Source organism: Vanellus vanellus, assembly GCF_965231255.1.
Source record: "Vanellus vanellus genome assembly, chromosome: 1".
Taxonomy (NCBI): domain Eukaryota; kingdom Metazoa; phylum Chordata; class Aves; order Charadriiformes; family Charadriidae; genus Vanellus; species Vanellus vanellus.
In genome coordinates, this window is record NC_138905.1 from 213,775,698 (window position 1) to 213,847,786 (window position 72,089).

Here is a 72,089-nt window from a genome sequence, read left to right on the forward strand (position 1 = left end):
TTTTACAGGGAAGTTTCAAAAAATCATAGAATAGTTTGGTTTGGAAGAGACCTTGAAGATCACCTATTTCCAACCCCCCTGCCATGGGCAGGGACACCTCCCACTAGACCAGGTTGCTCAAAGACCCTTCCAATCTGACCTTGAACACCTCCAGGGATGGGGCCTCAACAACCTCTCTGGGCAACTTGTGCCAGTCCCTCACCACCCTCACAGCAAAGAATTTCCTCTTAATATTGAATCAAAATCTACCCTCTGTCAGTTTAAAACCAGTATACCTCATCTTACCACTATGCTCCCCAATAGAGAGTCCTTCTCCACCTTTCCCATAGCCCCCTTTAGCTACTGGAAGGCCGCAATAAGGTCTCCCCTGAGCCAAGGGGAACAGGCTGAACTTCTCCAGGCTGAACAACCCCAACTCTCTCAGCCTTTCTTCATAGAAGAGGTGCTCCAGCCCTCTGATCATCTTCGTTCTCCTCCTCTGGACCCACTCCAACAGGTCCATGTCCTTCTTATATTGGGGGCCCCAGAGCTGGAAGCAGTACTCCAGGTGGGGTGTAACAATAGCAAAGTAGAGGGGGAGAATCACTTCCCTCGACCTGCTGGCCATGCTTCTTTTGATGCAGCTCAGAATGCAGTTGGCTTTCTGGGCTGTGAGCGCACATTGTCGGTTCACGTCCACCAGTAGCCCCAAGACCTTCTCCTCAGGGCTGTTCTCCAACCATTCTGTGCTGAGCCTGTATTTATGCTTGGGATTTCCCTGACATAGATGTAGGACCTTGCACTTGGTCTTGTTGAACTTCATGAGGTTGTCATGGGCCCACTTCTCGAGCCTGTCCAGGTCCCTCTGGATAGCATCCATTCCTTCCAGCGTGTCGACCGCTCCACACAGCTTGGTGTCATTGCCAAGCTTGCTGAGGGTGCACTCAATCCCACTGTCCATGTCATTGATGAAGATATTGAACAGTACTGATCCCAGTACAGACCTCTGAGGGCCACCGCTTTTCACCAGTCTCCATCTGGACATTGAGCCTTTTACTACTACCCTCTGGATGCAACTATTCAACCAATTCCTCCTCCACCAAATAGCCTACCCATCAAATCCATGCCTCGCCAATTTAGAGACAAGAGTGTTGTGGGGACATACAGAAGTCCAGATAGACAACATTTGTAGCTCTTCCCTTGTCCACTGATGTAGTCACTCCATTATAGAAGATCACAAAGTTGGGCAGGCAGGACTTGCCCTTGGTGAAGCCATGCTGGCTGTCTCAAATCACCTCCCTCCCCTCCATGTGCCTGTGTATAGCTTCAAGGAGGATCTGTTCCATGATCTTCCCAGCCACAGACATGAGGTTGACAGGTCAGTAGTTCCCAGGGTCCTCCTTTCTACCCTTTTTAAAAATGGGTGCAATGTTTCCCTTTTCCCAGTCACCGGGGTTTTCACCTGTCTGCCATGGCTTTTCAAATGTCACGGAGAGTGGCTTGGCAACTACATCAGCCACTTCCCTCAGGACTCTGGGGTGCATCTCATCAGGTCCCAAAGACTTTTCTATGTTCAGGTTCCTCAGATGGTCATGAACCAGCTCTTCTCTTACAGGACTTTTCTCCTCCAGTCCCTGCCTTGTGGTCCATCCACTTGGGAGGTGTGGGGAGAGAAGTTGCCAGTGAAGACTGTTGAGTAGCTCAGCCTTCTCCTCATCTATTGTTACCAGTTTTCCTGTCTTGCTCATCAAGGGGAGAGGGTTATGCTTTCTTTGACTGACTGACATGCCTGTAGAAGCCCTTCTTATTATTCTTTGCATCCCCTGCTAAGTTCAGCTCCAGCAGTGCCTTGGCTTTCCTGACCCCATCCTTACACAACTGAGCAGTGTCCCTATACTCTTCCCAGGGCACCTGTCCCTGCTTCCGCTGCCTGTGCATCTCTTCCTTGCCCTTTAGTTTGACCATCAGGTCTTGACTCAGCCATGCCAGTCTCCTGTCCTCCTTTCCTGATTTCTTTCACCTGGGGACTGAAAACTCATGTGCCCTGTGGAAAGCATCCTTAAAGATCTGCCAGCTCTGTTCTGCCCCCTTGTCCATGAGGGCAGTTTCCCAGGGGCTCTTATTGACTCACTCCTTGAAGAGCTGGAATTTTACTTTCCTAAAATTCAGAGTCCTGCCTTTACTCTTTGCCTGACACATATCCCTCAGGACTGCAAACTCCACCAGTGCATGATCACTGCAGCCCAGGCTGCCTCCAATCTTGATGGTTAGATCATGTATGTTGGTGATTCATAAATCAGCCTAATTTTTTATTTGACTTTTCACCTCTTATAGTGACAATCAGTTGCATCTCTTCTTATAGCCACTGTCAGATGCCACAAAGGTAGAACTGCTGAACATACCTCCAACTGGGTGGGTAGTACTCTAGGAGTCAGTTAGTCAATTAGTTGATGTGACTAAGCCTCCAACTCCAGGGAACTTATTTTGAAAATCCTGACATTAAAATGAGATTAGGAAATGGAAAAATAGAGTAAACATTGTCCAACCAGTATAGAAATGCTGAAGAGAGAAGCATTTCTTTGCAGACTACAATATTTTAAATAACAATCTATACAAAATAGACCTCATTCTCCAAATAAGATTTCAGGCAATGTTATTTTAGAAGGAATGTGGGAGGTGACGCGCAAACCAGACCTGCTAATATCAAACTATAGCACACCAGCCTCCTTCCTCAGCAGTCTAGGAAAATATCACCCCTACATATTTGGTTCCATCAGTGACATTTAAAAGACTGTTTTTTTTGTCATAATCTGGTCAAGCTTTCTATACCTTCTATTGCCAGCAGGGATGAATTCTTTCTCAGTAAGGGTTTTTCACATCTTGTCCCAATATTTCCTGCTAACCATCTTTGGTAATCACAACCAACTGTTTCAGTGAAATAAGAGGGAAGAGAAAGTCAGGCACTCCAGGGAAGGGTGCAAAAGTGGAGGGATGTGGCACTGACCCAGAATTTCTCTGAGGAGTAGAAAGGGAGGGATGAGAAGTGTCACCCTCAGCTGTGAAGAAAGGAGGTGCTCTGGCACCCCAAAGACTGCACTCCTATCGCAGAACCATGACTTTTACCAGGTGATCACTTGGATTTCCTCAGCTTTGAGTACTGAAATGGTTTATGCAGCACTGTTCTCTTTGGGGCAGATGGATAAAAAAATATAAACATCTTGCCTCTGACTGAACCAGGACAATTTGCCCAGATTATAGAAGACACTACGGGGCGCTCCCTGTTCTTCTGCATCTCTCTGTTACTGACTCCAGACCCTAAGTCTCTTGGGTGAGGTTCACACAGCTAAAATTCTTTTATTTAGCAATACTGAGAACCTGCTTTTATCCCAAACTGCAATAGATGACCTTAGCGGCAGGCATCAAGCCCAGGACACTTACCCTTGACTCCAGGGACAACTTCAGACCACTGAAGTTGCAGCTGGGGGGGGACAGCAAGCCAGGTTCTGTGTTTCCCTCTGTTTCCCCATACCCCACATTCCTGCTGTGTGGGATGAGAGATGGCAGCTGTGGAGGTACAAGGCTGCTGCAGGTCAGGGTAGCATGACTGCTCCAGTCTTCTCTCTCCACTTGCCCCCTTTTTCCCTTGCAATGACAATTCCCACTCCCTGTCACACACCACCACTTGTACCCCGTAGCCCTGTCCTCCCCTCAGTGTACATCCACAGCTGTGAGATGGAGCAGGGGAGTAGATCCCACCCCACCTCACCCCACCCCACCCCACCCCATCCCATCCTACCCCATCCGATCCCATCCCATCCTCTTCCTGTCCCAACCAGGCTGCAAAGTAATCCTGCTTTTACCACCAACTTTCAGATGAAGAAATGCACTCTATTGACTGACACAACCAGCACGATGCAGCAGACAAACACCAAAACCATAGCTGGAAAAGACATCTCAGTGTTAGGCCCATACCCAGTCCAGCAGGTCCCAGGCTGACTGGCTGAACTGCTCCTCTTTACCCAGCTCCAACCCCCACATCTGCAGAACTGAGCCAGCAGCATTCACTCAGAGGTTAGAATTTAAAGAGACACAGAATCTACGATGCCTGCCTTCCTCCACTGCTGAAGCAAGAGGGACAGTTAACAGATTCAAAATAATCAAGCTTAGAAATCTAATTAAAAACTTATAAAACACCCTCAGTCCTGCAGAAAGTGTTGTGAACTTAATATGGGCTGATTCTGTCAAGAAGAAACATGCAAGCAGTAACCGTTTGACTCAGCTACACCAGCAGTACCGTCATTTCTCAGCTAGAAGCAGATCAGTAGTAGGCAATTTTGAATGTCAGGAGGAGCTATATTTAATACCACACATGTTTTGATAGGTCCATGCAGTGCACAGAGCCTCTTCCTGACAGAGGTCAAGCTGTTTCCCTGACTCATTTCACAACAAATTCTCCTAATTTCTGTTCTGAAATTATTATTTTTTTTTTTTCCAAGGCAGACATCTGTATTTTGATTATTGATTGGAAAAGGTGTCAGGAGTTTTTTAGTGAACACAATTTGCCGCCCCCCCCCACCCCTTCTCCAGCCTCCCTTTTGATGACTGCCCGAAGTGTGAATGGGAAGAAATCCCAGCCTGTCATATGGTGCTTTCTGTGGAACAAGACATCCCAGCTTAGCTCTGCTCTAGACTTCTTATCTCTTGGCATCCTACAGGCTGGAAGCCTCTTCCGTTACTCCAGTCTGTTGTAGAGCATATATCTTCATTATTCCAGCCTATTACAGAGCATGCATCTTCAGTATTATTTTGACCATTTATCTGCATTAGCCCCCTACAAGCTCAAATTGCCGAGTTCTTTCCGATCCTGAGTATAGAAATATGCTGTATGCATATGCTTATTTCAACATTTAGATTTCTTTAAATATTGTTATTTTTTTGATGACTTCCCATCTCATTTTTGCATGGGATTCATCTCATCCAACATTAGTTGTCAAGCTACTTATATAGGTTGTCTTCATAAGTAAGGGAGGGAGATGACAATTTATTCCATCCAAATACAGACTCCTGTTTAGCCCTCTCTCTTTCTCAATTGAGAATAGGGAGAGCTGAGACAACAAGTTCAAGCCTGCATGCCTAAATCTTAGGCAGTTAATGTTAAGTGTACCTCACTCTTTCCTCTCTTTCCTCCTGGTAATATTAATCACAAAAGCTAAAAATCAACACTTACTTGATTTTTTTTTTTTTTAAGCTAAATTATATCTCCACTAGGCTTTTTTGTTTTCTTTATTGCAAATGTAAGGATGCACACAGATAAGGATTCACTTTGGATGATCTCTTCACCGTGAGAGCTCAGCAGGTCCATACTGTTCCAGCTTCCCCAGCTGTCCCACCGTCCTGTGCGAGAACCCCCCCAGCAGACTGTTTGAAGGAAGGCAGAACTCCACTCCCACTGACATTGTTTTTCACCTTTCTTTTCGCTTTCCCTCCCTTCTCCAACCACCCCAGAGCAGATTACTCCTACCGCAGGCTGCAGGGTCTTGTGCTTTAGACTCCAGGACTAGTCCTTGCTGCACCAGTTACGATGCAGCTGATTGCACAAACAGCTGCTACACTTCAATTCTGTATCTGAAAAAAAGGAATCCTGATCACCTCCCCCTACCTAGTGACAGTGCAAGGGAAATGCCGGTGATTGTTTGCAGGAGTTTTGGTACCATTCCAACAAGAGACAGAAGTGTGTGCACAGCTGCAATAGGATGAATATTGTCTATTTAACTACTGCTGATGGAGATAAAGAATACCACTGTCCTGTTGTTTTTAACCACAGAAAAAGTAAGTAGACCGGGCTTGATTCATTGTGCCTATTAAGAACACCTAATTCCAACCATTTTCAAACTAATCATCAAGGCTGAAACAGCCATTTAGGTTCCTTCTGCACTTGATAGAGAGATACAGGCATCTCCAGAGGACAATTTTCCAACGCTAATCTTAGGAAGAGATGAAATGGTCCTTGGACATGTTTACTTTTCTCCCTTAACTGCAGAGGAAGGCACGACAGCTTCCTCAGACAAACTATCAAATCTTTAAGTAGCTAAAGTTAGGTAAGTCCAATTTTAGTTGATTTAACTAGTAGGCACATTCCATCAGTTATGCTTTCATTAGAAAAGTATTTACTTAATTCCCTTAGTGCAACATCTCATTAACTTGAATCCATTTAACCATTTTGGACAGACATCAAAGCAGCAACAAAAAAGAGAGCTCAGACATCAAACATATGACTGAATAGAGGGACAGTGGCACTAAAATTCAGAAAATGCCTCCATACATTAATCAACCTGAGACGGTGCCACACAGTCCTGGGTTGTTAAGCATCACAGCAACATCTTCCCTATGTTTCAGCAAGTAAAACAGGGGTATTTTCATCCTAATGTATTCTACCTAAAAGTGAGAATAGGTAAAAGATCCAACAGTTGGAGCGTGTTGCTCAACAATAACTTATCTAACACAGAATTTTTGCTGTAAGTACTGCACACAAATACCAAAGGAGTTGCTGCAGTTTCAAAGGACGGAGGAGAACCCTTCTCTTTTTGGAGAAACTACGACATCTGCTGGTTTTTAACGAGAAACTTGGAAATACTTATTGCAGATTTCAAAAGAGGCATATTCTGTGAAGGCACAAATGTGACTTTGGAGATGCAAATGATGGTGACAGCATTACATCAAGGCAGAACCTGAGTTTTTCCAAACCCATTGAAGTCATCAAGGGGTAAAAAGAATTTGAATGTCAGCTTCACAGAAAGGCTTCACAAAACATCACAGATCGCTGGAATCTGACAGAATTGCTCTCAAGATGTAGGAACTCAATATTCAGAAACAAAATTTGAACACGATTTTCTATTTCCTTTTGCTCTCCTATTAGTGTATACATGTAGATACTTCAACATTGCATTCAAAAGCTTAAAATCTTCACTTCTGTAATGGGAAGCAAAAACATTGCAGGGAGGAACAATAGAAATCATCCAGTTAGCAATTTTTACTAATAGATTTTTACTAATCATATTTGCTAATGAGACAAACCAAGGTCACAATGTACTAGGAATGCGGGTCTGTTCTCAGGTACCTGTTTTTAAATGAATTGCAAAACCAGAACTACCATACGTATGATCTTTAAAGACATGTTACTTTTCACAGGCAAAGGAGTATCAATTCGACATGCCCCGAATTGCTCTGCAGAATGCTATTCACTACTCAGCGCTTGCACATCTCCCAGAAACTGCTGCTTTATTTCAGCCGTGTGTGAAGTGATCCGTTCATAAACTGTGTGCACGGTCACATTCATGCACCACTTTTGAATGTTTACAATGAAAGATGACACATAAATGGAGGAAGTTGTATTGTTAAGTATGAGCATTAACACTGTAAAGAAAAGCTTTCCCTTGCACTTGAAGGTCAAAGGTCTGGACCCATTCTTCCCAGCTTAGAATAAAACTGAAATAACATTCAATGCTTTTAGCACCTCCAGATTGGTTTATTATTGCAGTATAATATATCAGACAAAGCCACAAGGAGTCAAGTACAGTCATGGATGCAGGCAAATGGATTACTTTCTCATTCATTCAAGGTATAGTGAAGAAAAAAGTACATTTGTAACCGGCAGTAATGTGCTTGCAGCTGGCGTCACTGAGGAGCAGAGGGCTTCACTGCAAACTCTGCTACTGTTTAACAGATCTCAGCAGCACTGATTTCTAAACCAGGGAATTAACAGAAGGCTGCAGAGAATTAAATGTCTCCAACTGTATCTTTCAAGCACTTCAATAAATTCGTCAGCGTCTTCTGCTGTTATTGCCATAGACCAGCTAAAACATGAAGAAGACAATGACAGAATGCCATCACCCAAGACACCAAATTAGGGTTTTTTCTGCATTCTTGTCAGCAGCTTGTTTTAAAAAAATCCCAACAACAGGAGAAAAGTATAAGGGAGATTAAAGAAAAAACTTCTGAAAATATCAGTACCCAGAATTATACCCAGATGTTCAGTAGGAAACCAGTCACCGGAAACCCGGAATTGGCATCATTATATTTTGATGTACAGTACAAAGAACACTTCGAAGGCAGAATTGGCAAAGGATCAGCATCTGCTGCCTGCTAATTAACACTTTAAACATAGCATCGCAGGTGGCTGAAACAGAACAGTGCAAACCTGGAGCACACTGGCGCGCCAAACCCCGCTCTGTTGGGAGGGATCTCGCTCCTTCCCGCCTCGCTGCAGAATCCATTCCAGAACCGCGTGCAGTGCTCTGCGTTTGTCTGCTTCTTCATTGCCTTGACAGCCAGTATTATAGTTATTTAGATGTTGTGTAACTGTACTAGCTAATGTTTGCACAGTGCTTTGAATATGTGAATTGCTATCCAGCTATTCAGCATTATTATTTCCATTAGGATGAACCTTAAAAGCATATTGAAAAGGGCGGTGCTTAAGTTGAATAACCTCCTTTACGGAGGAATAGTAAATCCATCAGATCTTGTCAAGATGTACTACATGAAATATTTGAAATTATGTCTGCTTTTGCAATACACACACGTGCACGAGAGTGAACATCCACATTATTTTATTTCAAAGATCAGCACGCTGGTCTAACTAGACTTTGTTTTTTATTATTATCAAATAGAAAAAAAATACACTGTAAATATATAGCAGATTCGATTAAGTTTGAATTAAATAGTATGTCTTAACGACAATGTCAAGAAAACTAGCCTTGGAAATCAGAATTGCTGATGTTCTTTTATACTTATCTAACTGTCTCCACATTATATCTTGTTCAAGTCAGGCTAGAATTTTATCAGTACAGAGAAATTAAGCAGAAAAGTGGTACAAGTGCAATTATACGACTAACAGTTTAAGGACGTAAATTGTAATGTGGATACTGGAACCAAAGTAAAAGTGCCTTTTCTAATTCCAGGGTAGCTGTTAAGAAGAGTCATGCATTTCAGTATAAAACTAGGGATATGATGAATTGTATTAGTATGACTACAGTGGTATAGGCTAATACTTACGGTGGCTTAACTTCCTATGACAAGAATTATGTTGATTTGAAAAGCTGTGTAGTTAATCAAGTGACAAAGGGGAACAGTTTTCCGCCCATATGGGCATAGATAATGCAAATCGTCCTGGAGATTTTGTCTGAGAGAGAATGATTAGCTAGAATAAAGTTTGCTAACTTAAAAGTAATCGGGACCCACTTACTTTGAAAAGAAACCTACAAAGCAAGAGTGGTGATAGCTATGGTGGATATAAAAGGGGCTACATTTGCAGAGAGACAGGAGGTTTTTATACCAATGCATGGAAAAAAAGGACAAACTTACTTATTACAAGCCAGTCCATTTCTTTCAGCTGTAGCTTTTCATCTAATGAAAGTTATCACCTCTCTTTCAAAGCACACTCCATTTAAAAAGACTGATAGATTCATATTACTGAAGCAATAGCTTCACAGAACATGACACATCTGATGACAAGGTATGTTTTCTTTAAAGCTGAAATCAGATGAAACATTTACTTTTTAATGCACAATCTAAGGGTCTCAGCCCACATTTGTTGGTTTGGAGGAAGTCTGGAAGTACTGGAATTTATTCAATACCCGTGGGCTGAGAAGGTTAATGAAGCGTCACGCAACCTGGAGGTTGTGAAAGAAGTTGGGTTTGGGTAGCATTTAATCCATTTTTTTTTAACTATAGGCTTAGAGGATAAACCAATGTTTGAGAGGAAGGATTAATCTGAGATTCATGTAAATGTCTTCATCCTCCTGAACCAGTCACTACAGCCCCTGTTATAAGTGATGAAGAAAAATGCGCACTTTTAGAGGTGATTTATCCCAATGTAGATTGTGAAATAAAACAGACAGCACTCAATATGGGAAGACTGGAATGAATAGTAAAATTACAAGACAAAGAGATTCCACATTGGCTCTGATACTATAGTCAGTAATTAAGTGTCATAATTCTGTGTTTAGAAGACAAAACAAAATGTCTTGAACATTCCTGTGTTGACTTCCTCTCACCACCTCAGTTAATATAAAGAACAGTCTTAGAAGAAGAAACGCAGAGACCTTAAATCCCTACACGAGGACATCTTGATGGTTAAAGATTTCCTCAGGAAATAGAAGCTGCAGTTTACAGTCCCATCTCTGTTCTTGCCCAGCTGTCCTGTAAAGCTCAGCTTAGCTATTTGGCACTTCCCTAGACTAAAAAACCCTTGGGAAACTGCCCTGTCTAAGGGCAGTGATCCAGGAGAACAGAACAGCTTCTGCTCTTTCTGCATTTTGGAAGTAAATAGGAAAAAACAAAAGGGCCAAAGCCAAAAAGCCCCCAAAAAGCACTCAGTAATGAGTAGTATCCTCAGCTTTACTCCTCCACCCTTGCCTCTGAAGTTTCCCTTCAGCAGGCCAGTGAGATGGTTGATCCACAGGCACCATTGCTGCTTCTCTCCCAGCAACATTTCACCCTCCATTCGGACCCTCTCCCAAGACTCCATTTCTATTATCTCTCTTTCTGTTTGTGCTGTTCATTGAACACATCCAGAAGAAAAGACAGAATGAATCAGGCCCGTGACACTAGGACACTGTTTCCAGCCACCCTTTTCACTCAGCTTGTTCCCTCTGCTCCCTGGACCTCACCATACGTCTGTCTTACCTGTTCAGTCTCTTGGCCTTTGGGCATGGACTGGCTCTCACCAGGCATGTGCGTGTTACTAAATTAATGACTGTAATGAGGCAAACTCAAACCCTGGACCTGTAATCATCCACATCACTTACTACTTATTTCCTGATTCTTATCCTTCTTTAGGTAGCAGCATAGATATCAGCCCAGTCTCCGCAGAATCCTTGGTGTGACAGTATAGGTTGCTTCATAAGCTCTCCCCAAACAAATATTTAAGGATATTCTCTGTACAGGGAGCTCTGCAGAGCTCCTCCTTCCTTGCAGAGCCCATGCTAAGAACCAAAGTTAATTATGGTGAAATCCTCACACCCTTACCTGGTTCTAAACTGTGGGTTCAGACAACACAGTAACCAAATCCATGAGATTAAAAGCAGTCAAATTCTCTGTAGTCCAACAGACAGATTTAGAGTCCCATCTTAAAATCTTTTCACAGGAGAAGATCCCATGAACTGTACAGGAGTTTTCCTTACACGTGGCACAGACCATTTCCCTAGCTTGGCTATGAAAGCGTATTTTTGACACACTAGAGAGCAGGTGCAAAAAGGCTTCTAACTGAAACACATAGCACGTTAACCAGTGAAGTGTTCAGGCCCATAAAGCAATATTTTGAGGCAGATGTGCATCGTGGGAAACGGCAGGAATCCCACTGCCATACTGCCCTGAAGGCTGGGCTAAGGTTGGTCTCTGACAGATTGGCTTTAGGCAGTTCTATCAGGTTGTCACAGAAATAATCCAGACTCTTAAACCTTGAAGGATTTTAATAATATTTTTGTGCATCTTTTTCTCACCTAAGAGTACAGAAGAACTAAGCTGGTTATTTCAAAGAGCACATTAGCGCTAATGAAAGTTCTGTACAATGCAACGTACAACGTGTTTTCTCCCATGGCTGAAGGTCACGTCTCGATGAATTAAGGAAGAGTCTGCATGTTCTTCCAGATGCTTTTCATGCACCACATCAAAATGGACTGAGGTATCTTCCGTCTTTTTCTTAGACTAAATACTCTGGAGCAACAATGGGCTGTTGAAATTCAAGTCATATCTTCCATCCAATCTTCCCTGTTTCCTCAGAAATGCCATCTGGGGGCAGCCAAATAGGAAACGCAGTTAGCTTCTGGCACCTTCAGTGAGATTAATGAATCCATCACGGGAGAGGTCAGACAAGGTAGCTCCGCACCACTCCCAAGTCACTGCCACGGGAACACAGGAATTATTTTAATCTCAAAACTTTTCCTCCAGCTTTTCAATTTAGCAAACAGCTACCTTTGGCAGGAACCATACAAAGGAGCCTTGGGCTTAAATAATTAAGCTATGTGGAAAGGTGGAGGAAAGTAGGTGGAGGGAAGGCCGGGGGGAGAAGCTGTAGTACATTTTCAATGCAAACTTTATTGCCATACCCATGATAGGAGGGAGTTATAAGGCATACACTTATTGCAGAGAGTGGTCTTCTGAGACCAGACAGGTATGGAGAAATCTGTCATTTATCAAGTTACACTGCCCGTCATTGCACTGCTATTAACTCTGGCTCAGTTCCAACATTTCTGCATCGAAGGATACTAACACCATCCTTGTGGAAAATTATAATTTCTTTGTTATATCAGCAAGTTATCAAATATGTATTATTTCCTTTCATTTTGCATAGTTTCTGCAATTTCTTTAGGGACAAACAGGAAAGGAAGGAAGCAGAAGGAAGACAGTTCTGCAGGGACACAACTGAAAACCCAAAGGTTTATTGCAGAGAGTTGCTTAGGTGTAGAATGATAGAATCATAGAATCATGGAATGGTTTAGGTTGAAAGGGATCTTAAAGACCATCTGGTTCCAACCCCCCTGCCATGGGCAGGGGCACCTCCCACTAGACCATGTTGCTCAAAGCCCCATCCAACCTGGCTTTGAACACCTCCAGGGACAGTGGGCAGGTAAGGGAAAAAAAAAAGTGTCATTTATCAAACAATGCTGGTGATCTAGTTGAAGATGTCCCTGCAGGAGAGCTGGACTAGATAATCTCCAAAGGTCCGTTCCAACCCAAACGATTCTGTGATTGTATGGTGAGCCTATTGGTGCTGAGGTAACCCTGAGGTGGCACATTCTGCAATGCCCATTTTACTGTTAACCTGAAACGAAACACTTAATGATTAATACTCCCAGAAAATCTCAGTCTCTACAGTTTATTTTCCTATTCCATTTTGAAATACACTCACAGCTTCTGCAACAACATCCTGTGGCAGTAAGTTTCACAGGCTGTTTATGCCTTTTCTAGAAAAAAAAGAAGAAAAAGAAGTACAATATTTATTTTTTTTTTATCTCTGCTACTCGGTATATAAGTGTGTGTGTATGCATACATATATAAATATATATATATAAAAAATGTGTGTTGGTACTGACTTCTTACTTGCTGAATATCCTCCCTGAGCGTGTTATAATTCTAGAAATGTGTGCGAAAGAAAGGTAAAAAGATGGAGTCACAGAAGGCCAGGTCAAAGATTTTCCTTGTGTAGAATGAAAGGATGGAGAATAGATTATTCTGAAGATTGGAAATGAGATTCGAAATAAAATAAGAAGGAAGGGACAGAAAGTTAGATTTTTGGGGGGCTCAATATGGTGTCTTCTTTTCTTTAAAGCCTCCTAGGACAGCTCACAAGATTGATGGTTTATATTTCAGACAGTAATATTTTCTGCAATATCCCCCTCTCCCCCAAACACACCTCTACTCAGAAACATTCTCCCTCTGTTATCTTAATATGAAACAAAATTGATTCTTACTGCATGACTAAAAGCTGACCATAGTGAAAACCTCCAGTGATAGTGAAACAGCAAACTTAAGTGTCACCAACATATTAGTGATAACTTAAAGAACACTTTCAGTTTCTTACAGATAAGAATTTGACTCTTAGCCTATTACTTGTGTTAAAAGAGCTCCATGGTCATTTTTCAATGCAAAAAACGGGCCCGTGAGCACTGTTATCCCATAACCCCAACATTGCACAAGACATTGAAAGAGATTTCAGAAACAGCTAAGTGTCCGCTCAAGGAATTAAGATGATTAAGACCATAATTCAGGATGCAGATGGTTCTCAGTTCTGAAAAAGCTTTAATTCCCATGTTCCTTTCTCCTCTGATGATCTTAGAACATTTTAAGGGGGTGAGTACCATTCTCCCCTCCACCTTTTACACATCTGACTTAGTACAGGGCAGTTGTGCAGAAAACCAGTCTGCCTGTTTTAAGTAAAAACTTATTTTCATGTTCTTTCATAATAATTTAAGGCAGGGAGGAGCAATTTCTGTATCTCATTCCTGCCTTTTCCCTTTCCCGCTTTGTACGTATGAGAGGTTCTTTTTCATACTTGACATGGCATTTGTGCAAGCCCACGTCTCCAGTTACAACCCAAGTATCCAGAAAGAGACAACTGCTGGAATAGTTAACCTGCACACAGCAGTAGACGGGACCCTAGCTCTACTGGTAAGAGCACAGAATGACAGAATCATAGAATCATGGAACGGTTTAGGTCGGAAGGGACCCTAAAGATCATGTAGTTCCAACCCCCCTGCCATGGGCAAGGACACCTCCCACTAGACCAGGTTGCTCAAAACCCCATCCAGCCTGGCCTCGGGCACCTCCAGGGATGGGGCAGCCACAACTTCTCTGGGCACCCTGTGCCAGTGTCTCACCAGCCACGAGATACAGCAGCAGAACTCCTTACTCATGCTCCACATTGCTGCCTTATCCAGAATTGTTTTCCATAAAACTGTAAAACAATCTTGTGAGAGTCTTTATAAATGTGATGGTTAAAAAGTCTTATCTTCATTGATGGTGAACTCAAAACTTTAAGTAATTTTTTAGCAGATATATTTGACAAGAGCTTTTACAGAAGGATCTTTCACATAATGTATTTGAATAACAAAGAGAGAAATGAGGCTTTTACAGGACATATTTTTCACTGCACTTACCATATTTTCAGTATTTTTTGTCGCTGTTACCCACAGTAACAGTGCTGTTTCAACTATTGAATCTTGCTTACTGACTTTACTCATTAGACTACTAAAACTGGAGGTGGTGGTGGTGGGGTGGATCACTTCATGAGAAACTTCATTGTCTTTTGGCATTATGCAAATATTCTCAATTAATCTTAGATTAATGAGAATTTTGGAAAGCAAAGGTTGCAATGAATGTTTGATGAAGTAACAGTATGTCAACAGTCTAAATAGGGCTTGGTTATGGAAATGAAATTTGGGTAGGGAATTCAACTATTAAAGCAGAAAAAGTCTAATTAAATGGAACCCATGCATTAAATTTCACTTATTCTCAACACAAGAATTTTCTCAAGTTCTATTTAAGTAGTAGTACACAAAAATATATAATTAAAAATCTAATACCACCTTCAAGTTATAAAAGGCATTCTTCTTTTAACAGGAAATAACAGCCCACATGAGTGATTTTCATTAACTGAAACAAATATTTTCGCTATCAAAATGTATTTGAGGTTTTATGTTCGGCATACAAAACACAGAGATGATCTGAAGGAAAAAGTGAAAGCAATAAGAAAATACATTCACAAGCATATGAAGTATTTACACATCTTCTAGATGGCAGGGGAAATTCAGCTCTTGAGTGTTTCATAAACACTACCATGAATATCCATATTTCATAAAGTTTATACCCAAAAGCTCATCATCTGGTTATTATTTGCTACATGTCACTCTCCCGGTTAACACATTTCAGTAAGTCAATCCCAAATCAGAAACAATTGCGCATCATTTATATTTACAAAAGATGATGAATGGAGGAAAGTGGGTCTGCAGATAGCACAGGGACTGATGGCAATGCTTGCCAGCCCCTAGTGCCAGCGACAGGGATGACAGACAGGTCGGTGACCTTGTTTTCCATCAGAAGATGCATTCCTGCTGATAGGCATTGCGCCCTGGTATGTTTGGGCTCCTTTACCCTGGTGCCCAGCTTTGTTCTCACATGAGACAAAGAATTCAAACTCTGTATTAGACGTGGTTGTGTCACCATAAGGCCCCAGCGCCCAGGTCGTGGTGTCGGATGCTGACGTGGCTGGTACAACAGAGAGCAGAAACAGGTTTCCTGTCCGGTGCTGACAAGTGGAGCTGGGTAATATCATCACTGAAAGAAAAATACAGGCATGGTTTATTTGGTTAAAAAGGCTTTTTTCCAACAACCATTAACCATTGTTTACATTTGATGGGTGATTCCAGATGTAAAAAGATATCTGAAAAAAAAATAAAAAAAATCCCCAAATTTTTAAAGGAAGAAATGTGACCTTTCATTTTAATATCCTTTTAAAAAATTCTAGTTTTATTACTATAGGTACTGTTATTCTTTAGTGGAAAGGTTGATTGTTTGAATATCAAAGTGAAAAATCTGTTAAAATTACATATTTATAGTCTACTTACAATTTACAAGCAACAACAACTGGATAAAGATGGGAGACATAGGCAGTCATGCCTAACAGTTTAAATTTTGCCAAGCTGTTTCCAAGCATGCCAGCAAGTGTATGAAAAGATTTGAAAAGTGAGACCTCTGACCAATTCCTGAAGATGTTCTCCCCAAACCTGACATATCTGAAAGAGAGAGCTCAGAAGAGTTTGCTTGAAAATTTAGTGTTTGCTGAAGTATTTAAGTTAAATCAATTTCTAACTGTTGTTTTGTAACTTCATGCTTCATCCTAAATAGCCTGACAATTCTATATTCTTATAAAAACTATCTCTAGCTCTCTCCACGGCACACACAGAAACAACGACTGATAGCAAATTCCTCTCAGACCACCTGGGATGAACCTATAAAATTAAGGACATAAATAAATGAACATCAGAATAGCACAAATATTTACCAAATTGTTTTATCTGGCTAGCGCAATACCCATGTCACCCAAACCCAATTTTTCCGGTGGAGTTTACATCTCCACACCAGCACTAAAGTACCAAGTATAACTAACACATTTGGGGCACTGGGGAATTTAAGGATTGAGAAAAATTGAGAGGAGAGAAAGTAATGGTCATTAATACAAAATGAGATCAAAAGAAACCCATCAGTATGAAATGGGCTGTGTAGAATATCTCCCAGTATAGCAATTGCATTAATGAGCACGCAGTTTCATGAAGCCGAGTTGTTACAAACACTGGACTACCATACAAATTGCATCCTATAAAATATAAACAACTTACAGATATAGAAAAGCTGTTCTAGAACCAACAGTTACCGAACATGTAGATGTAAATCCACCAGGAATACACTGGTGTGAATTCCCTTGGTCTCCAGTCAAACTTCTGACACGTGACAGTTAACAGGCACAGATCAACACGAAAAGGGTGCAGTGAAGTAACATCACGATGGACTGAAATGCCTTTGCTAATGTGAGGGAGAGTTCAACTCTGAAGTAGAAACCCAGGGAAATCGTGAGTGATTCAGGATATCTTGCGATGGTAGAAAGACTTGAACGTGGGTAATTCAGACCTGGAACACAGAGGCAGTAAGGCAGATGATAAACATATGCCTTCTAATTTGAAGTCAGTTGAAAGGTGTCCAGAATCATCAAGTGGCAGAGCTGGAAAGCTACCTCTATACCATTAAACAGAACAAGACCAGGAGCCTGAGCCTTCGTGACATGGCCTGGCTGCAGCCATGTTGCGGAGCAGCGAGCTGGGTCCAGGTCATCCCCCGGCCATTCCTACACTGGTAGATTAAATAATGTCAAATAATGAACCTTAGCCCCAGAATGAAATTGTCTGCACTGTTCAGTTGCTAGAGCAGTCCCTGGCATGGGACTCCCATGGCACTGCCTAAACAATTCCCACCAGTTTGGAATGTAGCCTGTCCTCAGCATCAGAAATGTGTCCCAAACTTTTGCAACCCAAAGAAATAGTCCTCTTATGTGGAGTGGTTTTTCATACTTGACGAATGTGGGGGCTGTGCTGCAGCCCAACACGGTGATTTTTAATAGCAAAGTGAGGGGATGCGTTGCTGTCCCTGGAGGGGATAGCATGAGGACATGCAGGGGTGCTTCAGGGTGCAAAGCTTGCTGAGATAAAGCTGAAGGCCAGTGTCGAGGAGCAAAGGAACCACAAGTGGTGCACTCTTGTCCATATCACTTTTTTGTGACCAGTCTGAATATTCCCCAAAGCCTTGTATTCAAGGGATGTAAACAAAATGGCTTAAAACATGAGCAGAGAGTTAACCGTTAAAAAAGGGAATTAACAGTTAAGCAATATTTTAATTTCAGCCATGACCTTCTTTCATTTTACAGTAGATACATCTATTGGATCCAGTCCCCACTACTTTACCTCTGACGTGGTGATTTAGTATGTAAAGGTACTCGGCGTGCCTTTCACTGCGTATTTGTAAAGGGATCACACATTGGGACTCCCGTATTAGCCAAACACTGCAGTAATATGACAAATAGCAAAGTTTATGGCAAATAATAATGATAGGTTGGACCTACAATACTCTTTATTCCAGCATTCATTTAAAAATGCAGACATCTAAATAATATCTTCTTATCTACTTTTCTATTAGTTCTGGGGACAAAAAGATTGAAAAGCCATTAAGCTCTGGAAATTGGGCTGTAAGCAATCAAACAAGTAAATTGGTCATTGTCGTGGTTTAGGCCAAAATCCACTACTGGGGACCTGAGGGACCCCAGATGGGACCAACAGATGCTCCCCTCTACACCTCTTCAAAGAGAGAGGCAGAGGAGGAAAAAGAGACTTATGAGTTTAGAAGAAACTAAACTACTTTAATGAAATATTAATAATAAAATAAAAAGAATTAATGAAAAATATATACAAAACCATATCAAGCTCCTGAGATGACAATCACATCACCGGCTGGCACTGGGGCAGTCCCAGACTGGACTTAGTGACAGACGGGATCTGGATTCCGTATCTGGATTCCGGATCAGGATCACAGGCAGATGAACAGAGGCCTCCTCAGATGTCGGCCATTGAAGGAAGAGCGAGCGACCCTTTGATCCCTCAGCTTTTATACTGAGCATGAGGCAGATGGGATGGAAGACCCTGTTGGTTAGTTTTGGGTCACCTGTCCTGTCCGCTCCTCCCTGCAGGTAGGACCCCACTATACTTTTCCACTTCCAACCCTCCAATGGGGCAAATAACAAAGTCGGTTGGCCCTGGGGGTTATAGCAATAAGTATAAGCAGGAGCCGCTCTGCACACCATGCCTGGGCATCAGGTATAAACAATTGGTCTTATCACTCTGAGAGACTGAACACTGTCTGCACAATACACTGTTAATTTCAGTAGTTAGAAGAGGCCCAGCTAAGAAGCGAAGTTACTGAACAAAATTGGTTCTGTTTTACCTCAAACCAGGACAGTCATCTAGTGCAACGAGGATGAGCATCAAACATCAAACAAGCATCAAACAAAATCAAGGCTTGTAAGATTGGCATAACTATCTGCATTTATGAGAACAGCCAAAAATAAGTTCAAAAGAAGAAACAAGAAATACATAGGCTTCATTCACCATCTTTTATGAAGTTGAATCTCACATGACAAGCACAAATATTGACCTTGTAACAAGCATCCTATTAAGCATTTAATTTAGCTCAGGATTCGGCCTCTTTGAATTAAATAAAGGTAGGAGCTGCAAGTCACTCACGGCAAGCTCGTAAGAGCCTTTCTCACTCTAACACCTCTGCATGTGCCCCAGTCTCTACATCCGTACAACAAAGGGAATATATGCAAAATGTCCTCTGTGACTGTAATGCACTTTCCGCAGCGCACTGCTGGAAGCTCTGTTACAGCTGCATGGCCCCAGTGCAGCTGGATAGACCCAATGCTCTTTTGAGAGCACTGAGCAAAGCCCGGTATACGCTTAGACTCTTCTACAGGGACTCTCTTATGCCATGATAGACCTTTGGTTTAGCCTCTCAGAGACGTTCCCGCGTCTTTCGAGTCCGATATCGCTGCAGGTCTGTTTTCAGCTGTTTGAGCTGAACAAGTACACAACAATATCATCAGCGGAACAACAGAATATTCATGACAAGGAGCCCAGACAGAAGAGATCAGGCAGAGAGAAATACAGGAAGGGTTTCTCTAAAATTACACTGGTGCACTTCATTCTGACCTAAGGCCACAATTTTCTCCCTCTCATTTAAATTCATTTTGCTGGTTATTTTTGTGGTGCAGATTGCTTCCCTGCCCATTCAAACCATTGGCAATGCATAAGTAGGCTCCGACTTCGTTCTCTTCTCCTTTTTTTTCCACGTTCTTTTTGGAAAAGAACATATCTGCTTTCTCTTTGCATTGCAACAAAAATGCTGCAGGAAAAGACCAAGGAAAAAGACAAATCTGGATAGATGTCCAGATTGCATCCTTAATATGATGCATTATCTCTCATGCACATAATTGATGGTTCAAAAAGCTATCCTTAATTTTCAGTATTTTCTTCTTGTTGCCAAGGAGTCTTTTTGTAAATACTTGCTTTTGGAAACAGGATGGTGACAAATCACTTTGCAGGGTTCCAGTGTTTAGTTTATTTTAGTTCATTCTGTGTTTACATCTGCTTTCAGTCTTTGTGTCCTGTCCTTTGAGAATTCACCTAATCTACTTAGGTTTCCAAAAAACTGATTGGGAATTTCATGTTATGGTCTTTCTCGGAAAAAAAAAAAAAAAAAAAAAGAATAAAAAAGGTATTTGATTATGTCATTCTTTCCCCTGAAAGATTTGTGAAGTACAGGATATAACTGTAACAGATGTGAATAAGAAACAGAGCTCCCAAGTCATCTATGATACAAAATTATTTCACTGGGATTAGAAGACCTTTTCTTTTCATGGCCTCATCATAGTATGTTCCAGCTCTTAGCTAGAATTTCCAATTCACCTCATAGACCCATATGAACCAGAGGAGTGAAGACCCGTATTTTCAACTTCCATTCAGCGAAACACAGAGTGCCCTTAATGCTAACAGAATCCAAACACATGACTAAGTTCCTTTGAACAATTGTCTGAAAGAATCTTATCGCTTCATAATCTTTTCCACTGCATATTTGGCATTTCACATCCTTTCAGTTGCACATCTAATTCCAAGTACAATGTTGTACAAGTACAACATTCCGGTTGTGCATCTAATTCCTAATTCTAAAACAGTGGGTGTGCATTTTTTATCATCCGTAGTTATGAAGCAGCTGAAGAGATTTATACAATGGGTGAATCACACAAACCTTACACCTGCAAAACTCTATGTTTATTGCAGATTTCCTCATGAAATGGTCAAGTGCATGAGCACAAATCCATGTCAGTAGATGTTGCCCCTGCCAGCTGTGCACTTTGAAAGCTGCTTGAGATTTCCTAACAGTGTTTTCTTCAGGAGAAAAAACAAATAAGCAGATGCAAAGCGAAGTATGTTGTCTTCCTTTCCAGTCCATTTTCAAAGGCAATGATCCCAGCTATTCCTACACTCATGCAAAGTAACAAAGAGATTTCTCCCATCCAGCTTTAACGTCATCAGTCATATCTTTCACCCTTCTCTCCTGATTTTCCACCCCAGTTAATAATATGTGGTGTTCATGTGAATTTTGACAACAGATAAGGATCCATCTAGGCTTAAGACTCAGCTGCAAAAGTCCATTGTCCCGCAAAGAGGAACAATCTTTGCCCTCTCTATGCATTTTTATAATGACTTTTGGGGACATATAATGCGGAAGGAATCAATCCACTGATTTTGACAAAATTAAACCTGTATTCCAATATCATTACCTTTCTAAATAAAAGGTGATCTGAAAGGCAAAATATACATTATCGCAATGATTTCTGGTTTTTCTCTTTACTACTTTTGGGTTTCTTCCTTTACTGTGGTGTCTACTCCGTTTCCTAAGTCCCTTAGTTTAAATTTGAAGTGAAATAGTTTCCAGATGCAATTTTACTGCTCCCTTACCCACATAATGAAAACTAAAAGACACTGTAGAATCCCTGTTGAGGCACCACTATCAATAAGTTTGGCAAATACCGATCGTAAAGCTTTATTACCGCTCTCCTGATTTTAAAAAAATTGTAAGTCATCTAGAATAGGATGAAGTGTAAGAACAGTTTAATAGTAACAGATTCACTTTGGGGGTGTTGTGATGTTTCTTGAGAATTTTTGCTTAAAATATGCATAAACGCACACAGGATACAGTTTGGCAAGTGGAACCTTTCATACTCTACAGAAATTAGTCAGTGCAATTAGTCAATTGCAATTCAACTACATTTGTGTGCTAAATAAGGCTACTGAGAAAAATCACGCATTGTTTATTCCCAAAGCAAACTACTAATAAAGCTTTAATTTGATTTTCCTTAGTCTTTCTATAAAGTCAGTTTACAACTTCTTTATTTGGTTGACCAGTCAACCAAAAATCCTGACTTTTGTATTTTACATAGAAATAAGTTTGAGGCTTATGTCAGAGAAGACTTATTCCTAAAGCTCAGAGTAAAACAACTGACCCTGGAAGGCTAAATGAAGGAGCTTATTTTCCGACTACTGAATTTTAAATGCAGCGAAAGTTTAAGGTTCAAAGTCATCTTCCTGGTAGAATGGAGAGTACCAGCCTCCCTCTCTTAAAGTGCTTCCATGAGGAATTTATGTCCCCTTTAAATAAAATAAAAAATCATTTATTTTCTTTTTTTAGTCCAGATATACTGTATTTTTACTGGATATCAAATATACTTGAAGCTTATCTTGGCCCAGGTAATGCCTTTGGAAACAGAATTTAGCCCATAATACCAAAATGGATGGAGAAAGTTAATTACTGCATATGAAATTTTACCTGTAAGATCCATATTTCTGAATGTATTCTTAGAATTGTAGCAAGCACATCTGATCAGCCCAGATGAGGTCAGGATTCAAGTCAGGGAGTAAATCGGTTCCCATCAAAACAGTGCAATATCTCAGGATTTACATAAATGGAGAAGAATTAATTGTGCCAGTGGAAGAGAGTAAAAATGACCTAAATATGAAGTTTAAAAAATTAGTAACTTTAGTAGAAATTAGCAAATCATTAAAAAAAAAACTTTGTAAAAACTTCAGCTGGTAGAACCCTCCCTCCAAAATATGCTCATCTGTGTGCACAAGGAAGGGCAGAGGAGAAGCTAGTTACCAGCCCTGAGCTCCTCCTTGGAAAGGCTGCTCTCTAGACCTGCTCCCTCTTGCCTTGCCAAGTTTCAACCCATCCAGGACTTGGTTGTCCCTGGGCCTCCAGCTTTCACTGGAGCACGTAGTCTGAAACGTCCAGATTTTCTCCTTTCACTGCTCTTGGCTCTTCAAACTCTTTTCAGTCCAATCATTTTCTCAGTCCAATCTCAGGTGACTGCACCTTTTGATCTATTCATTAAAATATTCTCCAGATGAACACCAGCTGTTGGTGTTGGAGCTGGCTTCTCCTTTGAATGAGACCACATTACAGCATCCACTTTTGCTGGTGTGAATTCAACCAGCACTGGCTTAGCCCAAGGTGAGAACTTGTAGCTTCCTGCAGAGGAGAAACATTTCTGTTATATCAATGACGTTTTCCTACTTGCTTTCAAGAAGAATCCAAAAATCCTCTTCAAGCTGAAGCCTTTCCCTTCCGTTCCCTCTCACCATTAAGGTCAGGGATTTTTCAAGAAAAGACTCCTTGTCACAGGAAACACATTCCTAACACCCCCAAACACCCCACATTTCCTCTTTTGCATTCATTTGAATGAAATTAGCCACTGGCACAGGAATCATTCAACATCTGGCATTTAAGGAAAATAACATAGCAGGAGACAGAAAACACTTCTTTTTTTCATAGTTGAAAACTATGGTCTTTGGAAGGAGTGCTTACAATGTTGAAGATGATGTGAGCTCCTGGCTTCCAATGCCAGTCCAAATCCATTTCAGTGTAACTGTTGAGATCTGTCTTGAAGTCCAAATGCTGCCATGAAAACTGTCTGCGTTCTGTGATTCAGCAGAAAAGATATACAACAAAAATTTCAGTGCCGAACACATTTATATTTCATCTTGACCCATTGAAACTGTAAAATGGAGTGTGTACAGCTGCTAGAGATGGTCAGGAGGGGTTGCAGTAGCAGGATGCAATCTGCTTGGACCATCTCCCACACTGACATGTGGAAATGCATGCCCTTTACAACATAATATTGCATATAGATGTTTATGTGAATGAGTCACTAACTAATTAGAGAAGCACCATGAGTGGACTCATGTGTTTTGTAACAAATTACAAAATTCATATGTAGGGCGATACTGGGCAGAGATTTTCTAATTAGACCATTAAACATTTTTATGCTGATGGTCCCCCAAGACTGACCAAAGTAAAACACCTACCAATTGGTTGGAGAAGAACACATACACCTTTTCATTACCCATCCACAAAGGCCTATGAAATTAGAAGAAAGAGTATAAATTGCAATGGATAAAGCAGTTATTAATAGTCTGCAAGGGAGAAACTCACATTGCCGAGTGGTCAGTTTGGCATGCATATTCTTTCCCATCTTTAATTCCTGTGAGTCTATGGGAAAAGCTATTGACGAGATAGAGATGAAGCATACATAATTGCATTATGTCACAATTTTACGCTTAGCATCTGGCAATGATTCTGTCTCCAAAGTACAGAATTCAGATATGACAACAATGAACAATGACTCTGATTCTCATCTTCATTAAATTGGGTTTTCATTGCTGTAATTTCAGTCTATTTTTTCTCCTAATATTCAGTCATTCTGATATCAGTTGATTCAGGATGTGAATAGCTAATTAGATCTGGATGATTTCATGCATCCCAAAGAGGAACGTGAAATTTGGCTGAATCCTTCTGAAAAAAAGTAACGCTAGAAGAGTCAAGAGGTACTGCTCTGTAAATAAAACTGGTTTTCTTTTTCCATCCAAATGGAATAGGCAGTTTGTGCCTCCTGAGTAACCGCATGTTTCAGGTTACTGACTCGTTTCATTAGAGGTCAAGAGGCAGCTTTCTTTTTCACAGCTCTGAAGCATTAGAGACGTTAATTTGTGAATCCATCTTTTGTGTGACAGCCTACAGCACCAGACATGAGTAGCAGCTAGAGGTGTTAACCTCTACAGCTATTTGTCTAGCGATCCCACCACCCCATTGTGTAAAATCTCTTAGATACTTTGCTAATCAGGGCCCATAAAAAGTACTATGCAACTGTAACTTGTATTAGAATAAAGCATTCATAGTGACAAAGCAAGACCGCTTTTGCCTGGACCTTAGAGCATATTGTGAGTGTTGACTGTCACTGCCAGGTTGGACAAACAGATGTTGTAATCTAGTAGCACAGGATGTGTCAGTGAATAGATCAGATCATATACAGAGTGAGCGTCATTCTGTTTCAGTCTCCCTTTCTGAACTTCTGAACGGTTTGATGAGCGCTTGCCTCCTTTTCGAGCTAACTCACCTGAAGGCTTGTAGACAGAGCAAGTGAAGGGAGAGTTCCCAGAAGTCTGCACCAATTTGCCTGAAAGGGTGCTGCAAACGCTCCTATCAGTCTATTTGGAAACAAAGACTTTTTGGAAACGTACTTCCTTTGTTTTCAGAAAAAACTGACTTTCCTTCAGATTGGATAAGGATATGTCATTACCGCTCTTGGCCACAGACCTTAGTTATGCATCATCGCTAATCCTGTGGACGTAAGACCTTCTGTTACCATATCAGCATCATATATTTAGCTGCTTAGTTTTCCCACAGAAATGCATCTGATTTTAAGAACAGCTGTGACTGTTACAGTATAATTTATGTGCCGATACTTGTTCTATAAGAATTTGGATTGCAGCAATTTAAATCTCAATCTTATTCCCCCCAGTGGCCACAACAGTCCTACCACTGATATCAACAAAAGCTAGATCCAAAGGGAATGGCAGAGCCATTGCTCACCTGGCCATAATTTCTACCAAAAGAGATTCTGATACTCATGTCTGGGGTTCATTTCCTGTAGACAGTTACAAAGTACACAGACAAAACGGAAAAGATCCTGATTCTATTTACTGACATGGTTTTAAGGTGAATAGATTGCATTTAAACTGATGTAACTAAGAACAAATTCCAGCCAACTGTATCGAACCCAGGGCCCATAACGTTTTCTTCCTTTCAGATCATACGTAAGGGGTTTCTCGTTACATTGTAAAATCCCCCTCGGTCTATATTCTTCTTGTACTCACATCTGTCTTTCAACTGACAACGTCAGTATCACGGCAAGTCCATTACCAGAATATAAGGTGATAAGTATTCTATTTAAGAGAAGTTTATTCTTGAATTATTCTTATTCTTATTATTTCAGGCTTGCTGTTATTTCCATTTTGTACACTGGAACAGTGCCAGGTAGACTTGTACAATAAAAATACCAGCACTGAAATGAAGGGGTTTAACTCTAACTGTTAGAGAAAGGAAGGAAGGTAATAATCAGTTCAGTTAGTTTGTAACACGTTATGGAAGGATTGAACGAGTCTTTGACTCTGATGTGAGAGGAATCCGTTGCAATACACTTGGACCTGAATTTTTTTTGCCTTTATTTTGCTTTGTGAAGCAGGGGGAGTCTACTAACCACAGCTGCGCTGTTCTGTATTTGCACTGACATCCACAAGATCAGCTGCCATTTATGCAGATTGCCCACAATTTTGTTGATCATAAAAATCTTTGACCGTCATTAGAAATCTGATCTACACATTAATTTGTATTCTGCTGTTGTAGGACTGATGGTCTCCGCTCTTTCCATGCGTATATCGGGTCTCGGTACTCACCAGAAATTTGGTCTTTTATTCAGACTGACAGGACCAGTCAAAACCGCAGACTCTTCCCTCTCACGGATTAGTGGGGAAGCTGTTTTCTTCTGGAGATATTAAAGACGAAATGAGAAAACACACACAACCAGCAAAAGGGCCTTGAATGCCCTTTCTTCTTTCAGAGAAATTGCAGTCATTCACAACCCAGTTAAAAATCCTTAAGCAAATCACTTCAGTCACAGCTTGATATCAGCCCTACCTCTCTTTGGGTAGCTTCAGTCAAAGAGCAATCTTCTTCATTTCTGCCTCTTCTACAAGCTGATGACTAAATACAGGCTGTTCCTTTTCCAGGGCTGCTCCTGAGCTCTTCCCCTCTCCACAGGCTTAGCACCAGCTATGCTGCTCGGGTCCTTTTTTCGAGATGCAGTGACAAGGAGCATGCCGCGAAGGAGCGACGTGCTGCTCGTGGGGCACAGCAGGACTCGGCCATCCTGCTGCTCGAGACCACAGGCCGAGCTGTGGCTGATGGTCTCAGGTTTCCCATTTGTAATTTACAGTGCATCCCTTAGGTCTGTAACCTGACAGTCATATATATTTCAGCTTCTAATGATACATATCCGTCCCTCAGCCAACAACTTCACCACATTTCCCCTATCATTGATTTTGCCTGAATTTAGACCACACATAGCTGTAACGCTAATGTCCCTTGAGACTAACCTCAGTCCATGCCCCAGAGATCTTCACTCTTCATTCCCTGTCAAGGTTCACATTACATAAAAACAGTAGGACTGAGTTAGACTGAAGGTCCATCTGTCTGACTCTGTGACAGGTCTGTAGCCTCCAACAGTCTCTCACATGCTTTTGAGACAGATTGGGATGGGATTAGGTCCCTGCTGGTATTTCATATCCCTGCGCGCATCTTGCTGGGCACCCAGATGCTGCTCCAGGAGGGCGCAGGTCTCCTATAGGTCCTGTGGCATATCTGCCAACTCTGTGCAGATGTGTCACATATTTTCGTATATCCGTTCTTGGCAATAAATCTCAAATGTCATCTCTTTGTGGTCGATACCCTTTGATAATTTTTTGATTTATGAACTAGCTTACTCTTTTTAATTACAGTTTCAGCAGTAAGAAATTCTTATGGCAAAGAGGTTCACAAGTTTTATGAAAAATCACCATCTTTTGTTGGCTATGAATGTGCTATCCACTAGTTAACCTGCAGCTCAAGCAGATTCCTCTTGCAGCCATAGGATAGATGCACACAGAGCAAGTTCTCATTAACACTTGCTTGCCTTAAACCCATTTGTAAGCACACTAAAATGCCATCAGCTGCAGCATCATAAAAGTATACTGTAACACTGTAAGGCCACAAATATATTTTGTCACACGGGTAAGTGAAAATATAAATAATAGCCATAACTGCAAAATGCAAATGGTGAATTGAGATATGGCTTCAGAAATGGGATGCACAGAAAAATACGTGTAGGTAGTAACATCTGCAAGGTGAGAACTAAGGACACAGAGCAGGCAGGAAGGGTGTCTAATGGAACCAGAATTCTTGCAAAATAAGCAAAACCAGTACAAGGCCTGATCCCAAAAACAAAATATCTAGAACAGATCATATCACCCCCTTTTGTTTGGTGAATGAGGCAGAAAAGCATAAATCTTCAAGGATGGGTGAGACAAAATGGGGAACACAGCCCACTTCAGTTCTGCCTTCGCACATCAAAGAGCTTTGAGGATTGGCCAACTCAGCCTCAGTGACTTAGGACCATCGGGGACTGTAGCCATCAGTGCTGACTGCATCAGTTCCACATGTATACTCACAGCTAGTTTAGATATAAGCTCATAAAGGACTAACTGTTTGGTATATGTGGTGATAATGAAAGTCCTTTCAATGGCATTCATGATTTTAAAGACACAGTCAACTCCCACTCTTATCCAGGGGTGCTCGAAGAGCCCTTGCCTATTTATTTGTTCAAAATACGTACAATAATTTTTAACTTTAAACTTTCTGCAACCTCTTTCTAGACAATTTTTCAGTTCTGTTTTAGCCTTGTAAGATGGAGGAAATAGAATTGCTAACATTTCAGCTCACCATGCCAAGTGGAGGCATGACAACATACACTGCTATACTTTCTGTTCTTCCCTTACTAATTGCTAACAGTCGGTTTGCTGTTTTGCCTGCTTGCGATATTTCTTGTGGGTATGGCAGAACAGGCCTCCCTGTCTGGCATCTTGAAGTGTTAGTTAATTGCTGCCATTTAACAGGGTTTATAGATCATATTGCATGGACTTTTCCAACTGACAGATGAAGTTAAGATCATATTTAACCAACGCAGGATTAACACTTTCAGCTGCAAATAACTTAAAACAGGAACTTTGCCTAAGTCACTAGCTTAGTTATGTTCCCTGGACTCGAATATAACAGTGGGAGAAAGAAAAGAGATATCCAGAAAAGAGCATAACTTTTTTAGAGTTCTCATATAACACTACAGAGAAAAGAGGGGTTTGGGATTTTTTAATACAATTCTGGCTGTACATTGGGATACAAATAGAAGCATATCCCCTTACAATGGAAAAGCGATTCATGTAAGAGAGAATGAGAGGTGTATTTATGTTCCTTTTCATGGCTGTTTTTAATACAGAGTTTGTTTTGGATTTTGTTTGGTTCCTTTGAATCCCACTCCTCCACAGACTTCCCAGGATTCAGTACGCTGTTATTGCTTATTGTTCCTGCTGCTCTTTTGGCTGTAGCAATCCAGTAGTTACTTCAGCTGAAAATACCTCTGTTAAGTTTCAGACTATTTTTCATTATGGAAAATGTTTGGAAAAATAAAAAAAAAACAAAACAAAAAAAAAAAAAACAAAACCCAAGAACAGATTGCAACAGTCTGCAGAATAGTGTATGCATCTTCCATCAATTCCATGAGTATTCAAGAGATCATGGGATATTCTTGCCCTTGATAGCCACGACTATATTCAGTTACCCTGGCTTCCCTTCTGCTCCTGCACCTTTGCAGGATTACAGCTTTAGAGCTTAAAATATATAGAATTAGGATTTTTTCTACCTTTATGCTTCTGTAGGACCAAGAAGTATTGGCACTTCGTGCTTATTTTCATTTTAGATATTATGAAGGCATATTTAGCAACATTAATAAGAAGTTATATATAGATATGTCATGGTTTTAATCAAACATTAGGAATGCTCCTGAGTGCAGAGATTTTATGGATTAACTGACAGAAATATAAATATGTATAATGGAAGGAGTCTGTAGAAATTAAGTTTAAACAGCCTGTTTCTCCTGGAGCTCAAACTGCTGTTATTCAAGCTGAATAAGAAAGGAAGATATGTATGCCTAAAGCAAAAAGTCATCAGTTACTCAGGAGGTTATTGACACAATTTAGCTTTTAATTCTATTACATACTTCAGGAAGATTTAGATAAAAAATCATATAGGAGGTTATCTGTAATTTTAGTATTTCTGTAGGATTCTTCTTGCTTCTCTTTAGCAGAGATGAAAATCAGATTATCTGCAATGCTCAAGTAGAATAGTCTATCACCTTGCTCTCTGAGCCAGACAGCCACTGATATTCCCATTTTCATTTTCCCATAGCTGACAGTAATTTACCACATTTGTCACCTGAGTTGATTTTACTAGCCATGGATCCAATATTTCCACCTCTATACAAGCAGAACTCCTCCAGATCCCCAAGTAATGTCTGATAAACAGAGTTCTACACAAAAAAAAAAAAACAAAACAAAAAAAAAAACCCACAAAACATTTATCTCTATAATACCTATTTCTAATTGAGTCTTGCACGATATCCTGGTCTCTGAATTGAAAAGACATGGATTCGACAAATGGACCACTCGGTGGATAAAGAACTGGCTGGACGGTCACACTCAAAGAGCTGCGCTCAACAGCTCGATGTCCAAGTGGAGAGCAGTGACGAGTGGCGTTCCTCAGGGGTCAGTACTGGGACCTGTACTGTTCAAAGTCTTTGTTGGCGACATGGACAATGGGGTCAAGTGCACCCTCAGCAAGTTTGCTGATGATACCAAGCTGTGTGGCAAGGCAGACATGCTGGATGGGAAGGATGCCATCCAGAGGGACGTGGACAGGCTGGAGAGGTGGGCCCATGCCAACCTCATGAAGTTCAGTAAGTGCAAGGTCCTACATCTGGGTTGGGGCAATCCCAAGCACAAATACAGGCTTGGTGGGGAACGGCTGGAGAGCAGCCCTGAGAAGGACTTGAGGGTGCTGACTGACGAGAAACTCAACATGAGCCAGCAATGCATGATCGCAGCCCAGAAAGCCAACTGTGTCCTGGGCTGCATCAGAAGTGTAGCCAGCAGGTCAAAGGAGGTGTTTCTGCCCCTCTACTCCACTCTCGTGAGACCCCTCTTGGAGTACTGCATCCAGCTGTGGAGTCCCCAACAGAAGAAGGACATGGACCTGCTGGACCGTGTCCAGAGGAGAGCCACGAGGATGATCCGAGGGCTGGAGCACCTCTCCTGTGAGGAGAGGCTGAAAGAGTTGGGGCTGTTCAGCCTGGAGAAGAGAAGGCTCCAGGGACATCTTATTGCGGCCCTCCAGTCCCTAAAGGGGGCCTACAGGAGAGCTGGGGAAGGACTTTTTACTAGGGCATGTAGCGATAGGAGGAGGGGAATGGCTTTAAACCGAAAGAGGGGAGATTTAGATTTGATATTAGGAAGAAATTTTTCATTGTGAGGGTGGTGAGGCACTGGCACAGCTTGCCCAGAGAAGTTGTGGAAGCTCTGTCCCTGGAGGTGTTCAAGGCCAGGTTGGATGGGGCTTTGAGCAACCTGGTCTAGTGGGAGGTGTCCCTGCCCATGGCAGGGGGGGTGGAACCAGGTAATCTTCAAGGTCCCTTCCAACCTAAACCATTCTGTGTTGCTATGACTCTATGCAACTGCAAAAGACTTTGGGGAGTCAGTGAGTATGTATTCTCTTAATAGTGTCTCTCCCTTCACACCAACACAAATTTGGTGTGTTACAGACACAGCCTGGAGGGTGTTTAGGAGTGTTTGGAGGAGAGTGCTTAGAACAACAAATAGAGATTTGTATACCAAGTTTTGTGACAGTATTTGCAGTGCTTAATATTAAATTATTCTTCCTACACTGTAACTTTTCCTTGTTTAGAGAATGTCTTGCACAGAACTTCAGGCATAAACAACTTTTTCTTCTATAAATATATACATGCAAGTCCCCTTATTTTATTGGAAATGGTCGTTTTTCTCCTATGTATTTATTTCACTGCCCATCAATCTCCTAGTTACAACAGATGACTTGCCTTCGTGTGTTAGCGTTTGTTTTTAGGGATGTAGAGCAGCTCTGTGCTGTTGAGAGTAAACCAATGTGTTGACAACGTGTATATTTACCTCTGTTCAGTACGTTCAGCATAACACAGCTGGGTGTCTGTGTGCCTTGGGCAGCCCTGAATACGCAGCAAGGACTTCAGCCATTACCTCAGAGTTTGATTATTTTTCTGACTTTTTTTGGTGCCTTGAAGAAGGCTCTTTGCCCTTTTTGTGGAAGAGCAAGGAGAATGCATGGAGTGCTGCCGAGGGATGGGCCATGAGCCAGCTGAGAGATCACGAGTCAAGATTAATGGGCAGACCAAAGTGAATGATGTTGCTGTAGGTGCTTGCTATAGATCTACTGATCAGGAGGAAAAGGTAGATGAGACCTTCAGGCAACTGGAAAAAGTCTCATATTTGCAGGTCCTGGTCCTTGTGGGGGACTTCAACCACCCTGATATCTCCTGGAGGGGGAAACCAGCAGGTTTCTGGAGTGTGCTGATGATAACTTTCTAACACAGGTGACTGAAAAGCTAATGAGGGGAGATACTTACGAACAAAAAACAACTGGTCATGACGTGAAAGCTGGGGACAGCTTTGGGACCATGAGACGGTGAGGTTCAGGATCCTAAAATGAGGGAGCAGGGCGGAAAGCAGGACCATAATCCTGAACTTCAGGAGAGCAGACTTTGGCTTGTTCAGAGATCTGCTTGGAAGAATCCCATGGGAGGCCATCCTAGAGAGAAGAGGGGTCCAGTAGAGCTGGATGACTTTCAGGGATAATTTCCTCCAAGCTCAGGAACGGCTCATCCCAATCTGCAGGAAACCAAGATGGCAGTAGGCCTGCACGGGTGAAGAAGGAGGTCCTAACAAAACTGAGACTTAAAAAGGACGCACATAGAAGATGGAAGCAGGGACAGGTGACCTGAGAGTAACTTAGAGATGCTGTCTGCGTGTGCCATAGATTGGGGCAGGAAATCCAAAGATCATGTGCAGCGAGCCTCACCACACCTCACCTCACCTTCTAAGATGAGATGACCAGCTTGGTGGAGGAGGGGAGGCCACTGGATGTTATTTACCTTGATTTAGTAATGCTTTTAACACTGTCCCCCTGTAGCATTTACAGACAGATGAAGTGCGGGCTGGAAAAGTGGACAGTGAAGTGGACTGAAAACTGTTGGAGCTGCTGGGCTCAAAGGCTTGGGATCAGTGAAACAAAGTGCACCTGGAGGCCAGTCAGTAGCAATGTACCCCAGGTACTGATACTGGGCCCAACATTGTTCCATAACTTCATTAATGAATTGCATAATGGTACAGGAGGCTGCACCCTCTGCAAGTTTGCAGGTGATAAGAAAATTGGGAGGAGTAGTTGATGCATCAGACAGTTGTGCTGCCATTCAGAGGGACCTTGACAGGATGGAGAAATGGGCCAACAGGAACTTCATGAAGTTCAACAATTCCTGCCCCGGGGGAGAAATAATCCCAGGTATTGGTGTATGGTGGGGGCAGGCCAGCTGGAAAGCAACTTTGCAATAAAGGACTTCAGGGTCCTGATGAACATCAAGTTGAACATGAGCTGGCAATGAACCTTTTCGGCAAAGAAGGACACCAGCCTCCCGGGCTGCATTAGCCAAAGCACTGCCAATATTTGGAGGACCTCTGGGCTCCTCTGTATAAAAGACTGGAACATACTGGAGAGACTCCAAAGAAGGACCACATAGATGGTTAAGGGTCTTCCCCCTGAGTAGGGGGAATAGTAAAGAAGAGGGAGCCAAGAACTTCTCAGTGGTGCCCAGTGCCAGGACAAGAGGCAATGGGCACAAACTGAAACATGGGAGGTTCCACTGAAACAGGAAGCATTTTCCTGTGAGAGGAGGCAAGCCCTGGTACAGGTTGCCCCGAGAGGTTGTGGAGCAGCCTCTCCCTCCTTGGAGATACTCAGAACTTGTCTGGACACAGCTCTGGGTGACCTTACTTTGAGGAGAGGGTTTGTACTAGACAATCTGCAGCAGTCTTTTACCACCTCAACTATTCTTTAATTCTGTGAAATGACCTGTAAGAGTCATCCCCAAGCCAACAACTACTGCAAGTGGAGTGCATGCTGGAGTAGGGGCTTTATGTTCCTATCGTCACCCCCAGGAGGGAAAAACATTCTCTTACCTGATTGAGCTGGGTGGAAGAAGTAGTACCAGAAACCTACACCAGGTGCTGTTGCTGGCTGCTCCCTGTTGTAACTGAGACAACAGTAATTTTCTGCAGGGAAACGAGCTTTTTCAGACAATTCAGGATCTGCCTCTGACTGAAGGCAGCAAGAAGAAAGTGCTTTCCTCCTTTTAGATAATAGATTCTCACTATATAATATAGAGGGAGTGGAGACACTTCAAATCAGGTTGCAAACACCTAGTATACCTTAGTCTTCCTTCTGTGTTTATCCTATCTGTGACTTTATCCTAACACCTGTGCAACAGTCCTAAGACAGAAGGAGCTCAGAACAATGCTCTTTGTCTGATGAAAGAACAACAGTAGTTTTTTTCTTCTCTGAAGTGCTGCAGTCCAGCGCTGCAGTCTAATACAATATTAATCTAATATCTGAACAGCACCTCACCCAATCCAAGATGATGTCAGGAAACAAACCCACTCTTTTTGAACAGTCAACATCTACCTAAGGTCTGTGCACACCCTCTTCTCCTCCCCAAACTGGATTTTTATGCATTAACAAGCAGGACTTGGAACTATCTACCAGAACTGTCTGCTGTTACCTTAGAGAAGGTATGTTATGACAGATAGTGGTATAAGTGTGTCACATCACTAATGAGACCTCAGTCCTGCAGTCGTATCTATATAGAGAGCTCTATGTTCATATGTAATTTCAAAGATTTTCTGGTTATAAAATCATGTCCTTGGGTTTCTTACTGAAACTAGGGTTCACATATGCAGCATCCACCGACTTAGAGCCTGTTTCCATAGCTTTGGCTTTGTCTAAGGTACTCTTTCTATATATGAGGAGGTCAATTTAGTAATGGCATTGAAATATCATTACAATTCTGTAATCTGGAAGGATTTGGAGAACCCTATTCTCTCTCTTGTTTCTGCTTTTGTCACTGGTTACTTCAGGTAAAGCAAGAGAAACACCTTCATCACACCTTTCATGGGTAAGCTACTTCCCGTTTATGCTACTAGAATTTTGAAGGGCGTAAAGTAGGAACTGAGATACCAAGTGAAGGAAAACTCATCTCTATTGTTTACACATATTCTGTGTTTGAGTATTTTCAAGGTCTTTATAAAAATAAGTCATAAAACAAAACAAAAAGGTTTGCTTGGTTGTCTTAAACACAGGTATAGCCAGAATTTAAAAAAAAAAAATTATTCATAGCATCAATTTCTAACTGAGATTAATTGGTCTTTTAGTACTGTGAACTAGTAAGGCTTTCACTGAACTGTACGGTATTAATTAGAAAGGGGAGCTCTGAATGGTTGCTAAGAAACAAGTATATATTTGTAATCACTTTTTTACCCCCTGGCAGTGATGTCTTGTCATGAACCCAAGAATGTTTCCCTCGGAACAAATCCCTGTCGTTTTCAATTAGCAAGCTAAGAATTTAAGAGCTAATTGCTGATTAGTGTAATGAGATAGAAAGGCGTATGTCTGCTAAAGTAAAGGTAGAGAATCACAAGCAACATCTATATTAAAGCACTAAAAAGGACATAAAGGTCTAAGCTTGATGATTTAACAGGGCCTACAGCATGGTTTTCATCTGGGTCAACTAACAACCTCCCAGGCAAAGGCCAGGCATGGTGCAGGGAGTACCATGACCAGGCAACATTTCCAGTAGATAACTCAGATGCAGCCACCCTCTTTTAGGATATGCAAGACACAAACTTTGTCGTGCTGGTTGTCTTCAGGGCTAGCAACAGTCCCTGACCTGCTTTATTTACCGCTGTAGGTATAGTCATAGAAACCTGAAAAATCAAGGAATAAATAATAATTTTAAAAAATCACTATTGGAAGAAGTGACATTTCAACACCTTTGGAAATTTTCCTCAAAACCAACTCTTTTTTTAAAATGCCATCTTAGATCTGACTAGCTTTGTGATGTGTAATTGCATTTCTTTATTTTAAATATTCCCTAGTCCATTGGTATATGTGCCATGGAAAACAACCTGCTAAAATCCTCTGCAGAAACCTGTTAATGTGAATTGTTCCCTTTACTGCCATATGTCCACTTCCCATGAGTGAAATAGGCATGTGCTGAAGCATTTATAGAAGGACTTAATGGACTACATAGGAATATGGGGAAATCAACTGTATCCAGAGCAATTCCAAAACATGCAGAATAATAAAACTGGAAAACCCTAGAGATTTTTTTTTTCTATTTTCCCTGGAAAGGCTTACTTGTAACAACAGAGAAGGAGTTTTAAACTAAAACACGATGTTTAAATTAACATTCCTTTTAAAGCAGTGTCTGCATGTAAAGAATGACCTTCAGCTTTTATGAAAGATATTTTTACAGGACCCTGCACAGATTGGTTTCCATCCAAAGACAAAAAATCCAAAGTTTGAAACTGAGATGAAAAATGGGCAAGTGATGAATCACAGGGGAAGACAGTGAGAGAGAAGTACCTGGATCACTGGGAAATCCGGGCAGCAAGGAAGCAATGCATGTCTGGTCTTTCTTGTTGCCTTCCTCTGGTCATAGGTTCTGCTTTACAGTAAGTTGAGGCATACTTTATATGCTCTGTGGATTCTCCATCCATAATACAGCTTCCAAGGACTGTGGAGGAGACCTGAATTTGCTCATCCAGGAATCATTTCCCATGATGTACTTTCTTTTCCTTGAATACATATGGCAGCAAGTAGTTGACTTTTCAATATAACAAAAAAAAAATGTGTTTCAGAGGCTAAAAAGGAAAGTAAAGTTTTTCAGGTTCAAATTCAGGTAAATTTTCTATATATCAGAATATTTAACTCATTAAAACAGCTTACCCTGGATTGTTATAGATACCCCATTATTGTCATTTTTTTGCATATAATATTTTAATACTTCAAAAGGAGAGCACTTAGGACAGCTGTATTGGCTGTGCATGGCAAGCCAAACTCAGTGATGACAGCGACCTCTTCTGACTTCATAACATGTCGCATTGTTTACCTTGCAAATTTACGGACCTATCAAACCCAGCCCAGGCCTAGAGAAGATATAAAACACCCACTCTTTTTCACATTCTCTCACTTCCTTCGATATATTCTTATACAACCAGGCAATGTCAAGGCATAAGCAAAATATACTTTTTCTGGGGGAGCTGGACAGTCAAAGGTAGCAAAACAGCCTCACTACTTATGTGGAGATGACCATGGCTTGGAAGACCAGCCTGACACCTGCTTCTGCAGAACAGCATCTTCCAGCAGCAGCAGTCACTTCCCAGCTCCAACACAACCCCAACGTCTTACTCTTGTTTTTTCTACATGAAAGTTTACCATTTTTTTTTCTATTATCTTATCTGCAAATTGTTTCTGCAATTTGTCTTATGTGAAGATAAATATTAGTGATTATTTCTATAACAAAATTCCTGAAGACGCTTCGTTTTGTGGTCAGATGTTGGCCAAGACAAATATTAAACATCGTCTAATATTACCTCAGAGTATTACTCCTCTTTGATCATTAAGACTTGGAAATAGGTCTGTACTGTTTAATTAGCCCTCACTTATTATCCTACCACCATACAGACATAGTAGACAAGGTATTAAAGTGAGAAGTGGCAATTATTATTACCTACTACCTTTTAAATTACTAATCTTTGCTTGTGTAAGAAAAGCTTAAAGGAAACATATTGCTAATTTTGGAGAAAAACAGACTTGCCTCACTACCCCTTGTTACATTTTTATCCTTTCAAAGGGAAGCTTCTATTAAACACAGCCGTTCCTTATCTATCTCATTATTTCACACTCTTTGTGAAGAACATCTTGACCAGATAAAGAAAATGAGAGCCAATTAAAGTAAGTATGTTTACTGATGGGACACCTAACCCACCTGTGTAATTAAGACCAGACATTTCATTTATTTTTTAACTTTTAATGTGACCCAGAAAAGCGTCCTCAAAACTTTCTGCCACCAGGAGTGAGAGGACTGCAACTTTGTCCTTTATGTAAGCCTGTCACTTTGCATTTAAGCTCTGGACCTCCTCCAACCATTTCCAGGTCTCCTCCAGACTTCTGACTCCTTCCCATCTATACCTCAGTGACAAACCCCAAAGAATAATCTTTGATGACAGTCTGGGATATAAGGCCTTCTTTTTTCCCTACCTGCAACATCCTCTGACCTAGCGGCCATTTCTCCTCACTCTTCTCCTCAACAACCTTCTTGAGTCACAAAGTAGCTGTCACCCAACGCTGCAACAACGCCAGGGAAATACAGACAGTAGAGTGTCTGCTCAGATGCAGCAATGCCGCTCCTAAGCATCCAGCGTGCAGGTCAAAGGGAGGCCGGAGAGGTGCAGTAGAAAAGTCAGTTTCAAGGTTAATACTTCATTAAGTTCAACAGAAGGGGGGGGAATTGTTTGTTTCTCAGCACCTGAAGAACACCCAATCAATTTTCAATCTCGGGGGGAGGGGAGAATAAAATTACAGACAGGTCCATAACCCCCCAAGCAGGACTGCTTTCTTTGTCAATAATTGCCCTCCCTTGTCCAGCACCTGAGTTCTAACAATGATTTCTAATCAGGGCTCCACTTAAAATTAATCATTAGCTGCTGCTTTTATTATCATTTACAGAATACTTAAAATAGTGCCTGGAAGCCCCACTCACTTCTAAGCACCATTTTGCCTGGAATAATACAGATGTGTCACAAAACCAACAGCTCCTACTGTCCAGAGTTCATTTTTTTTATGGAGCACTCACACAAGACAAAGTGGAGAAATGGTATGGGAAGAAAAGTATAAGAAACAAATAGATTTAGCAGAAATTAGAGGATTAAAGATGCAGAGTGGAGAATCTTGTGAAACTGGGGGATATTTAATGTTCAGTTTAACCATGATGCAGAACAACTGATTGTCCTTCCCTCCCCCATGAACAGCCATTTCTTTGCTGTTTCTTTTATCCTGCGCCTCATGCAGGAAAGCAAGTAGCATGTGGGCAGCTCTTTCCTACAGGAGCTTCTCCTCTTCTCCAGAATAGCTTCTGGCACCTGGAGCTGCTAAAGAGATGCTGTTTCTGTTCATTTTTTTTTGCCCAGGAAACCCTAGCAGTCCAAGACAGTCCCTGAATCCTACATAATGAGAGTCAGGTGGGTCTGTGCTGTGCAAAGGAGCTTTCTGGCTCTGCTCATGGTGATCATAGCCTTCTCTTAGAAAGTCTCTAGAAGCATGGAGGACATCCATAATTGTTCACATGAGTTTTTTCTCCTGGGTACCCCTATCCCAGTGACACTTGATGAACAATTATTAGCATGAAAAACGAGTAATGGGAGGCCATGCCGTAGCTGTCATGACAGCCACCTCACAGTTATACCACTGCTTTATGGAACCAGCCATCATCGTGCTGTTGAGTATTCAAGGCCCAGGTATGGCTAGGTCACTGTCTTCATGACATCTGTCGTGATTTGGGGCGGGCTGGCCACTAAATGAACGACAGATGCACTCTTTTAATCTATCTTTCCCTTCCCAAAAAAGAAGGGAGAGAAAAATAATTTGCTCCAGTGGGGCAAAAAACAAAGTCAGCTGGCCTTGGTTGTTATAGCAATAAATACAAGCAAGAGCCTCTCTGCACACCATGCCTTGGTATTAAGTATAAACATCAGGCATTATCACTCTGGCAGCAGACGCTGTCTGAAGAATATGCTGTTAATTTCAAAAAGTGCAGTTAGCTACAAGAGACTTAGCTGAAAAGTAAAATTGCTGAAAAGAAAATTGATTCTGTTCTACTTCAAACCAGGACGGGAAGGTGTTCCACGAGAGTCCCTCTTGGCTCGCCTACCCTCTGTCTTCTGAGGGTCTATTCAAAAGCAGTTCTCTAAATAATTGTTTTTTGCAAGAACCTAAGGGCAGCCTTTCCCTAAGACATAGTGGAAAACTTTCTATGAATGTCAGACTGCCTCAGGTCACCATAAAAAAGGTTACAGCAAATCATGCTCTGATATTGGTGTTCAACCTACTAAATATCACAGATGCCAGCTTGAAAATTTCACCTGAAAAAGTCTGCTAGATTAATACCGCAGTTATCTTAAAACAGAAGCCTACTGAAAGAAATATTAAAACATAGAGAAATAAGAAAAAGCACCTTATTTTTTATTGCATTTTACTATAGCCACTGTGGCTTTGTTGAACTAACAGTAAATACTAATGCAGAGTTCTGTCTTCTTTCTAGTACCCACTAAATATGCTGACACAATTGTTATTATTAACTAGCACAATGGGAGGAAAAACACGTAGAACAAGCAACACTTAAAAAAATGGCTGTCATCCTCTCTGCTCAAACCAACCTTCCCCATGTCATTATCTACCCGGTAGCAAATTCAGTAGAGAGGATGGAGTAGATACATAGGCGTACGTAGATATCAAGATGTATGTAAACTATTTACAAAACACTGGTCTAAAATACTGTGTCTACAGCTACTATTTTGTTGTTTAAGCAGTAACTGAGTAGGGAAGCCGTTTCCTAACAATTAACAAACATAACTCTGCCAGGACAATCAATCTCTGTGGCAGAATCCATTATTTAGAGGGAGAAGTGGTTACAAGAAAAATCCTGTAAGCCGTTAGGAAGTTAAACTGAGAAAAGAAGTTGCTGAGGGCCATCTTCTCAATAGATATGAATTAGCCAATTATGAAGCCCATGGTTCAGCATCGCTTTATACCAGCTGAGATTAGAGATTCAGCGTTGAAAAAATGGTACAAAAACGTTTCACTGCCATAGGGACAACGGTCCATTACAGGCATTTATCCTAGCAACTAGTAACTCGTCCATCAAATGCGGTGTTCACTCTCAGCCATTCACCAAGTTTCTAACAACGCTTTTACATAACCACACATATAAATCTGTATTTCTGTCAAAGTGAACTGTACTTCAAAGGCCAGAATTAGATTTCTTGTTACTGAACCGTGACCCTACCTACCCAGGTAGGTTTCTTATTCACACAGAGCAGCATTTTAATCCCCAAAAGGCACAGTGGATGGACGTATGCAAAAAGGTAGATGTGAAATAAGGCCCCATGGGTGATGTGATATTGCACAATGCAATACCTATAAGTCAAGCATTGAAGTCAGAAGTCAGGTGTCCAGTTAAAGGAAGGAGAGGCTCTGACATCCCACCCACCAGCACTTGGATGCCCTCACACTCTAGACGAAACATCAGAGAAACACAAGCCCGTCGGATAGACGCACATCTTCCAAACTGGGTCTAGGCACCTCTGCAAAATAGGGATTTAGAGCCTGAAATCATGTTCACCTCCTTTTCAATAGCTTAGTGGTAGGATATTTTCCCAGGAAGAGAATCTTACCTTCAAGTAAGATTCTCCCAATTATTCCAAATTGCTCCATTGACATATTCCACTGTCTTCAGCAAAGAAAAGCAGCTGAGTGTAGTCTCTTGTAAGTACTGTGCACAACACATCATTGTAAATGTTCAGCAGAATATTGAAGTGGATTTCCTGGATCTTCTATCGCTGTTCTTCTATGTCACAGGCAGCCACATCATATAATCTTTCACATATAGTCATATATCTTTCATGAATTAACCAGAGTCTGTCCTTAACAGAATAACTTATTCTCATTCTCTTTACCACAAGAAAATTGTAAAACCTTAGACCTTTTACTAACTAAACCAAAAGCCAAATTCATAGAAAATTAGATTATACCCATTTGTTATTGTGACAAGGTTCGCCTTTAATTAATATATCTGAAGTCATTAGGAGATGCTTTTGCTCCTGAGGTACTTGCTGAGAAAAATGTGTCTTCTTTTAATCTTGGTTGTGTTCAAGTGAGCAAGTCAAAATCTGTTGTGTGAGGAGACATAAACAGCTCCTCCATTTCTGTGATACTTATAGTAACTGTCTTGGAAAGTCTTTCAGCTTTAAAGCTCTTTTTTCTTGACGGTAACTATTGCAAACAATATCCCTCATGTGACCCGCTCAGCATCTTGCACACTTTCTACCTGAAATCCCTCAGCTGATACATCCCAAACTCACGTTTGTCTTTTTCACAGCTTATTCCCACTCTTGCCTCATAGTCATCCTGTGATCAATCAATATATATAGACCTTTCCTTTCCACTGTTTCTTTCAGCTGATAAGTTCCCATTTGGGATTTGTAATTATTTCATAAACTCATCCCAGGTGTCCTATTCTAACCCTGCTCATCACACACAACTTCTTGTATGACAGTTTGATTTCCATATACTTCCGACACCTCAGTGCCAGATTTGCTACTGAATTCCAGCAAGACTTGAGGCATTGCCTTTACACCGACTTCATGCCCAAGGTGTACCTGTGTAAATGGGTACAGAATCATGACACAATTGATGATGATAAAAGGGGCACATACTGCTTCATATTAGCTTTAAGCTTTTTTTTTCCTTGTTTTTTTTTTTTTCCCTATTGTTCCTAGTCCTGTATAGAAGTCTGTACAGCTAGCACTTTCCTAACATAGATTTATGATAAATAAATTCACACCACATTTGACAGTCTAGTTAATTGTAATTCTCAGATAATTCTACTCGAACTAAAATACCTAATTATCAATGCAAAACAAGCCTTTACATGTTCAAAGAAAAAAATTAAATAGTCATAAATACAGTTATTCATCCATCTGCAGTTCTTTCTGTTAAGAACTGTTGACCAGACAAAGCATGGTATCAGGTAACACTTTTCCTCTTTGGAAAACAGACTGGTAAAAATGTGCCTAAAATCCTTACATTGTGAAGATGTAAAACAGAATGTTGCTTTCACTGTAGGAATTTGGTAGTTTTATGACCCATGATATTTTAATATCTGTCCATTTGCATATACATGGAATTATTGAGCCCACTCCTTTTATTCAGTGGTGTGGGGCTGTCAAGGCAAACTGTGATTAGTCTCATAATACCCGTGCAGAGGGGAAAAATCACCGCAGAAAAAAATAGAGAGAGAAGTCAATAAAAGGAAAACATGAGTAAAACGTTGATAACTGGTGCACCATGGCACTGAAAATGGAACAATATTAATGATATATTTTCTTAACTTTTTGTTGCACATACTGGTCTCACTCAAGAATTTCAAATAAGACATATTACCACCTGAGCTGAATGGAAGGAAGAATGGTTTAGTGTTCAAAAGCTGAGGTTTTGATTCATTAGTGCTGAGGGCAAATGGCTCAACTTAGTCCACACAGAAAAGCTCTATTCCACTCCAAAACATGCTGGCTGTGTCCATGCTGTTTTCTGAAGGACAGTCCCTGGCCCAGACTATCCCTCGCTTTCTCATGGGTCTGAACCATGCCAGAAACCGTGCTAACAACTAAACCACTGCCTGCCAGTACTTTGACCACGTTTTTACAGACACAGTCTAAGGAATCAGTTCTGTTCTTGGCTCCACTTCATATTCCTGCAAACTCAGGGACAAATTGCTTCAGATCTGAGTCTTCTCCATTAAAACCCGTAGCAATCTACGACTTCAGCAGGGATGAACTCTCCCCATCTCCATTTCCCAGCTGTAAAATAGCAACTACAATTCTAGTCTTTGAGAAGGGGGAAATAATAGAAACACTTTAACATATAAGATGGCCCTTTTTCTGGTAGAAAAAAAAAAATAAAATGGGAATTTTTTCTGCTCTCCAAATGCTGTTTCTGGATGATTCATGAACACATCAGAGCGAGGGATTCTCTTCTGATACACCTATAAGCATAAGAATAACTTATGGAGAAGCCAATGAATAAATCTGCAGTACATTTGTTTCTTTTTGCTTCTTGTCCTACTTCTTTCAGTTCCTATCCACAAGGACCTTATTTTCCCTCTAAGGCTCATGTATGAAATTTCAGAAGCCAAAGGGCAATTTGTAGGGGCCGCTTTAGAGGGAAGGAGAAATAGCCAGTTCCCGTATGAAATACAGGTAGGAGGTGACACTCACCTTTGTGTTAGTTTTCTTTCTAGTTTTCATTTGCAGGTACTGACCATCTGTCAAAATAGGCTGTAGTTACACCTCAAATGTGAATGAAAACTTGCAAATTAAAGTCATCCTTATGTCAAAATGTAATCAAATTTTGAAGAGTCAGAAATATTGTAAAGGGCTAATTTTTTTATAGATATTGTACTCGGTAGACTAGTCTTTTATAAAGTAGCGTGGTGTCCAGATGAACAGACCTCTGGTATTCACTCCCTCCCTGGTTTTCACCTTTGGCAATTAACAGACATGTCAGATGGAGCTTTGAGTAACCGAGACTTTTTTCTTACAGCGTGCAACTCCAGAACGTCAAAATGTTTTACATTTTAAAAAGTAACAAAAATGAGAAAAACAGATTTTTCAAATAGAAAAAAAGTAATCAAAGTATCTGTGGAAAAGAATAGAAGACAAACTATATATACCGTTCCCTCCCCACTGTCTGTGCCCTCACAGGTGGGTGGCCTCCTCCTACCCTCAGTTGCAGCCAGTCAAGTGACTCTGTCTGGCAGCAAACTCTGCCCAGTCCCCTTTGGTACCAATAAATTTCCAGTGATCACTTCTGGGTCTTCTGGTTGCCTACTCTCCATTTTTGACTGCAATCTTGCAATATCGACGTGAGCTCCACCCTGTGATCCTCTTCCCAGGCTCATTTCATGCCCTCAGAAACCTGCTCAAGCTCAGTAGCTCCCTAAGGGATGACACAATCAACCCTCCAAAAGACTCCTTCTGGCCAAGATACTTAAAGGAAGATATACATTGTTGAGAAGAAAGAAGTAAGAGCGATCTGTTATGGACACGTGCCTTTGCTTTACCTTTCCTGAACAGTGAGCGGTCGTTCCTGCACTATTTCGTCTGCATCCACACTGGCACTACAAATAAGCTTCTGCAACTAACCCAGAACTGGGCTAACAGGATGGTTTGTGATGGGATTTCAGCAGAGAACGTGTTTGGCCCACGGTCCAAAACATTTCTTCGGCTTGCTGAAATTCTGAGCTCCTCAACTGACTAATTTCCTAAGAAAAGGGCTGCACTGTGCTCCTGACACATTTGATGCTACCCCAGCCCTTGCAAAAGGCTTGTTTCCAGCTTGTCTTCAAGCTGCCCACAAAGCTGTCTGCTGTGGTGACAGACATCCCCAGGACTCCACTAAATAGCAGAAGGGAAGAAATTCCTCCCGAGGACAATTTGCAGAAGGAACATGACTTACATGCTCGAATTGCCCATTGGAGGATCTTTTCTCTCTCCATTGAGTACATGAGGAGTCTAGGGAGATGAGCCTTCTGACTCCAATGCTGCATTTAGTTACTTGAAGTTCAGTAATGTAATTCAAAAGATTGCTAAGCATATATAACTCTCTAGGTTTTCAACAGATAAGAGATGTAACTACATTTTGTTGTCTGTGATAAAAGCTAGATGCTGGAGGTAGAGGGTGGCCCTAATCATCCATCACCAAAATGGATTTTCATTTAATTGTCAAACTTTATTACATTTTCCAGTTGAGGTTTGAACAAGCCATATCTGCCCTTCCACTGATAAAGAAAGTAGTGCAGACGATGGCTTTACCTCTGCTACAGATCAGCAGGACAATTTCTGGAGCTGTGTATACAAATACAACAAATTATGTGTATATGTCCATACAAGAAGCTACATTGTCCCACGGTCCTTGGGGAAAGCCTTTCCAGAGACCAAAAGGACAGAGAGCTACCAAATGTTCCCAGTACAGGGCTTGATTAGTGCAGTCATAAAACATTGAACTCAGAGATGCACATTGAAACCTCTTCAGGAAAAGGAGAAAATTGAATAGTCCTGTACCTAAATGAAAATTCCCACCTCTCAGTCAGTTCAAACACCCTTCTGATTCTCAAGTCTGGAAAAGACTTCAGGTGCCTGTGAAAACCTACTGCTACTTTGCTTAATCAACTTGTTGCCCAGTGCAGCAGTGCCCAAAGCTTTCTGTGTCCCACACTGGCAGCACTCTGGGGCAAAGGAGTCGGTTCAGCTCTAAAAACTAATTCCCACTTGACAGGCATGGAAGTCAGAGGGAAAAGGCTCTGGCAGCTCTCTGTCAAGTACAAACCCTGGAAGAATTTCCCTGCATTCTGAATTCTTCATAGGTTAGCTAAAAAAGGTGGTGAGCGTTATGTTGTCAGCAAAAGCAGTGATTTTCAGCTACCCAAAACAGAAGAAATGCATGTGTTTCTGCTCAGTCACAGAAGTTTTTAACACAAGGATGGCTTGTTTTCAACTTCTTTTTTTTCCCCACCTTAATGGTAAAATTCCACAAGGACCTTACGATGATCGAGGTGTGTTTTGCAGTGACTGGAGTTGTTGCATAATCGTGAACAAAACAGCACATATGTCTTTTTCCTCATTTTGTTAAACTAAGTAGAGCAAGTGAGTCACAGAGACAAGAATACGTGTTAAAATCCTCAAAAAAAAATAGAAAAAGATAATCTTAAATATGACAGAAAGCAAACGGATCACTGAGTGTTATATAACATGGACTTTTCTATCCTCCCCTGTCTCAGACACAGGTACAGACCTGCACTGCTACAAGTTTCCCAGGTTAAAGAGGCTGTCACCCTCCATCCCCAACATGTGACCCTCCCAAAAACATATAAAGATACCAGGGAAGTTTCATACACACACAGGCTCTCAGCCAAACAAATAACTAGCAGGAGGGAGCAAACGGCAAATTCAGTGAATACTTCATTACCCATTTCAATTCTTTTGTTCCCTAAGGGAGTTTGTAGAGCAAAAACACTCTCACACTCTCTAATCCAGTCCTCAAATTTTATAACCACTTTGAGATAGGAAAGGCAATTTGCAGGGAGCTCATGGTAACAGATTTGCTTCTCTGAGTGACTTAATGCACTTGGCCAACGTACTTCTAGTGAAGCCAGGAAAACTACGTGGATTTCTATGGCACAGGGATCTGCCTCCACTAGCTTCAGGTCTCTAAGGATGGTCTTAGTTGCCAGGCCATTTGAAACGGCCACGTTAGGCAACCAAAGATAAATAAATAGTGTTAAAACAGGAAGAACAAAGACCCAGCTTCCTTCTCCTTGCATAAGTGAAGGAGTGAGAGGTAACTTAAGACCTGTATTTCTGCCCCATGCAGAGAGCTTTGATTCCCTGCAGGCTTTCATCTGTGCCAACTCGTGGCTCCTTTGTCCTGGAAAGCTGCTTTAAGCATTTTGGCACCTCACAGGAGCTAACAAACACAAACTGCCAGCAGAATAACTCTGATGCTCTGCTACCATACTCAGTGAAGTTACTCAAGAACCAAAATAACCCATTCCCCAGTCATCAGCCACCCAGGGGATGGGAGCATGCAGAGACTGATGCTATCCCTCCCCTTCCCTTCCCTGAGGAGAGACAAAAACCGCAGCTGGATCCTACCCCAGAGCAAACCAGATGTTCACCACTCTTCTCCAACCAGTTCTTCTTCATCCCAGGGGCTGTTCAGCTGGCAGGAAATGGTATTCCTGATTTTCTACATCAAATAAGCAGGAAGCCCCAGATACGCCTGGTTCCTACCAGTGGGTCAGCTCCTGCAAGAGTGAATCCCATGCTCAAAAGGCTGGGCCAGAAGATGAAGTAGGGATGCTGGCTGGGTAGGAAAGGGCCTCATGGGCAGAAGACGAGAAGGGAAAAAAGACATGTGGAAGTGGACTCATGGGTTATTCCTAAGAAGATTTTGTGGGAAAAGAAAAAAAGAAATGATGTTGTTGAGGAAGAGAAAGAAATAAGACTAACAGAAAGGAACGTGGTAAATGTGGGAAAGATGCTCTACAACCATCCAGGATGTGGGTGGGGTATCAAGAGTCCAGAAAAAAAACACAGAAGAGGTTTAGTGGGAGGGTCTCTGAGGACATCTGCAACCCAAGCTAAGCAGCTGGGACGGCCCTTTGGGACTGAGAGACAAACAGTGACACCAGGCCTCTCCTGGTCATGAAACAAGGGGGGAAGAAACCCAAGCTACAACATTTTTGGGGTCAAAATGAAGATGTGCACTCTGGCTGTACAGCAGATAAATGTCTGTGATACTCCAAATGTTTGACCAGGATTATTCCACTTCAAAACAGAGCTCCATTCCTTGACTTTGTGTTTGATCAAGAGATGCCTTCTGATGGGGTATAGACGTTCCTCTTTCTTGGTTTTATTGCCTATTATTTTGCCTTACTTTAAATAAGAAGGAAATGTAACCAGTGAAAGTTTATGGACCCTCTAGGGGATGCCTCTGTCAGAACAGAATTTACTGCAGGCATCCTTAGTTTCCACAAGCCAGAAATACTTATTAGATCAGTATGGATGAGAGGGTTTTTAAATCTAACACCAGGGTATAAACATTTTGACCATAAAAAAGGCAAATTGGGTTTTTACTCTAGAGAGAAACATCCATAAATCAATCAGTGGATGGTATAATGCAGAATCCAGTGTGAAGCCAGAGTCTCAAGAAACAAGAGAAATTACGAGAATTATGTTCAGAAAATTGAAATATAGATGGTAGTTGTGATTATAAAGTCTAAAATGCAATAACTCATTTAGTATCAGAAGTGGTGGGGGGCAAGCTTTTAAGACTCACAGAGGCCACTGGTTTTCATGAGAAGCAGCAGATGTTTCAAATACTCAACTGTAACCAACTGGGAGAACAGGGAGCTCAGCATCACTCCTGGAGCTCTGCTTGCTTGACGTTAATATGAAGTATAAACAAATGTCATAATAGGCTGATTTTCTGCAAAACTCTATTATTCCTTATAATTTCAAAACAAGTTAAATGATATTTCTTTTAAGATGTTTGTTTAGGGTTGACATTTAAACATAGGATTTATTATTTATGCGGTTCTTCAGACAGTTTGTCCTTTAGCTATATGTGAAGGATACGGCTTCAAAAAAACGAGTCATGGCTAAATAAGATTGCTGTGGAAAAGAGATAGCATAGGAGATAATTCATGTGTGTCTCTTCAAGGGCAATTCTTGTTTTGGTCATGGTATGAGCTTGAAGGCAGCGTGACTTGAAAATATCAACAAGCAGGGGGTCCATCACTTTCAGTGCTGGCCAGCTTTTACATCTGCTACCACTGCCTTTCACTGGTACTGAGGACATTTAGCAACTTGCAAGATAAGGCCTGTAAATTAGTATCATATGAAACCATCAAGCTATAATTTAATACTTATTGTGAGCCAGGAAACTCCTGTGAGTTTATTTCAAATTTGTAAAAATCTATCATGCATCCTCTGAAAAAGAAGTATAATTAATTTGGCCCACTTTGTTTTTAGATGGCAAAGCTGCTGGATTCAATTCCCAGTCTGTCTCTCCCAAGACTTTACAGTGGAGGTAGGGTTATATCGAAATCAGTGAAAATGCTGTTTGAACAAGGACTAGAGGGATAAGCTGTACATTGCTTTTTCTAAGGGATTCTTGTTCCAAGCAGTCAAGCTGATAGACACTGTGAGTATCAGCGTTACTTTTTCAGATGATTATTAATATTAGTGAATTGGCTCAGGCCAATTAAACAATGTACATAGCTGGCATATGTGTTTGTGAGCAATATTACCTCCATCCTGCCAGACTAGTGTGTGGTACCTTAAAGGAAAGGAGTTCGAGATTTGGGTCACTTAGGTCATAAAAAAAAAAGTCTCCTTATGTCCTCATAATACAAATCGTCAGCCTAGCTAACCAGCCACCCACTTGTTTCCAATCTATTGAAATACCAACCCAAACCATTGCTTCAGACCATGCTTTCCCTTCTTGAAGGCAACCCATTGCTGATAGAGGTAGATCTAAGAGGTATAGTTGGATGAACACAGGAAGGAAGGGCTTTCCAGAAACCGGAGACAAGAGCACACGTACGTGGATATGATGAAGGCCAGGACAAATGACACCACACACTCCTTTTACACAAAGGCTACAGATTTGTCTAACAAATTCCTCATTTCCCATAATTATGTCCTTGTAAAGGCTGTTGATGTGACTTGGACTAGGACAAGGCTCACACATGGTCATTTACTGCATTTCACTTGTGGATCATTAATAACAGAGCATGGTACCTCTGCTGCTTGGAATTGAGCATAGCCTAAGAAAAAAAAGGAATAATTCCACAAGATTTGTATTCTGGTTACATGTTCACACAGTCTTAATCTTCATTTGCTGCAGTGGGATTAGTGTTCAAAGAACTATGTGCTTCAAGAGCGAATCCATTCCAAGACTTCATAATCTGCTCTAGTATATTCCCAAAGGAGAAGAACTGGCTGAAACACACAGATTATTCTTTGTGCTTTTCCCAAGGATTTAGGACCAATTCCTTAGAAGTATCAAATCACTCAGCACCGTTGTACTTCTCTTGCTGTACAAGGTGTTTATGGCTGGTCTCACTCCACCGTGAAGGTCCGCACATTGCTTTGTTCTGAGATCCACAGGGATCACTTCAAATGGTGGAATAAAACACAGTACATTCATAATGAATGCTGTTGCGAAGATATCATTTTGAAAAGCTGTGGACTGCATTCACTCTCCAAAGGGGTGCCTGAGTGCTTTGCTCTCAGAGGCGCTTGAAAACATGAATAAGGGGATCTGGTTTTCAAGCATCAGTGCTCATGTGCATTTTTATGACTTATCTTTGCAACTTTGGTGAGAGTTTTTCTTGTTGCTTTTTAGCAGTGTCGCTGTCAGGCCCTGGGAAACTGAGCATTGCAGCGGGGATCAGAGCCTCACCCAAGCTGTTGGCCCAGCCAAGAGAGCTGTGTGACCCAGCTGCTTTCTACTGCTAAACGTGGCACTTGGCTTGTGTCTTATCCTTGTAGTTGTCTTCTGCCCACTTAGATGCCACTGCTTACTGTAAGCCCTAATGCTGGAGTCCTAGATCTTCATTCCAGTTCGACTGTTTGATATCCAAGAGTTACTCTTTAACAGAAAACATCTGCCTTTGGCTTGGACCCACCCTCCCCTCCTGTCTTCCACGGTGTCCTGACTGCCCAAACTTTGCCTACTGGTCTTTCTCACACCACCAGCTTAAAAGCAGCATTGATTTTTCTGGCTTCTAGCCCTGGCTTGCCCTTTTAACAATACCTGGCTGCCATCCTCATCCCTGAGTCTAGCCTGGCACTAGCCACTGTGAGGGATTTCCCATGTCTCTGTTGTGTCCCTAGTGGCTACAGCTTCAGAAAGTCCTCCATTCCCCTTACTGTTAAGGATTTTGTTTTCTTAAAACATGTCAAGGTACTGTGCAAACAAACACTTAGGTATTTAAATATGAAGAATGCGAGCCCAGGTAAGACTGTTTCAACAGCTTTTTTGACTAATGATAGCATTACCCTCTTGGCCAATGATTCAGCTCTTTCTACCACCAGCACTTTTCCCTTTGGTTGGCTTTAAAGAACAGGCAGTCTGAAAAACAGCGGGTGCCAATAATACTCCCTGAGTTCTCACCAGCATGTCCTTCTGGGCCAATGTTATCAACACTTTAACCAACCCATGAAAGCAGCACGACCCTCAGTCCTCATCTCTTGCGTGATTCACCAATAGGCAACGCTTCCATTCAAATCAGTCTTTCTTCTATTATGATGTGTTTTCTCATAATCAGTATGTCTCTAAAAAAAAGAAGGTAGGTCTCTTCTCACCAAGTTGTGTCTGCAAAGTAGATGCGTGTACATATAGTAGATGCTGTCATATACATCTTCTCTGTAACCTGAAAAACAGGTTATTCCAAACCTTGGTATCTCCCTAAGGGTTAAAACTCTGGAACTTAAACTTTACTCATGCCTACACTATAACATCTGACACGAGGAGAGATGAAGATTGCCTTAAGCCCACCCAAAAAAATTAGTGAAGTAATGGCAGATTCCTCCCAAGCATTGCAGATGGAGGAGAATGTCTTTCACAAAGTTTTCTGTTTACACTCTTAAATGCCCTGAAGACCATTCTGAAGTCTCTTATGTCACTCTCTTCCTCTGTATCGAACAGAATATGCATTCACTACAGGTATCCTACTTTACCATTTTAAATTATTTCTTATCTTTACCTTCAGAAGGTTGATTCTATTAATCAGAACAAAGGAGAGTGTGACAGCTAGAAGGGGAACTAGGGAAAAGTTGGGAATATTTATTACAGCCATTTGGGGCTCAAGGTATCCCAGTCTTATTTAATATGTCGACATGTTGAACACTAAGCGATTTTTTTATCATCATCACTCAGCTCTGATATATAAATAGAGGCATCTATTAATTATACTAACAGATGATATATATGAAAATGTCTACTTAGCCTCCAGTTATGAGAAAATGCGTTATACTCATCAGGGCTGCCCCAAGGGCATCAGTGACTTGTCCTTCTGCAGACACGCTTGGCCCTCCAATTAAAATACTGAGCAGAAAACATCCACCTCTCTCTTGAGACAGCTACTTCTGAGAGACAGCAGAAAATACCTTTCCTTAGCCTCAGGGTATAGAAGCCAGAACAATTTAAGTGTTAGAACATTGTAACAGAAGTGGATTTTCACTGTTTATGAAGATATTTCCCGCATGGTAAATATAGAAACTACTTGACGTGCAGCAGTCAGAGCTGGGATTGTCTCTTCAGAGGGAATGCCAAAATGGTGTAGAGGAGGCACAGAGGAGATGTCCTCCTTTCCAAGCTCGGGGTCCAGTATGTCAGGAACAGACAGCGACATACTTGAATTACAAAATGCTTCTGTGATGCCCAGCTACAAAATAGTGCCTTGGAGCTGTGGGGCATCAGGTAAATTTCCCTAAGCTGTATTGAGGACCAAAACCCACTTCAGGTGCATGAAGGTGTCTTTGTTTATTTTTTTCTGACCATATGCTAGCTACAGCTTTGTCAAACTGGAGAATCTGACCCAGAATAAGACTCATCTCATGGCCTCAGACTGTTTGAATTAAAGGCTCTGCTTAATTACTGCTACAGTAGTTAAGAAGTTAGACGAATGTAACAAGCTGAACCACAGTAGCAATCCATAGATGCTTTCTCTGTTGCTGCAATTACCTTTTAATCTAATCTGCATGAAACTGGACTGCAGTGAGGTACCCAGCATTTTCCCATGTAAAGCACTCACTTGTAAACTGTTGCTGCAGTTTAGGTGACACATAGCAACAGAGTGGAATATGAGCCTGAATCTGAAGAGCAGCAGGTCAGATCCCTCGATGGTATAAATCAGTGCTCATTGACCGACTTCACTTGACCTTGGCCAGTTTCTGGCTGTATGCTTTCCTTTCTTTGAGGCCTCTTCTAAGACTTCCTAGAGTCAATTCCAGCTCAAAGTTGATCGTGATTTCTTTTTGGAAAAACTCTTCAAAGTCCCTGGAAAAAAAATGAGCAGTGAAAAGAAGCTCAACCATGTCTAACAGTTCTAGTGGTTAATATAGACTTACCATTAATTTTTAATGCAATTTCTCAAGAGTCAAAATTGAAATTCAGTTTCTGCATATCAGAGTAGCATAATCTGCTAGACTGGGAGTTGTCTGTTACCAAATTTTGTTCCCTAAGCAACTGCTTTTCATGGTACTGCATTCATGATTTGTTAATAGTCTGTCTTTAATGTGATTTGCAAAGTGATACAACGTGAATTGTAAAAGGACAAAATCTGTTTTTCAAACATTCATAAATAGATTTCGAGAGTGAATGCTTTCTGAAAGAATCTACAATAGTCTGGGTATCAAATTAAAAAAAATACAAATCTACCAACAGGTGAGCTTGGTTGATCTATTCTGCTGTGTAATAAGTTCTTTTTTTTTGGTAGTAAATAAAAATTTTGCATTGGTGGTACAACCTGATATAGAATTTTCAAAATTTAATACTCTCTGGCTTTACTGTCTTCATAACAGAAGAGATGATAAGCAGCAATGGCATTAATAATAAATATTCTCAAAAGTGAGATGCAGGACCTGAGCGCAGGATGAGATACAGCTTGCCTCAACACACGTATCTGTAGGAATCTAATCAAGATTGATCTTATCATATTTAGAGCCTCAGAGTGTCTCAGGTGGACCAGAGGCAGGAAAATAGCAAAAAGCTGTTACTTCTTGTAAACCTGGGCAAAGATAAGAGAATGAATCATGAAAGTACCCTCGCTCAATAAAGAACCAAAGAAAATGTCAAAATAGTGATACAGAAGACCTGTTTGAAAAGAAAACAAACTCTGCCTCCTAACTGTCCCTGAAGTCAGCATTGTTTTTTGTGTTCAATGTGAAATACTTAAATGCCGAAGAACTGAAAATGAAATTCTGGTGTAGTCCATTGTTGATTCTTTTGCTCTAAGTTTATTATCATACTTTATACATACACGTACCTGCCTACAACCAGGAAAACACTTGCTGTAGATATTGTCTCTTTTTATCCATCCTTTATATAGCCATGTCTGTGCCTCCCCGACTCTACATCACAAGATGCAGAACATCATGAGAATCCCAACATGTGACTTATAGAAGTTCACCCAAATTTTAAGGAGAGATTATCTTCTTGCACAACTAGAGATTCCCAGAAGTTAAAACAATAAATTTTACTCTATACTCCTCTGATTATATTTACCCCATTTGATCACTGTCAGAGAACAACTGAGTACCGGAAGAGGTCATGTGACCCATGGTGATTTAATGGCTTTTCTTCAGAGTTTGGTTTCTCCAGAAATGATCGTTGTTCTGTTTTGTTAAGAACCAGGTTTGGCACCAAAATGCTCACTCACGGTTCCTCGGTTCAGGCAGGCTGGCAGTCAGCAAAGCAGCACAACACTGTTCAACAACAACCAGAGGGGCACAAGTCCCTCAGCCAAATTTACCAACCCCCCTTTTCTTTCTGCACACTTCTTGTTCAAATACGTGGGTTTATATATTTGTCACATGGTCACAATTTATGTATGGAGGGGTGGATGTACATATGTGTATATACACACACATTTTCCCCTCCTCTCTCCTTTCATTACATACACCAACTGCCAGCCAGACCAGGGGCATGACAAATACATTCTTGCTGTTGGGGACTAACTAGTGTATTTGTGGTTATGACCAAGTCCAGCTTGGTTCAGATGAATTACAGGCTTCTTTCAACTGTTATCAGCTTCTCAGCTCTTGGGACTTTGAGCAACCTGGTCTAGTGGGAGGTCTATGGCAGGGGGGTTGGAACTCAATGATCTTCAAGGTCCCTTTCCAACCTAAACCATTCTATGATTCTACAATTCTACTGTATCCAGCTCTGGAGTCCCCAACAGAAGAAGGACATGGACCTGCTGGACCATGTCCAGAGGAGAGCCACGAGGATGATCTGAGGGCTGGAGCACCTCTCCTATGAGGAGAAGCTCAAAGAGTTTGGGCTGTTCAGCCTGGAGAAGAGAAGGCTCCGGGGACATCTTATTGCGGCCTTCTAGTCCCTAAAGGGGGCCTACAGGAGAGCTGAGGAAGGACTTTTTACTGGGGCATGTAGTGATAGGACGAGGGGGAATGGCTTTAAACTGGAAGAGGGCAGGTTCAGATTGAACATTAGGAAGAAGTTTTTCACTGTGAGGGTGGTGAGGCACTGGCACAGGTTGCGCAGAGAGGTTGTTGAGGCCCCATCCCTGGAGGTGTTCGAGGCCAGGCTGGACGTGGCCTTGGGCAACCTGGTGTAGTGGGAGGTGTCCCTGCCTATGGCAGCGGGGTTGGAACTTGATGATCTTCACGGTCCTTTCCAACCTAAACCATTCTATGATTCTATGATATATTCAACACTATTTAGCAAACCTCACCCCAGCATAGGTCTACCACAGTAGCTCCTCATAAACACCAAAACAACACTTCTCAGGCTGAATGCATCTAAACTCTGCTGTGGGAACTCTGTCCTTGTCCAAGGGACTGATGCTGTCTCTCTGCTGCTTTGCTCTCCTCCCAGCCTCTTGCCTCTAGGCTTATCCTGAGCCCCATGAAGCGGTCACAGTACCAGCCAGAGTCTCACTTGCAAAATGCAAAAAAGGGGCACCCTCAAGTCTCCATTTGCAACTTTCTTTCCACTGAATTTGATGTATTTGACCTACAATAATAAATATCTCAAAGTGGATTCTAAGTAAAGAAGTGATACATACCAACAACAATTTTGTTAAATCATGTGGAACTTTGCCAGACTCAGGAAAATCTGCAGCATCTGGCAGGAGACTGAAATATATAACTGCAACCAGGGAAATACTGTGAGTTTACTATCCTGGAAAAGTTTACTGTCCTGGAAAATTGTTACTGTACGAAACACATGCCAAGCAAATACTGTAACGAATTTTATGGCTTGGAACTGCAGTTAGCTAGTGCTTGTAGCCAGAGGGCTATAACCTCGGATGGTGTAAAAGAAGTGAATGTGGAGGAAATCACAAACTTATCAGGAACAGACTTTTAAATGTGGAACAATTGGCCAGAGAATAAGCCTGCCATTGCAAACCTACTCTTACAAAAAAGGACTCGGTGATTTTGTGCGATCGTGACCACAAGAAATGCATAACATCTAATAAATTTAGAGGAAGACAGATGCGTAAAACCTTGAAGACAGATGTATGAAATCTAATAAAGCAGTCTAAGAAAATTTCTTAATAACACAGAAGAAAATTATTCCTTGATGATACATAACCTCAGCACATAGAACTACGGTGCGTATGATTAGGATCTCCTGAGCCCACTTAGAGAAACTTTTGTAGCTCTTACCTACTTCTTGCAGAGCTGTTGGAGGAGGTCAGAAGATAGTTGGAGTGGAGAGAGAAGGGCAGACATGAAGCTGTTGCAGAGTGCTTTCGCCTGAGTAGTTACAGGGTCTTTTCCTTTGCAGTTCTGTAGTCTGCCTTCCACTTGCAGGTCTGTTACCTTTCACCAAAGCTGCTGCCACAGCGTTTTTCCCTGTTCTCACGCTGTTGTTCTCACAGCATTGCACCTGCAAACCCTGATATTATTCTCATGTCTGATTTCTCATGGGAAGCAATTGTCACGAGAGTAAGAATGGCTCTTTCCTTCCCCCTGCCCTCACCCATGCCTTCTTTTATAGCTTTTAGTTTACACCAGAGGAAAAAAAAGTTAGTTAATAACATAGTAGATAATAGTAATTTAAGTCTCCAGTTAGAATTATCCAATAATACATATCTAAGCTCAGTGTGAAACACTTGTTTTCCATTCAGAGCAAATAGTCTTTTAGGCAGGAGTTTCCAGAAGGGAGTTTGAGCAGGTCAAGATGAAAGCTATATGATTACTATGGAAAAATACGGTGGAAATTTATCGTCACCATTAGCACCACCTGGAGAGGATCCCCAGAAGAAGATGCTTGCATTGGAGGCTCTGTTGCATCTCTTCATGGCCAGCCACGGGTGAAAATTTTCCCTTTCTTCTTTCTTATACTTTCTCAGCTTTGTATTTTGCCCAAAGATAATTTTAGTGCAGACGTGAGCCTATCAGCTACAGGCTCCATCAATAAAACTGTAAGCATTGATATCTGTCTCAGCGTCCCTTGTGCAACAACACCGTATGACCAATGTTATCTCTTGCCCAGGGCAGAAAAAACAGCTTTCAGTTAGTTCCATTGATGCTGACTTTTTGCAAGTTATTTCAGCCTCGGTGCAGTCTCCCAGCAGCAGTGACGTAGCTGTAGTGGCCAAGCTGAGAGCACGTGTGTTATGTCCCTTCCCATCAGCGTAGAAACTCGGGGTGTAGCACAGCCGTGGCCTGGGTGGACTGCAGTCTCCCTCCATAAACACCTCTATCTCTGCATGTCTAAACTCTCCCAATATGCGTACTGGCTTCTTCTATAGCCATATTTAATAAAAAGGCAATCTACAAAAATTGCTTCTTCAGTTAATGCTTAAAGAAGAGGTAGGGAAGAGTCTGTGCTTTATTTCCCCTGTATCTCAGTTCCTCAGCTGTACGGCACCCTGTGGTGTGGACTCAGTGTCTCACCACGTAGGTAGACAGCCCCTTTCAGAGGCTTACATGCAATTATGGTACAAATTGCATCAATAACATAAGTCTCTGATGGCATGTCTGGACATTACAGCTGTGTCTATACTTGTAAGTTAAAGAGTTTCAAGGAAGACTCCCAAGCAGTGGAAATTAATTGTCTGCACTGTAAATTCACACTTTTAAATTACCCTGGTGCAGTTTGGGCCATGTCATATGGTTTTGACACTCTCCAGCACGCTCTCTGGGAGACTTTGGGAGTTAGCAGGGGCTGGGGACAGTCCCAGCAGGCAATTCATATGCAGCCTCTATTTTAAAGGCTAGGAGAGTTCGATAATACATTTTTGGTCAGCTCTTTAACAGCCGGTCTCACTGCTACTGGGTTAAAAAAAAACCTGGAGGATTAAGTGGCAATATGTAGTCTAAATAATTGTGCTTATACAACACATTTAATTCCCAGAGATCTCATTCCCTGTTCCGAAGGGTAAGACTCTACTTCCAGAAAGATCAATAATGCATAAAAAATCTGCCCAGTATTATTAGTTTGAAATGTCAAAGCTTTCCTGCTTACAGTGAGGTTTCAAAATCCATATTTAGTCTCTTTAGCAGATGTGATTTGAGCTTTCAACGCTGTTAACCACCTGTAGCTCTCACACACTGGAGTTTGAGAGAGCTCACCACTTCTGAAAACCAGGCCATTCTAGTCAGCTCCCGAAAAATTGATTTGGAAGCAGAAGAGACTAAGTCACCCTGATTTGCTAAGAGTCAGAATGAAGGAAACTGTTCTTCTAATCAATGATGCAACTTGAAGGCAAACCTAACCACTGTGTATTAAAAATGGATGCTTGTCCGCTGAGGTTTATTAGCTTTGTGCATGGAAACACAAAGATGAAGCATTTCATTCTCATTACTGAAGGAATAATGAAGAAATAGTGAAAAGAAGAAAAGATTTTGTATAATCCTCATTAGGAAGCTGAGGAAGTATGGGCTAGATGAGGTGACAGTGAGGTGGATTGACAGTTGGCTGCGGGACAGGACTCAGAGGGTTGTGATCAGCGGCACAGAGTCTAGTTGGAGGCCTGTAACCAGTGGTGTCCCCCAGGGGTCAATACTTGGTCCTATTTTGTTTAATATATTCATTAATGACCTGGATGAGGGGACAGAGTGTATCCTCAGCAAGTTTGCTGATGATACCAAACTGGGTGGGGTGGCTGACACCCCAGAGGGCTGTGCTGCCATCCAGCGTGACCTGGACAGGCTGGAGAGCTGGGCAGAGAAGAACCTAATGAGGTTCAACAAAACCAAGTGCAAGGTCCTGCACCTGGGGAGGAAGAATGCTAGGCACCAGTACAGGTTAGGGGCTGACCTGCTGGGAGATAGCTTGGAGGAGAAGGATCTGGGGGTCCTGGTAGACAGTAAATTATCCATGGCCCAGCAATGTGCCCTTGTTGCCAAAAAGGCCAATGGAATCCTGGGCTGCATAGGGAAGAGTGTGGCCAGTAGGTCGAGGGAGGTCATTCTCCCCCTCTACTCGGCACTGGTGAGGCCACAACTGGAATACTGTGTCCAGTTTTGGGCTCCCCAGTTCAAGAGGGACAGGGAACTGCTGGAGCGAGTCCAGCGAAGGGCAACTAAGATGATGAAGGGCTTGGAGCACCTCCCTTATGAGGAAAGGCTGAGAGAGCTGGGACTCTTTAGCCTGGAGAAGAGAAGGCTGAGGGGAGACCTTATTATGGCATACAAGTATCTAAAGGGTGGGTTGAAGAAGGATGGAGCCAGGCTCTTTTCATTGGTTCCAAGTGACAGGACGAGGGGCAATGGGCACAAGTTAGAACACAGGAAGTTCCGTTCAAATACACGGAAACAGTTCTTTACGGTGAGGGTGACGGAGCACTGGAACAGGCTGCCCAGGGAGGTTGTGGAGTCCCCTTCCCTGGAGATTTTCAAGACCTGCCTGGATGCAGTCCTGAGTAATGTGCTCTAGGCAATCCTGCTTTAGCAGGAGAGTTGGACTAGATGATCTCTAGAGGTCCCTTCCAACTCTGGTGATTCTGTGATTCTGTGATTCTGTGATTCTTCCTGCTGCTTTTGAACTAATCTGAAACCGCTTGAAATGCTATGCTTGTATGACTTTGCAATAACATGCAGGGCTGACTAAATAAGTTCATCAAATCATCACAGATCCAACAGAATTTTTCCTAAATAAGCTTGAAAACTTCAAAATGAACATGCCAGCAAAGGAATAAAATGGATCAGAGTGAAAGTTCAGCCTTCAAAGAATACAGGGCTTTCATGATGCCAGAAAAGAGTCGCACAACGCTGAATGGAAAAGCAGAGCAGAAACTCTTCAAAGACTGTACAGTGGTGAACATCCTGGGGCAGCTGTAAGCATCTCAATATAAAAGTAATCATATAGGTAAACTATATGCTGTGGACTTGGACTTGAATTGATTTTCCTATTTTGTGGTACATTTATTTACTCAGACTCTGCATAACATCATAACCATCTCTAGTTTCCTCTCCAATAACAATTAGCTTAAGTTGTATTTAGAATAACGGAGAATATACTTGTCTTATTCAGATTTCAGTTACTGTAGTGCAGCACCAGAATGCATTTAATCTGTGAAAAGACCCGGTAAAGGAAATACGGATATATCATATAAAAAAAAATAAAATTCTACTCTCTCTTCTTTAATATTCTCCAAAAGATTCTTTTATTCCTATTCACACAGACTAACACCTTTATCTTCAAACCACCTCACTGATTTTAAATTACTGCGAGGGAAGGTCAAACTTTATTCAACATATGTAAGAGTAGGGGACTCTTGTGGGCATGGTGGAGGAGCAGAGTTTTCACAGGAGATGTGAAGGAGGAAGATGTTTAATGCAAGAAGCTTAGTGTCAGTTCTCATCTGAAATACGAAGAGCATTTTAATAAATTGTTTAGCATTAGCCTCTGTCCTTCTCTCATATTTGTTAAAATGAGAATACAGGCTCAACAAATACATTCCAAGGAGAATTAGAAGCCATAAAGAAAACTGGGAGAGGTTTCCAGTGTAGGTGTTTTTCAAAGTTAAACTCAGTAAGGATTTTAAAAAGTGTTTAAATTTCTTATAAATGCGTATTTTTTGTGAGCAAAAGATTTAATTCCGTGCAAGTTTCTATTGCGGCTGCCACTATAAAAACTCAGTAACAGATATGTTTTCAACTACGTTTCTTGATTTGTTTTTTTTTTTCCTTCCCGCTTCAGCATAAAATTTTATACTAAACTGAATTTTATCTGTGATAATATTAGCATGGTATCAGGGACATTAAACAGCACTCAGAGATTGTGGAATGAGCCATATTTTGTTAGTTGTTCAACATAAATCCTAATGATGTCTTAAAACCTATATGAATTCTCTGTTTCTTATTGGGCAACCTTGATTTACAGGCTTGTAATATGCAAGAATGACTCCATTTAACTAAATGCTATTATATTGTGTTATGCAGCCCCATGCAAATCTTTGCCTTTTTGAAACATCTTGCAATACGAACTGGTTTCCTTTGTTGTTCCTGATGTATTAGAGTTATGCTTCTCGGCAGTGGCAAATTAACCATTGTGCTTTCTTCTATTTCACTTCACAGAGTTGAGCATTATCGAAGAAGGACTGAGGGCAAAGAAGGCAAGTGCGGAGAACTGAACACACTGTACCGACACACCGACAGGATAACTGGGTCCTTCGGTACAGCATCTTCTTTCTCTTTTTAATTTGATGAAATGGACATTGCTCTCAATTCTACAGTGCTTCTGTGAGTAGGACTTTCCTGATCAACAGATGTGGATATGGAATGACTGCAAGAAGATACCAGCCAAATGAAAAAAATGCATTTGGTCTCTGCAGTGTGTTCTTACTCTACACAAAATTATTCTTTCCCTGCAGCAAACAGCCATTCACTCAGGCTCAGTTTCCCTTTAAGGAGACATGTCTGCAGTTTTCCAGGGTCATGGAGCTTTTCTTTGTTTTCTCTTTTAAAAGGTGTTTGCTACACCTCCCAGTGTTCACAACTGGATAATATTCATCTGAGCTAGAACAAAGCTAGAACTAAGTGTACAAAGCGTCTGCTTAAAATAAGCTTGGAAAGCGCACAGTGTTGAACTTCATGGGAGTGGAAGCTGCTAGATGCTCTACGCTTTGTAAAAACAGTCCCACCATCGGCTCGGTGTCCTGAATACGCACTCTGCAGTCTGCTTGTAAGGTTCCTGTGGCTTAGTTCAAGTCATCTCTTCTTGCTCCCATAAAGATACTTAATAAATCTGCAGAAAGTAAAGCCCTAAGGATTCAAACATATTACTTTACCAAAGGTAAGTAAGCTAGATGGTTTAGGCCCAGAGGTGATTTCATTTCAAGTTAGCAGAAGTTTCTTACAGTACGGCTGGAAAAGGTATGTGCTATTATTTTTCAGTCTATAAAATTTAACTCTAAAAACTTTGTCCTTCAGTTATACTGAAAAGGCACAGAATTTAGTGCCTTCTCTAATCCAAAACCCAAACCTATTGAATGAAAGAAGTCAAGATATTTTTAAGTTGTGTTTGGTCCGGATTTGATGTTCTAGATTGTCACTTTCCCAGCCCAGAAATAGCCTTATACAGATATGGATGCAAAGACAGAGGAACCAAAGGCAATTTTTCTGCACTAACTTTCCAAAAGATTGAACTGATAGAGATGGGGAAAGTATGAAAAGGAAGGGAAAGGCTCCTGCTGTTTTGGGACTAGATGAGCAAACAGGGACTCTTGGCTACTATACTTGGCTATGAGAAGTGATTACTGAGCCAGGCGATTATTTCTAGGGAAGAGCACTGACTTCATTCAGTCACCTTCTGAAATAGCTAACAACTGGCGGATGCTTGTATCCTAACAGGGAGGCTTCCGTCGTGTTTTCATTGCTGTGCACAGAAAAGGCAGTCAGGGTTGGCTGAAGTATGTTCTGGAGAACATCTCCAACTCTGTGGTTCAGCGTTGAATGCAGTAACATGAGTTGAAGGAATTGGGGAGTTGGCTCATTTGTAGAGGGTCCAATATTGTGTGCATGGGAGGGAAAGCCTCACCACCAACCTTTGTCCAGGAAACAACCACAACCTCTGGAGCAGTGATGATTGTTTCTCTCCATGTTATGGGGTGCAAGGAACATGGTTACTCACACTGCTTTTTTCATGAGCATCCTCCTACCTCAGAAAAAAAACAGTGTGGTAGGAACCTTCTTATTTTCCTCTTTTCTGTGTCAGTATTCAAATAAACGTCCAACAATCGCTACTTAAAAAACAAGCCATGTCTATTTTGTATTCTTATTGTGCCAGGGAAGGACACGCAGTCTGTCTCTATGGTGGTCTGATTTATTCAGTCCCCAAATCACTGTTTACATAAGGAGCCAACATTGCTCTGTGTAGGCTTCATCCTCATTGACATTCATTGTTTCCACCGTGTTCTCAGTCTATCTCAAGATTTCAGATAATAACTTCAGTGTCTGGCCAATAAGTAGTGCTCAGGTGAAGCCAAGCAGCACCATGTTAATATTTATGTTGACAGACAGATTCACTCCACAAAGCCTTTTTTTCTCTGGCAGATTATATGACACCCACTTGGGAATGGTGTACCGCATCCTGTAGGCAAGGAAAGGGAAACAAGGCAAGGGAAACGAGGAGGTGGTGTTGCCTTTTATGTGAAGGAACAGCTGGAATGCATGGAGCTCAGCCTAGGGATGGATAAAGAGCCAACTGAGAGCCTATGGGTCAGGATTAAAGGGAAATCGGGAGCAGGGGATGTTACAGTGGGGGTCTGCTACAGGCCACCCGACCAAGAAGATTGAGTGGATGAAGCCCTCTGTAGACAGATAGGGGCAGCATCACGCTCACAGACCCTGATTCTCATGGGTGACTTCAACCACCCCAACATCTGTTGGAAGGGTAACACAGCCAGGCATAGGCAATCCAGGAGGTTCTTGGATTGCATTGAAGACAACTTCCTTCTCCAAGTGGTTGAGGAGCCAATGAGGAGAGGAGCTATGTTGGACCTTGTTCTTACCAACAAGGAGGAGCTGGTAGGCAGTGTCAAACTCAGGGGTAGCCTGGGCTGTAGTGACCATGAAATGGTCGAGTTTGAGATCCTCGAGGCAGAGAGGAAGGTGTGCAGCAGGCTGACCACCCTGGACTTTGGGAGAGCTGACTTTGGCCTCTTGAAGAATCTGCTTGGTATGGTGCCATGGGATGAAGCGCTGGAGGGAAGGGGGTTCCAAGAAAGTTGATAAATATTCAAGGATCTCCTCCTCCAAGCTCAGGAGCGATGCATCCCTACAAAGAGGAAGGCTAGCAGAAAAGCCAGGAGGCCTGCATGGATGAACAAACAGCTCCTGGACATGACCAAAAGGAAAAAGGAGGCCTATAGGGAGTGGAAACAGGGGCGAGTAGCCTGGGAGGTATACAGAGGAATCGTTCGAGCAGCCAGGGATCAGGTTAGACAAGCTAAAGCCCAGATAGAACTAAATCTGGCCAGGGACATCAAGACAAACAAAAAATCCTTCTTTAAGTATGTCAGCGAGAAAAGAAAGACTAGGGAAACGGTGGGCCCTCTCCAGAAGGAAACGCAAGAACTGGTTATCCAGGACAGAGACAGACCTGAGGTACTCAATGACTTTTTTGCCTCAGTCTTCACTGGCAAGGACTGCAGCCACACTACCCATGGCACAGAATGCAAAGACGAGGACTGGGAAATTGGAGAACTGCCCACTGTAGGTGACGATCAAGTACAAGACCACCTGAGGAATCTGAAGGTGCACAAGTCCATAGGACCTGATGAGATACATCCACGGGTCCTGAGGGAACTGGCAGATGAAGTCGCTAAGCCACTAGCTATCATATCTGAGAAGTCGTGGCGGTCTGGTGAGGTTCCTGCCAACTGCAAAAGGGGAAACATAACCCCTATTTTCAAAAAGGGAAACAAGGAAGACCCAGGGAACTACAGGCCAGTCAGTCTCACCTCTGTGCCTGGCAAGATCATGGAGCAGATCCTCCTGGAAACTCTGCTGAGGCATGCAGAAAACAAGGAGGTGATTGGTGACAGCCAGCATGGCTTCACCAAGGGCAAGTCATGCCTGACAAATTTGGTGGCCTTCTACGAAGGGGTTACAGCAGCAGTGGACAAGGGAAGACCAACTGATGTCATCTACTTGGATTTGTGCAAAGCCTTTGACACTGTCCCCCACGATATCCTGGTCTCTAAATTGAAAAGACATGGATTTGACAAATGGACCACTCAGTGGACAAAGAACTGGCTGGACAGTGGCACTCAACAAGTTGCAGTCAACGGCTCGATGTCCAAGTGGAGAGCAGTGAAAAGTGGTGTTCCTCAGGGGTCGGTACTGGGGCCTGTACTGTTCAACATCTTTGTCGGTGACATGGACAGTGGGATCGAGTGCACCCTCAGCAAGTTTGCTGATGATACCAAGCTGTTTGGCAAGGCAGACACGCTGGAGGGGAGGGATGCCATCCAGAGGGACATGGACAGGCTGGAGAGGTGGGCCCAAGCCAACCTCATGCAGTTCAACAAGGCCAAGTGCAAGGTCTTACATCTGGGTCAGGGCAATCCCAAGCACAAATACAGGCTTGGTGGGGAACAGCTGGAGAGCAGCCGTGAGGAGAAGGACCTGGGGGTGCTGATTGACGAGAAGCTCAACATGAGCCAGCAGTGCACGATCGCAGCCCAGAAGGCCAACTGTATCCTAGGCTGCATCAGAAGAAGTGTGGCCAGCAGGTCAAAGGAGGTGTTTCTGCCCTTCTACTCCACTCTCGTGAAACCCCTCCTGGAGTACTGCATCCAGCTCTGGAGTCCCCAACAGAAGAAGGACATGGACCTGCTGGAGAGTGTCCAGAGGAGAGCCACGAGGATGATCCGAGGGCTGGAGCACCTCTCCTATGAGGAGAAGCTCAAAGAGTTGGGGCTGTTCAGCCTGGAGAAGAGAAGGCTCCAGGGACATCTTATTGCGGCCTTCCAGTACCTAAAGGGGGCCTACAGGGGAAGGACTTTTTACTGGGGCATGTAGTGATAGGACGAGGGGGAATGGCTTTAAACTGGAAGAGGGCAGGTTCAGATTGAACATTAGGAAGAAGTTTTTCACTGTGAGGGTGGTGAGGCACTGGCACAGGTTGCGCAGAGAGGTTGTTGAGGCCCCATCCCTGAAGGTGTTCAAGGCCAGGCTGGACGTGGCCTTGGGCAACCTGGTCTAGTGGGAGGTGTCCCTGCCTATGGCAGGGGGGTTGGAACTCGATGATCTTCACGGTCCTTTCCAACCTAAACCATTCTATGATTCTATGATTCTATGAAGAGGAGCCACAAATAGTATTATGAGTAAGAGAACAGCATTTTTTGGCTTGGTAAGGTGAAAGTGCATGGCTACTGAATTTTGTATTTCTGTTGTTCCTTTGAATAGACAGAAAAGCAACACATACTGGTGTCTCTGCCTATGGCAGGGGGGTTGGAAGTCGATGATTTTCAAGGTCCTTTCCAACCTAAACCATTCTATGATTCTATGATCCTCATGGGGAAAATTCCCTCTCCTGTAAATACTCCAGAGGTGACTCCAAGCTACCAATTGTCTTTGTGTCACTATAATAATTTTAAAACTTTTAAAATCTTATTTCTTAAGCATATTGGGCTTTTTTAATTTTTATCAGGTACAAGGTAGACCTTTTATTATAAAAAGAAAGACTCCATCAGTGAAGCTTCTTGCAAAGCACAGATGTTATTCCCAGGCACTGTGTACTGTCCTTTGCATCACAGAGTTACACTCCAGTATCCACCCATGAGTGGATGCTGAAACACTCTTATTTTCTTTACTTCCAATACTCTTCAGTTTGCTTGCAAGTCAGCCCTTGAGGAAAAGTGATATAATGTCAACAGGCAGTTTTGGCAACCATTAAGAACACCCAGGAGGAGCAAAACTTGTTGTTGAATCTTTAATGAAATTGCGCAAATCTGCAACAGCCTGAACAAAACCTGTTTCCTGTTTTTCATTTTATTCTCTTCAGCTATCAAAGATAGGTCCTTCAATATTTAGGTGTAAACAAAGTGTTAGATCACCCAAGCAAGCCTCCGGTAAATACCTGATTTAGTTCACTTGGTTGTATCTGCTCTTGGGATGAATAACTTGTATTTAACAAAAAGGTTATTCGTGTTTGGCTAAACCAGGCTTCCTGGGAAGGCAGTGGAAGATATATCACGTGCTGGTTAATCTACCATCACTGGGAGAAGTTTTCTCCCTCTGTTTCTTTGTTTTGTCACTTGAATTACCTATTTCCACTTCTGGTCCTTATATTCTTCTTTTCCCCCTGAAAAGCCCTTTTAGTGCCCATCATCTACTTCCCCTGAAGGCACTTGCCCGCTGTAATGAAGCCACCCTAATGAAGCCTTTCTTTTCAAACAGATTGAGATGTGCAATCCACTCACCCTCTGGTACTTCCCTCAGCTTTCATGTCATTTCACAGAATCACAGACTAGCTGAGGTGGGAAGGCATCTCTGGAGACCATCTAGTCCAACTGCTAGCTCAAAGCAGGGTTACCTGGAGAAGGCTGCTCAGGATTGTGTCTAATCGGGTTTTCAATAAATCTAAAACAATAATATAAACAAATAATAAAGGGTTTGCACAGGTGGGTTTTGTCCAGAAACTTTGAATGGTTCTACAGAATAACTCCTCATGCTCTTCTTGAGAGGACAATAAATTATGGGATGGTTGTATTTGTTAGTGTTATTCTGACAAGGAGAAAATAGAGCATAAAACATTCAATATCATCAACATAATGTGGTAATTACAGCACTTAAACACATAAACAGACAATGAAAAACCAGGGATTTTCCTTGTGTAGGAGAGGACAGCCACATACTGTCTGTCTCGACTGGTGAAAAATGATTTGATTAAAAAACCTGGAATAACCTATCAGCCAAGTCTGAGGGCACTGTGAAGGGTACGCATAGAAGCAGTGGGTATGCGTGTCTCTGTTTTTAGAGGCAAAATGACATTTCCTTTGCACTGGTTATGAATTTGAGGGATAAAACACAGACGGCAGATTTCTTTTGTTCAGAAGAGGGAAGGAAAAAAAACCCTCGACTAGATAAAAGGGAGGTTTTTTTGGTCTGTAAAGGCAGGATTCACCTAACCTAAACTTAAGTGTCTCAGAGTTAGATTTCTAGTCATCGGTGGCCATTTAGTCCGCATCTACTGTCACTGGAGAAGGATGGACTACTTCAGAGGTAGCTTCTTTCCATTTGTCTTAGACATCAACCCTAGATTAACTGAGTCAGGCTCTGCAGGTTCCTGCCTTTCCATTGACTAAAAACACTCTAAAAGACTAGTTTTGCATTGAATGCTGATTTATACATAGATTGTATTAAATGAGATTAATTGCACACTCAGGTTACAAACCTGTAAAATGACTTTACGATGTTATCCCATGAAACGCCCATGCCACTGTGCTTGGTAGAGCTCAAAAATATAGGTAGAAGAATCATGACTCTTTCTTGATTCAGATCATGGAAAGATATGTCCCAAGATCAGGCAACAATCTTCATGTTTATTTCTGAAGAAGTTTCTAGAGCTCAGCCACTTGTGTCATAGGAAAAATAAATCTGTTGAGCATCATTCTGTTTTTCCATTGTCTTAATTTCAGTTCCATTTGGCAAAAATTAGTTTATAAGAAGATGAATTACTAAACTGGGAGCTTGGCTTTAAATCAGTAATTTTAGTTGTCTTCTGAATGTTTTCCTTCTCTGAATTTTCGTTAACAACTATGGTGTTTATCAAGAGCTGGGCATTAGTCTGTTAATTAATAAAACTTTCATCCCACATTTGGCATTTTTTGGCTAACTAGGAAGAGCATACTTAGACATGTTCATATAAGAAGTTATGTAACTAAACCTGGTTCAGAATCTTAATTCTTTAAAAATGTAAATACATTTAAAAATGTAAACACATTGCGCTGTGCACTCCTGAGTTCAACTACGTCTTCTCCATCGCTTCCCACTAGTCCACTGTAGAGAGTATTAAGGTCTCTGTCCTTTTCTCCAGGCTGAACAAGTCCCAATCCTAAATGTAAATACATTTTTAACCACATTTTCTATGGAAATGAAGCCTAAATGATCAGACTTCATATGTATATCCATCTTCCTCTCCGTAACATTCGCTAGTAACTTTTGAATCCTCTAATTTCAACCAAATCTGACAGAGATTCAAGCCCATTATAGTCCTGCAGACTTCATCACACCCATATGAGACAAAGCTCCTGTCATTGCCCTCATTAAATGAAAGGTGGCAGCAAGAATTAAAACCTCTATAAAGATACTGGAAGTCTGCATAGGACAAAAATACCACAAGTGCTCTGAGCACAGAGAAATGGTTCATTTACATTCATACCTTTTAAAAACCCACAGAATCTAATCAATTTTGCTGCTCATGGAACAACTTGTTATTGCATTAGAAAATCATTCTCTTCCCGTTAATGTGGGACTATTCCTTTTTATGTTGGAAAAAAAACAAAATTAGAATTTAATTTTAAATGTACAAAAGCAGTGATTTCTATCTTGCTGTCTCAATGAGCTTTGTATCCATTACATTTCAGCACAGATCTGTGATTCTCCAGGGAAAAGAGCATCTGCTGTCACAGAGGCATAATATATCCAGTATTGTACCTCCACGTATAAAGTAAACACTGTGGAATTCATGTTCCATGAACAAAATAATTCACTTCATTAAAGGCAAATTAAGGAGTGGGGAAGTTGCCAACTGACAGTATTTGATTTTGCAAAAGTACAAAAGTGATCCCAAAGTTATTTATTTTTTGTATTCATTCTAAAAATGCCTGAAATATAGTATTGGCCTGATGAAAAGAATTTCTGTAGTTGCATGGGTCTATGTTGCGCATTCCAGTCAGAGGTTGGAATGGTAAAATAGTGTTGGTTGGAAGGGATCTGCAGAGATCTGCTCTGTCCCCCCACACCCAGAGCAAGCGCAGCATCGAAGTGGGGTCATATTGCTCTAGTCAAGTTTTGAAAATGTCTAAGAACATCCCCATAAGCTCGCTGGGGCCCTGTTGCAAGGCTTCACCACCCTTGTGGTGAGCTTTTCTTTTCACGTGTGCAGGTGGAATTTCCCTGGCTCTCATATCTCCCTGTTGCTTGCTGTCCTTGCGCTGTGCACTGCTGCGTTCAACTACGTCTTCTCCATCGCTTCCCACTAGTCCATTGTAGAGAGTATTAAGGTCTCTGTCCTTTTCTCCAGGCTGAACAAGTCCAACTCCTAAAGCCTCTCCTCAGATGGCAAGTATGCCAGCCCTGATTTTCTTGGGGGCCCTCTGCTTATCTTGCTCCAGTTTATTGGTGCCTTGCTTATGCTAGAGACCCAGAAGTTGACACGGTCTTCCAGATGTGCTGGGTAGGGAGGAAGACCAATTCCCTGGATCTGCTGGCTCCGCTCTTGCTGCTGCAGCCCCATGCGTGGTTAGCCCCATTGCTGCTTCCTCTGCTTCCAGAAGATTGGTCCAGTGAAGAATGATTAGTGTTTACCCATCCAGACTATCACACCCTAAGGCATTATAAAGCAATAGCACTGAGATCCAAAGGTGCGATATTAGAAAAATTTTATTTTAGTCCACTATAGTCATATGAGTATTTGCTTTTTAAAGAAAAGAAAGAAATATGACAGACCACTGTTCGATTTATGCATTCATCCAGGCTAGCCATAATCACCTAGGAGACAAATAAATAAACAGATCTTTCACACTTGGATGGTCTAGACTAGAAACCACAGACCTCACACCAAAGTGTGAGACAAGAGTCTCATAAATAACAGTAAAATGTGACTCTTTTTAAAAAAAAAAATGTATTTTAATCGGCTTTCAACCAGCAGCAAAACTTTCCAACACAAAATACAGAGTGCGTGGAATAAAACTTCGGGTCAACAAAAACTGGTGAATTCATTTTGATACAGAACGAGAATTCTGTAAGAATACTATAAGAACTAGAATATAGAATTTGAGATTAAAATTGATCAAATGCTTCCATTTCACCCTATTTTGCAATTCTTGGCTCAAGTACGGTTTGTGGGCATCGTAGTCAGAGCCTGTCTTGAGAGGGTGGTCACCTGCAGCTGCAGAGCTGTGCAGCTTGGTGTCCACACTACATCTTTTCTTCTGCTAGCTTCTCCCCTCCACCTGACCATCTCTACCCAGGTCCCATCCATCTCCTCAGGCAATGTCCACTGGCCCCAGTCCCACAGGCTCTCTTTCACACAGTTAATTGAGGTGCAGCAGCTGAGCCAGCACACGACCACAGGTGGGCAGTTGCCAAGTCCTCTAAATTTCCCAGTATGAAATGCCATGAGGCAGAAGGAGCTCCTGGACCTGTCACTAACCTGGACAAGCCCAGCCCCAGCACCGGCAACCATGACTCCTCTGAGAAGGTACATCATCTCCTGTCTGTAACCTTTGGGACCTGCCTCTCTCCTTGGTGGCCAGCCCTTGGAAATATCCACTACGTGTCTTATGGTCTTACACATACAAAGGTTTTTGTTCTGTGGCTCACATTTCAGGTTAATCCGCTTTTTCATATATCCTCGTAACCTCTCAGACTATTGCCATGAAGTAAAAAGCAGCTGACAGTTTCTCCCTCTGCTGCTGAGAAGGACGGAAGACAAGCTGTATAAGCACGTGCAACGAGGAGGGAATTAACACTTCACAGAAGTAGTAACCCCAAGGAAGAACTCCTTAATACAAACGTAATTGATTTGAAGCCATTTGTACTCCATGCTACTAGATTAGAATGACTGCAGTAAAACTGATGAATAATATTAATACTCCATTAAATAACAGCACTATTAGAAGCGCACTTTTAATTTCCAGATTCAGTGTTGCCTGTCCCCAAATCAGGACGGATGGCTCCCTGTAGCAAACAGGGGCTCAGAAAACACAAATTTGATTCAGAAACATACAAAAATCTCCTTAAAGTGAACATTTCTAGTTATAGAGTCTTTAATGTCAGGACATAAAGATTGACAATCTGGTAACACGGTTTTTAAGCATTTCACATGAATTTGCACTTACAACAGGGTTTCCTAAGAAAGACAAGCAACACTGTACACAAACTCACCTGTCAATTCAGTTCAAAAAGTGACAGAATGAGGGTTGTTCTCAGTAACATGGTCTAATCTAATATAACGCCTTGTGCATAAGGTGAAGGAGTAGAAAAGGGGAAAAGTGTGTTGTTAACTACTCTCTGACTTTGCAATGGCCCACTCTGGAG